The sequence below is a fragment of the Echeneis naucrates genome, chromosome 12 (genome assembly GCF_900963305.1).
Source record: "Echeneis naucrates chromosome 12, fEcheNa1.1, whole genome shotgun sequence".
Taxonomy (NCBI): domain Eukaryota; kingdom Metazoa; phylum Chordata; class Actinopteri; order Carangiformes; family Echeneidae; genus Echeneis; species Echeneis naucrates.
In genome coordinates this window covers 4,468,159-4,521,460 of record NC_042522.1, presented here as the reverse complement: position 1 = coordinate 4,521,460, position 53,302 = coordinate 4,468,159, and the positions used below count along the sequence as shown (strand labels likewise).

At 40.9% G+C, this 53,302-nt stretch overlaps 1 protein-coding gene across 2 annotated transcripts; it reads right to left on the bottom strand.

Annotated features, from left to right (window-relative positions):
• Nucleotides 1-1,539: 1,539 nt before the first annotated feature.
• Nucleotides 1,540-50,120, bottom strand: sh2d3ca (SH2 domain containing 3Ca). 2 transcript variants are annotated; one of them, XM_029516323.1, is made up of 16 exons: nt 49,928-50,120; nt 48,991-49,248; nt 48,397-48,898; nt 42,412-42,451; nt 16,616-16,684; nt 11,642-11,770; nt 9,342-9,491; nt 8,460-8,737; nt 7,354-7,481; nt 6,861-7,233; nt 5,743-5,872; nt 5,531-5,646; nt 4,984-5,155; nt 4,772-4,883; nt 4,461-4,667; nt 1,540-3,743 (listed from the first exon to the last, which is right to left on the bottom strand). In XM_029516323.1, exons 1-16 carry the CDS (start codon nt 49,944-49,946, stop codon nt 3,568-3,570), a joined length of 2,859 nt encoding a protein of 952 aa, XP_029372183.1. In that variant the 5' UTR covers nt 49,947-50,120; the 3' UTR covers nt 1,540-3,567. The 2 variants fall into 2 exon arrangements, with proteins under 2 accessions (XP_029372183.1, XP_029372184.1); XM_029516324.1 differs by lacking the exon at nt 16,616-16,684 and having other exon boundaries at nt 3,568-3,743; nt 49,928-49,946.
• Between the last annotated feature and the right edge of the window lie 3,182 nt (nt 50,121-53,302).

Below are 53,302 nucleotides of genomic sequence, written 5' to 3'. Positions count from 1 at the left end.
CACATCATCCCCTAAAGACTTCCCCGGGTATTGTATAAGTTTTTATACTTTGATTTGGTTTTTGCTAAGCATTTCACTTGGTGGTGATGGTTTATGTCTGCATGTGCATAGGGAGTATAGCAGCGTGGCTCACAATCACCAGCATCTTTTCTTAAACTGCAAAGAGAGAACTCCATTGTTTCTTAAATTACGGCTATTTAGTTGTGTTGTTCATGGGAGACTATTTCTTGAAAGCCACAGACACCAAGACATTTCCAAAAGCTTTTATCAGTACTATTCCTCCAACAACCAGCAGCTACCACATGACTAAATCTGAAATCTAAAGTATGAACCTTAAAATGCAAGTCTGTCCAGTTCAGACTGAATTAATGAGTGAAACCACTATCATTCTTTAAATTGCTACTTTTCATCAACATATATCATATTTCAGGCTACTCCATGCATGTGTGTGGGTACAAGGCTGTAGGATAACATGTCTATGATGGTCTTCTGACAGTAAAGGTTGCAACTCTTTGTTCTCATTTAAGTTCTTGAATATTTTCTAAATCCCTTTTGAGCAAACATTATTAGGGCATCAGAAAACTTCACCTAATGGTTACCTCTGGTAAATCCACCTGGAGTAAAGATGTCGTCAGGAGGGATAAATCAGGAGGCAGCCAATTAAAACTTGTCCATTTCTCTGTCTGTATGTGACTTTCACTGGCTGTTCCCACTATAACTAACTTTGTTTTATTTTGGTGTTTATTTTCCATTGCTAGAAAGTGAAGAGCGTGCGTTTGTGCGTGTCACACAGAGATAAATCGCCGCAACACCTACGCATCAGAGGGAGGGGCCTATCTCTGTGTTTACCTAATTTCTTTATTGTTTGAAAATAAAAACCAACAACGTCACTCTTTTGTTGTAACTAGCAATTCATATGATCACCTTTTCCCCATAAAATTTTAAGTTGTATTCATTTGGAATTAAACCATTAATCGACATTGGGCCGGATCTGGGCAGCCTGTTGAATAAGCCGGAAACACAAGTCTTCCCGTCCGTTTCTCACACTAACCCAACAGATTTCACACTATTCACTTCTAATGAAATTAGGGGAATAATCCAAAACTGATGGGCGAACGAAACATTGAACATTTTAAGATCACAGCCAGTTGTTATCTCGATTTTTTCTTTCTTATTTATCACAAACGAAAAAATGAATAAGAAAATAAAAAAAAAAGGAAATAAACATAAAAAAACTGACTGGCCTTCAAATTGAATAAAATAAGCCACAGACTCCATCGTCATTGTAAAGAAGGAACATGTCGAACTGTAACCGGGTGGCTTATTGACATTATATATATAATAAAAAATGATTTAAAAAAATTTGTCACTTTTTAAGTAAAATGACAGAATTAACTAATTGTGTGGATCTTTTGACTGAATTTGATGACGATTATATAAAATAGATACCCTACATATTATCAGGCTTTTCGTGCCAAGCCATTACACACACACAATTTTATCAGTATGTTTGCCTGAACAGATAACCAAACACATGGAGACAAGCAAATCATTTTATTTGAAACAAAGTTAATTATGTACAGTACGTTAAAAAAAAACCCACAAGAGCAGGCCTAAATCGTTTCTTGTCTTTTTGATTTTTAAGTTCATATCATACAGTTCTTTTACATATAGCAGGAGAATGCGCACACTGTCAGAGCATTCCTGGCCAGCTCTCAACAAATGACATAAAAAGACAACACATAAACAGACAAAAAAAAATAAAAAAAAAATCTTTCACCTTCTTCACCTTTTCACCGTCAGAAATGGGAAATATCAGACCTAAACCAGCAGGCATCCTCTTGGTCTCAAAACAAACAAATGCTCTCGCTTGTATGTGTGTGTGTGTGTGCTGTCTTCCTCTTATATCGTGTTACCATTAACGATTGTGGGGTTTCTTTTCTTTTGCTGACTAAACACCGTCCCCTGTTGGATTGCAGAGGGAGCTGGCACAAGACTCCTGTGAACTCTGATCTGTACAGGCCAAATATGATTCATCCACATGAAGAGAATCAGTTTAGATAAGAAAAGGTGCAAAATGAAACATTGCCATTTGAAAAAGAAAGCGATGTGGCGGGTACTGAGTCTTAAACCTCCTTGAAATGATAGTTTAGGCCTAAGAGTAGGCCTATACACTGCAAATGATCTGATGATTGACAGTCAACTAAAATGTAATCCTATTGCAATTAAACACTAACCAAAACTCTTTGCAGCAGGTCTGAAGTCAACACGTCCTTATTAGTGGAAGCTTAAAAATCAAGATGAAAAATGAATCTGATGAGTATTATCTTCAATCAGTCATCTATATGATGTATACTGAATTTTGCCTTATTTTCTCAGCCAAGTTGTTCATTTAAAACAACATTATACTTAGTGCAATATTTATAGCTGCATTCATCAACCATTTTAATTATTCCTGTAAATTTGTGAACTGTAAACCCATATTGCTTAAGTCACCAAAACATCTTCATACATGTTTCTACACTAAGTGAAAAACTGCTTTGACTAGAGTGTACATCCCTTTTTTCCATAGTCTCTAAATGCTTGTGTTAAGCTACATATTGTGCACATGACACAATGTCAAATGTATTCATCACACAGCTACAACAGAGGGAGGTTTGCTTTGTCCTCTTGTGTTTTCAACTCTGTACAAAGTCCTCATATTGAAGTTGAAACATTACTTTTTGAAATATTACATTTCTGACACATTTATTAATGTACATGGCTCTGATACATTTTTAATAGATTGATGGGAGACAGCTTGATGCATATTTGATGAGGCTTTATGAACATGGTTTTCTCAAAATGAGAACTGACGGATTCTTGTAACTTTGGCGAAGCAACATCCATAATGTTCTGGTATCCTTTGATCATAAATAAATAAGACAAAAAAAGGAAGGAAAAAAAAAAAACACAAGAAAGTGAAGGAATGTAAACATACGTACATATGCTTACAGAAAGGCACACACTGATTCAGTCACACAGACAAAACATCTATATACTGTATGAGCTAAGTAATTTATTGTTGTCCTTTCTGCTACAGTGTCTGACAGCAGTTGTTTGAAACAAGAGAGTGTCTGTGTATTATTGGAGCAAAGCCAAACTCTGCAGCTCTGTTTTGGCCCTTGAGGCATACCGTACACGTTACTGTTTGTGTCAAGCAGAGGAGAAGCCCGTCCTTCTCCACCGTATTCTTAACGACTTAGCTCGTGTTGTCTTTGTTGCCATTTAAACATTATAACGTTGAGTGAGAATGTCGACAGGAAAGAACTCCATGTTTTATTTGGAGTTCACAGTCAGTGCAACACATTTTAAGTTAGTATCCGTCCTTTCTGTGTTCCTCGTGCTCAATGCTCTTTAGCTGCCTCTTTAGTCACTTTCACCCCTCCCAGTGTTCAAATTGGACTCTTCCAGATCATCCTCTATGATGCAAAATAAGAGTGTAACACTATGAGTGGTACTATGAGTACCACTACAGATGGGGCTGGGGGGTTGTTTTTATTTGATGGCGGGCATTCTGAGTAGGTGCTATAGCTCGCTGTGGCGCACAGGAGGCTCTAGCTTGTGTGATAGGGCAGTGAGGACTTTGTCAAATTTCTCATAGCGCTCTGATTGGCTGCCTTCAGAGCCACGGCTGCCCCACAGGAGACGCATCTGAAACTCTGTCTGGAAGATTTCGTGTATTTCTGCTCGTTGTTGGAATCCTTGAGGATGAGAGGAGATGAGCGAAGAGGAGAGGAAAAATACAGTTTAGTTATGCAATATTTGCACAATTATATGGAAGGTCTCCAAGAATAAACACATGTGAATTACAAATATAAAAATAAAACCAGCAAATACAAAAAAACTAATTACTATTTGCTATTTTCCCTAAATATCCCTAAAAGAATTGGCTGAGAGCCCTGGTGAGGCTTTGAGATGGAATCATCTGATCACTCAAATAAAAAATGATTCATGCTTTTCTGATTGTGATCATTCTCATTGCAATGAAGCTAAACAAAGATAACCCTTTGTGCCCTCATCAGTCATTAGAGAGTGAAACCTCTCCAGCCTCAGTCTATGAAACCGGCATTGTACCATCTTAACTTTGCTTTAAGAAGGTTGAGGGAGGGAGCAGACTGATGTCAGGCAGATTTATAGCAACGCGTAACAGAAAACAAATTTTCATTGATAGTTACTGAGAGACTGTTCAATAAAGCAGTAATGCCTCAAACTGAGATCCAATGCAGGGGTAATAGAGATCAATGCAGTAAACTTAGTAACCACCCACACGATCATTACAGCAAACTGGTGATGTCATGACCCTGATACTGTATCCACACATCTTTATTAACATCAGCGCATTAAAAGTGTGAGATGTAACATACACTGGACAAGACATCGCAAGGATGTAGTGTTAACTGTTCTGCACTTGACTTTACCCTGCAATTTGGTCTCAGCATTGGTCCTGTAGATCCCCCCATGATGTGCTATGGTACGAGCCGTCTCTAAGTGGTACATGACCACGTCTACTCCAACCTCTGCACTCTCCCATGGCTCCAGCGTCTCGCCGAGAGCCACTCCTCGCTCCAGTAGGGACAGGACAGGAATGATGTGGGGGAAGGAGGTGCTGGACAGAACACTTAATTCTGTAAGTAAACAAATAAATAAACACATCATTTGGAGTAAAACACATTGAAACACACATCAGCTGCTTACATGTCAAACAAACTAACGTAAAACAGAAACTCACCTTTGCCATCATTCATATTCTTCATGAAAGGTTTGAGCTTTTTCTCATATAAAATAGCGCCCTCTGTATGTCTCTGTCGTAAAGTCACCCACGTTTGCTCCAGGCGGGAGATCTGACATAATGAGCAATAGAAAATAAAAATAATAATAGTAAATTGAGGGACATCAATGGAGTTCTAACAATGGTGACTGTTATCTGTATCCAACTCGTACCTGCGGCAACTCCAGGGCTCTCATCACTGCAGCAAAACCAAACATGTTTCCCAGGTTGCTCTTCAACTCAGCTGCTAACTGGATAGTCTTATGGAGTAGGGCCGCCCTCTCCTCAGTGCTCCCTGTGCAGCCGAGCAGGTCCACTGCCATCATGATAGACATGGTGTAGAACCTGAGGAAAGAAACACAATAAATAGTTAATTGTTGCAGATAAAATTTGAGTGAAGCCTACAGATGTTGGTGATTTTATAAAACATATAATTGGAAAACTTAAGCAAGGTTAAAAGAGAAAGTTGTAATATACTCTGTTATGTCTCATGTCTAGTTTTTTAGATGGCCAGCTGGTAACATTTAGGAAATCAGAGGAAAAACAGAGGTGGACCAGAAATTGAACGTAAGAGGGTAAAAACGGTGAAAGATTTAGAGGGAAAAGACGAAAGATGAGAGGGAAGAGAGAAGCTGAAAAGCGGCAATGATAAATGTTTGAATTAATGAAAGCGGTATTGTGCGATGTGTAAAGGAAGGCAGTGAAAACAAATGTTTGTACCTCTCCAGCAGATCAAGTCTCAGCTGGTGTCCATGTGGAAGTGTCAGTAACTCCAGCCCTGAGGACACTCCCATCATCTTTTGCATGTCTGAGGATACGCCCAATATTCTAGCAACCTGCCCAAACAATAAAAAACAATGGTTTGTCTAATATTTGCCCACCGGTATACATGCCTATGTGTCTTTGGTTACACTATCTGTGTCGATACATACCGCACAGTCTACCATGGTGATGTGTTTAGCTACAGTCCTTGCATCCACCTCGGCCAGCAGCTCTTTGACTCTCTTCAAGACCGACATCTCCAGAGGCTTGTTCTCAACTGGCATGAGGCAAGACTCGTACCTGCACAGGAGCAAATACACTTCGTTAGAAAACCAGGACAGAAACCCCACCTCTGGCAAGGGCTACAACAGGAGTGCTGTAACGATAAGTGGGCTACAACCAGCGGTTCAGTTTTCTGTTTCAAAGATCATGCAAGTAAAACATAAACAATGTTTTGTTTTGCTTTGCTTTTTTTTTTTTTTTTAAATAAAGACAGGGATACATTTTATGTTAAAAGTTTTATTTTTACAGAAAGTTTTGTGCTCTCTGCTAGACAAGCTATGGTGCAACTGTTACTGAGTGACATCGAAGGTTCTTTGTTGGGACATTCATGTTGTACTGTGACAACCATTATCATTTATGTTACTGGTTTAGAACCAGTAACATTGAAGTAAAGGTTTCAGTAAAACAATAGCCACACCTGATTAGTTAACGTCTGTCTACAGGAAGTCAACCTGATAAAATTTTTTTACATCCTTATGGGCCCTGTCAGTCTCTACTTGATGGGCTTGGGCTGTCTGGCTAAATTATGACTCCCTCTCTTCAACTATCCAGTCTACGGTTTAACTTCACTGCCCTAATTTCTTGAGGAGTGTTAAAACACACATCGCAGTAAGCACCCAGCACCAAATTTCCCAAATGTGATTTTCACATATCCGAACTGAAGCTGTCTGCTTCATCTCTGCTCCCAACGCATTCTTTTTCTTTTCTTCTACAACCCTAATACACTACATCCTGCTTTGGCGTTGGAAGTCCAATAAAATACAGTGAGCACGGTGTGAAACCTGCCGTCATTTCCCACAGGACAATCAGCCATTTTCCCAACTATGTCTCAGTCAGTCTCAGCTAACTCACACAGTGGCTGCACACACGCTCTTGATAAAAAACTCTTCAGTCTCATATTTTTGCCCTTCATAGCAAAACATCAGTGGACATATTGACCTTTAAAACCATCAATTTTACACAAGCCAAGATAGGTTAGTTAACTTGAAGCGTAACATGCATGTACCTGGATGGCCTGAATGATGATGTTGTTTCCACCTGCGGCGCACAGAACACCCCTTCTCCTTCCTCCCTTGCACCCCCCCCCCTCCCTTCCTCTACTCGCAACCGCTCCACGTAGCTTTTAGTCGGAGGCTTGGGGGGTCCAGCAGGGCAGGGTCTGAGGTCACAGTAGCTCCCTGCTGTTTCTGAGGAATGTGATTGGTAGCTGTGATGATGGGCAGGTGAGGAGTGCACTGAGTGTGAGGTATGTGCGGGATGCTCTGGAGGGTTGTTACTGGCTGAGGGGCTGAGCTGGGGGTCACTGGAGCGACGCATCACAGGGGAGGGTGGGACAACAGCCAGAACCCGCCCACTTGAGTGGGCTCTCTGTCTGGTGACTGAAAAAAAGAGAGAACAATCAGAAATCCCCAACAGAGGGTGTGCTTGTGAATGTGAATGGAAGTGCATTTAGTCCCCCATGATTCATGCGGCTGGGTTTGTGCTTCGCTGGCACTTACTAGCAGTATATGCTGGAGACAGGGGGGTTTCCCCAACAGGCGACAAGGGGCAGCGATACTCCTGAATCTGGTCCATGCTCATTGCACAGTTCCGCATTGCATCTTTGTGATGGTGGATGGTTGATGGGCTGCAAATACAGCATTTGTAGGATGTTAAAACATGAGGGTTTGGATTTAAAAGCTGTCAGGGTGCTGAAGGGAATGTCACTAAACAAGTGCAAATTAGGATGCCACATCTATCAGTTTCAGATGACAGGAATGGTGTGGTCGAGAATGTAAATGTTCATCATTTCAGGGTGAGAGAGGAGGAAGAGGAGGTGTATCCTTAAAGGCGACGGTTCAACTTCCTGAGGCAAACATTTCAGATTTAGTTTCATTTATGAATTAAGATAAGCAGGAGCAGAAAATGCAGTACAGTGTGACTACACATCTAGACATAATTCTTGTGATATGTAAGATGTGTAATCTTTACTAATTGTTACCACATTGACAACAGGAAATCATTGTGGTCTATAATCATACCCAAAAGTCTGTTACACTACATTACATTACAATACTTTTTACACTGTACACGACATAGCTTTCTGCTCCTTCTCTCCTTCTGTCTCTTCTGCTGTGATGCCCATTTTCAACCAGCCTCATTCTGTTTGAAACATTAAGAGGCCTATTGCAAAGTGATCAAGTGAATGAGTCACTCTGAGGACACTACCAGGACACTCAGTACAAGGGGAGGTGCGAGAAGTGTGTGTGAAGTGAGCGAATTGTAGGAATGTGGGAGGTAAATTTACTAATTTGGTGCTCAAACACAATACTGGTGTCTCGCAAAACACACAACCTGCAGTTGGACTCAGGTTCCGGTTCCAGTTCCGGTTCCGGTGGTACCACTGGTGTCCCAACTGGGCTGGGACTGTCTGAGTCACTGATCACATATATGGCATGAGATGTTAGAATGAAACAATGTTAAAATGTAAAAAATAAATTCGATAAGGATTTAAAGAAGGATCAGGGTTTAATCGTAGATTGGTCAGCTGTTATGCTTGATGACAGAGCTGTATCTCCACTCGTCAAAAACATACATAACTCCACCCATTTTTGCTGATGCTGACCTGTGAGGTATCATCTTCTCTGTCGTCAGCCCATCGGTCATGGTGACGCTTCTCCTCTTGATGTACGCCCCCCTCTGACTGGATGGCGAGTAGGCAGAGCCTTGCTTGCTGTTGGACAATGCAAAGGTGGCCTCCAGGTAGCGCAGAGGGAGAGTCCTGCTGACTGGACAGTAGATGTGGACGCCACTGGACTGGGACACTGGTTTGCGCTGACCAATGTAAAACCTCACAAGCTCTTGGACTGAGTCGAAACTGTCAGTTTCCAACAAATACTGCACCTGAGGATCAAGAGAGTCGGCATATAATGTATCATCTTTGTGTCCTCCATTGCTGCACAGGGGGAGCCTTCAGATGACACTTCTCTTTGAGTGCAGAACACAAAGAGCTGATGTCCGTCTGTTATTTGCACAACACATCAAACCAGCTTACACAGTGCAGACTAATCCAATACGTTTCAAAATGTTCTCAAACTCATAATGAAAGAGAACTCAGAAAGCAGGGTGGGCACTGAGATTTGGAAATAGAGAAACAAAGGCAGAGCTGCTCAACAGAAAATAGGCCTTTCTCACAGGGCATTATTTTAAATATAATGTTGCAATGCGTTGTATGAAACTGCAGTGCCCAGGTGCATTTCTGACCAGTCACATCTGTGACAAAGACATCCTCAATATTTTGACCTTTCAAAATGACATATGCATGTTGTTGTCAACAATTTGAGTCATAATATTATTAACTACACCTGCACATTTCCTGCAGAGCATTAACTTATCAACTGTCCTTCCTGCCGACAAAATATAACGACATCACATATGTGTCATGTTAAAAATTACAGAAGAAGAACAAAATACACTAACAAACAGCCAGTAAGAGCTGAATACAAACCTTTGTATCACTGGATTTGACCAGGACTTTGCTAATCTTGAAGTGCAGCACCTCATTATCCCACCGACAGGTCAGCACATAGTCACCCACACTGGTCAGAGAGTCACGCACCAGGAAATCTCCATTACGCACAACCAGAGTCTCTGACACCTAGACAAAGGAATGTAAAGCATATGATTTTAAATTGGGAAACGGAAATGAAAAGGGTCCAGTTCTAAAGAAATGGAAGCACATTTGGCTCAGTGAGCTGGAGCAAGTGTGTCAACATTTTGTTACGGACACTCTGACTCTTTAATAATTGAATCTAGAGAATCATGATTATTTATCAGAATGCCTTGGGAAACTGTCTACCTGATGCAGAATTTGAATTGGCAGTGCAGGATAAAATGCCATCCACACTGGTTGGAATTACTTTTTTTTTTATTGATTTCAATTCTTATGTAAAAACATTATTTAAAATTTATGGAAAAAACAAGAAATCCATAAAGGTAATCTCCCATTCGTAGCCAATGGCTTGCTGATTCCAGATGTTTAGATGTTTCACTGGTATTTGCACGAACAGATTACAAATACTGACTCAGTCTATTTGAAATTGAGCAGCGTTCCCTTTAAAAATATCTGTCTGAAAAGGGATGGCCATCTAACATATTGAATCCAATCATTTTAAAACTTGAATGTCAGTGACCAGTAGGAGGCAGTACAAACACACTAGAAAACTCAAAACAGGCGCAGGATCATTTTACTTATGCAAGTGTTTTTCCTTTCTTTTGTTTCCATAAATTCTGATCCCTTGCTGCCTTTAAAAATGTATCATGTTTTTCCCTAATATAGAGCACATAAATTAATGCAACTAAAGAGGAAACACTGGTCACTATACAGAAACCCGAAGTCCCAGCTTTAAAGGAAAGAAGAATAGAAGAGGATGACAAAACTGAGAACGAACGATGAGATTTAGAGAGGCTAATGTACAGTGTGCCCCATCAGTGTGAGTGAACTAGTCATTAAGTATTGTTTTGGAAACCAGGGTGTTCAGGGTTTCCCCAAGTTTACACTGGGGTAAATCTATGAATAAATGAATATTTTATGTAAATCATAGGAGAAGAGACTCACAGATGGCTGATATGAATGCGTGGTGTTCATATGTGAGTGAGGCATAAGACAAAATAGAGGTTGATCATGAGACAGAGGCTGTGTTTAGAAGTAGCCCTACACATGTGCATGGAGTGTATGTGTGGGCTTAGGTCTCCCGTTGTGTGTCCCTGTGTCCTAGTCACCAGCTGTGAAATTCAATTGCATACGTCAGCAACACGTGCAGCTGTCTGTTTGGCAGAATTTCCTTCCTTCTGAACGCTAAAGCAATTTCTACTGAGCTGTGACAGATGATGGGATTCATTAATCAGTGTCATTCTGTGTGTAAAGCATTTAAACTGGGCTTTCATTGCCAGAGATTTTGTCCAAGTAATCGCTCAACTAAGACTATTGGTTGACAACTGCCTCAACCCACAGAGAAATACTATCGTTTGTGCTTAATCTTAATTAAGTCAGGAGTTTTGACATATATTATGACATGTGAGGTATTTAAACAATAAGAACTGTAGCAGCAATCCATAATTTGAGATTTTTTATTTAATTTCACTGCTGCAGGGAATGAGACTTTATTTAAAGCGTTTCAAATTGAGAAAGTTCAGTGTTTGCATTGAAACTCATTACCCTTGAATCGATTTAACGAAAACCCATGTGTATATAAAACCCATACAAACTCATATATTTATATATATATACATATATATATTACTTAATTAATAAATTGACAGTAAAAACAATAAATGCACTCCATGATCAATGCCCTGATGTGGTGTCAAATTGCTAATGTTGTACAGAATATAATTAATTTAAACTAAGATAAATAGGAAACAGCACCAAATTCTCATATCTGTCAAAATGAAATTAGTAGATATGAAGATATTTTTGTGCTGGATGAATAACTTAAACAGCTAATATACAACTACTGATTTACAAATAAGGGATCATCGTTTTTGCTTGTTGTGTGTGTGTATTGTCATAACCCTGGCACGGGCAGTGTCAGTCTGTATGTGCTGCAGTACACTGTACACAAGCAGTGTTACATCAAGCGTTTATTGTCATGGAAAGAATGTGTCTTCATCTGTTCCCAAACATTCATCCAGGACCTCCAATGTCACATAATAAGTATGCTTACTATAAAGTGTTCTTCACGATGTGTGTGTGTGTGTGTGTGTGTGTGTGTGTGTGTGTGTGTGTGTATTTAGGCTTGCGCTCACCTCTCTGGGTATGTGTCCATGGTACCAGCCATGGCTTCTGATGTCAGCGGTGCTCAGTTTCAGCTCCTCCTCCAACTCTTTGCGAAGTTTTTCAGGCGGAGACTCCAGCAGGTATTTCTCCTTGGAGAACTGCGCGAAGCAAACAAGTGGAGAAAACAACACATGAGTGGAAACAAATTTACACAAGATACTTTGTAGCTGGAACAGTTTATTCAAATGGAAATAGACCATAGATGATTTATTCAGGGGGATCCCGCAGAGATAAGAAACCAAGGAGGATTTGATATCTTAACTATATATATATATATATGTACAATACAAAAAGTAGCAAAACAGGATTAGAGTAAGAATGCAATATGGTAATGTGGTAGGTACCACTTACACAAATACACACACAACACTTCTGTTACAGAAGGCAACACTGCAGGAGAGCAACATTGTGTGCTGCCTTGCACACAAACATGCACACGCTCACTCAAGTGCACACACACAAATCCAATCGACCCTGACCTGATTACTAAGACGTAGAAATCATAAGCACTAAGCTCTTATTGCTTTCATGAACTGTGGAGACTAAGTTCTAGCTTTTGATTATGGTCACTCAGGATGGCTAATGACACACATGCACAAACACAAACACACACACACACACACGCACACACGCACACTTGAAAACTAACACACACTAGCTTGGATTTCAGATTACAAAGCATCATATTTCATTGCACAAGGGGCAGCACTCAGGGGAAATCTGGGATGTGAAACATGAAAGTCAATTCTTTAGAAAATTTTCAGGCTAATTTACCTCCAAATACTGGATAGTTGTAAAAATATTAGTTGGGTTTGTTAGCAGATACTGACACATACTTTGGTTAAATGCTCAGTAAAACTATGAGACAGATAGTAGACAGTAGATAATGACAAAAAATGTTTTATGATTAAGCACTTCAAAGATAATTTGAGCTCATGTACCGGATCTACTCAGATGCTATTTGCTTAGGTGAGCAAGGAAAATCTGGAAATCCCACTCTGGGACCTCGCCATTATGAGAAGGCATCAGAACAGCCAGTGATTGCGGAAAGATTGAGTTCAGATTGATGATTTTAGATGAGGCAATGAGGACACACAGAATAACACAGACACACACACGAAAAAAAAAAAAATTCACACACAAAAACCCAGAAACCCACACAGGAATAAACATAGAAAGGAAATTATCTCCACTCTGCCAATATGAAGAGAAATGAGACCAGAGACCAAAATAAACAGTAAACAGCCTTGTCGCTGAGGCTAGCCTGTCGTTCCTGCTAATATTTTCCTTCAATCTCTCGATCCCGCTCTTCCTCTCTAGCCTTGTGTTTTTCTCTGACACCCTCTCGCCCACAGTTCATCTTCCTTTCACACTCACAAAGTTTCTTAAAGTTTTTAGACTAGATGTGACAGAGAGAAACAAAGAGAGGGAGAGAGGGATGCAGGGGGAGAAAGAGAGGATGACAAACTGTAATGATCCATGTTTGCAGAGTGCGTTTCCAGCTGCAAGCTGTGTGTGTGTGTGTGTGTGTGTGTGTGTGTGTGTGTGTGTGCGTGCGTGCGTGCGTGCGTGTATGTGTCATATGAGGAGACAACAAAAGCCAAACAATCGATCTGATCGTCTCCAGGTCATTGTAGGATGAAATTATTAACTTCCTCCTCTCCTTCTCTCCTCCTTTCGTCCTCTTCTCCAATCCTCAGGGGAGGATGGAGGAATATAGTCATGGTGGCTCATTCTCTCAGATTAGATTTGAGCTGTGAGAATGAATGTGTGCGTGTGTGTGCTTGTGTGAAGGGGAGAGGAGGCCACTAAAAGAGCAAAGGGGTCAAGTGTGCAGTTACTGCTTTTCCTTGTCTCCGTGGAAACCCAGTAGAGGCCTGCCGTTGAACCGATGGTCAACAATGAACTTGGTGCATACATATGTGTTTGTGTGGGTGAGTGTGTATATATGAAGGGTGGTGGGGTAAATTGAAATGTCACTGGGGCTCTATTTATGATATAGTTCAAAGAATAGACTGACATCAGATGGGACACACTGACAGAGACTGAAATATGGACAGCCAATAAAAAGTGATTCGACAAGAGCAGATGAAGACACTGCAGTAATCTAATTTATTATATCTTGACCTAACTGTGAAGAAGTCAAAGTCACACACAGCGACCATCGATGTGAAATCCCATGTACACATCATTGTATGATTTCTCTTTGTAGTGTTTTATGTTCTGAATTATTGTTTTGGAAAAATCTTCCCCTTGTGACTTCAACACAAGTAAAGGCACTGTGCACCCGCACGTGCGTGTGTGTGTGTGTGTGTGTGTGTGTTGATGTACTGTAGTGGCAGACACACTATCCTGTTGTAGAGTGGGACACAAGGGTGAAGTTCAAGACTCAAGAGCTCAGGAAAGGTGAAGGTAAAGCGTTTAATCTTTCCTGTTACAGTACTTTGGGAGGTGCAGAGACTATTTTATTTATAGGTGATTGACACACTAGGTTGCCGTAGCAACACATCGTCACTATCGTTGGCCTGTTGCCATGCGTGATGTTAATGTCCATCTTTCATCAACCATAGCAGCAGTGACTTCACTGACTGTGCACTACAACTGCTACATCTGCTGTTGCTGCTCACATTAATGGAAATTTGGTTGCTCCAATTAGATCTACTCATAATAACAAACTATAACAACTGTACTGTATTTAATTACATCAGGTTCAAAGTTAAGATTTATTAACTATATTACTGCTAGCAGTTTGACTGCTAACATTTCCCATAGTTGCTTTTGTGACTACTCCAAAATAAAACAATTAGCACTATAACTGCTGTGATTACTATTACAACTGTGAGTATTACTATAAATATTGTAGCAAATGACACTTGGAAGCCCAATAAATCCAATACAATTATACTGTTTGGATTATTATGATTTCTGTAATAGTAACAATACCCTCTATTACTGCAGCTGTTACTATGAATACAAAGCAGTATTTGTACCACCATAAAACCTTGGAGAGCTATATCTGCCATTCTTACTATATCTGGAACTAATGCTAATTATAATTCTACTTAGCACACTTGATTTGCAGTCATAGACAGTTAAAAGTCATGGAAAAGAAAACACTGAACTACAAATATAGATGTAGGCAACCACCATTTTTGTTGTTCTGTATTTCATATCAGTTTAAGACCAAGATAAAAGCACATAATCTTAGTTGATTTCAAAGATGCCTACATTGAGATCATGAATTCACCAACACATCAGTCATGAAGAGCTGCAGCCAAATATTAGATCAAAGCAAAGGGACCAACAGTTTTATGAATCAACGAAGGACGGGAACAGCAGCAGACAGGCAGCAGAAACAGCCCGAGACAGACAAACAAAGCAGCCAGAATACATAAAGACAAGACATCAGACATTCAGGAAGGCACAGAGGCAGACAGACAGACAACAGAAACTCATTAACGTAGACAGAGAAGCAGACATGCAGAAAGACAGGTAGCCCATTAGCAGATGAAAGAGTTTAGGCAATTTAGCAGCTGATGCAGGACTATGCACTCCCAGGGGGTTGAATGGAGGAAGTGATTAGTGTGTGTGTGCGTGCGTGCGTGTCTGCAGTATGTGTGTGGGTGCATTCGTCCAAGTGGTGCATATGTCTGATTTCTACATGGGTGGCGCTATTAATGGATGAAGCTCTGTTTTGGGTGAGGCCTAAGTGCGATTGAAAGTAACATCAGGTTACCGAAGATAACCTTTTATATTTTATTAAATAGTTAAAATTTGCTTAAGATAAAGCCAAAGAGGATGTATGTTTTATGACAGTTTGACAGGACGGTGGTGAATCAGGAAATGCTCCACTGGTTTCAGAGGGATGTGGGAATGTGTGAATATGAGTTATCTCTTTTTCTCGCAGCAGGCCAATTAGACAGATCCGTCGAACAACATCACCACATCATCCCTGGGTGAAAATTCACATTACAATCACCCAAAGTCAGTTAGACAAAAATTAACCACCCAAAAGGAAATTAAATAAAAGGGATAATAATAGGGAGCAGTTCTAAATATATGCACATATTTATACGTAAATAACACACAAACTATTCAATTTTTTCAGCATGTTATCAACTGTGTGAGTGTTACTGTGGACCTTGGTTTTTTCGTGTGCTCTATGCTAAGTGGGATCTCAGTTTATTACCTATTCAGTCAAGTTACATATTTTTTCCAGATCAACTGTGTAAACAAGGTTCACAGTCAGATAATGAAGTTCATAAAAAATGATTTTATTAAATAAACGGTAACACATGCTTTAATTGTAAGTAATAACTTCACAGCAGAAATAACGCAATCCTTGCAGAAATTCACAAGTCCAGGTATTTAAAATAGTCAACAGAGAAGGTTAGGGTTTTAACCTGAGTGCAAATCAGCCTGTTTGCTTTTGAACACATTTGTTTGTTTATTCTTGCAGAGGGAGCCAAGTACCTTGAGTGGTGTAGAGGGATGTAGCTAAAAAAAAAAAAAAAACGACTCCAAGAGCAAAGACATGAATGAGGAATGAAATGGAAGATAGTTGCTAACAAGTATGAAACCGAACAGGGGAAAGAAGAAAAAAAGTCTGCATGCATGCTGGTAAAATGGCAAAATTGAAGAAAGACGAATGAAAGAGAAACGAAAAGGAACCAACACGAGAGAGGAATTCATTTGAACAGTCTGCAGCTCTCACATCTAATCTCATGTCAGAATGCACCTTCTTTCTTTTTCAGTTTATGGGGTAGCCTTTAACCCCATCGTCATGGTAACACCCTGAGTGGTGGTGGCAGCAGTGGGGGTGGGAAAGGGGCTGGGTTAGAGGCAGGGGTCTTGCCTCGTTAGGGGGGCACCTCCTGAAAACACACACACACAAAAACACCCACCCATCCACATCAAGGTGAGGGGTCCAGTTGTTGAGGTACCTTGCTATCCATTGGTCGGCTCTCTCTTTTGGCCCGTCTCTCTGCCCCCTTCAACTCTATGTCGCCTATCTTTTGGGGAAACAGAGATGAGGATTATTGCATACAGACCCTTCAGAGTCCTCGTATCTCCTATTACACACCCACTCACACACAGGCATGCACACATTATAGGGGCGTGTATATACCCCTCTACAGTCTGTTGTAATCCCTGTTTCTGCCCTCCAGCCTGATTTCCACTGTTTCATTCACACTGGTTCACATGGGTATAATATTCTAAAAGGCACATGTAAAATAATATTAGTAGTTAAAGGAGTGCTGGAAACAAACTTTTTTCATGTGCAACTCCCTTTTTTTTCACAAAAGTGATGATAGAAGTATTCAATCAAAGCTAATAGAAGAATGCAGAATACAATATTTACGTATTTTTCTTTTAGCATGCCAAATAAACTTCTACGCAGCACGGCAGAACAGTGGTCAGTGCTCTTGCCCCACAATAAGAAGGCCGCGGGTTTTCCTTCCACCATCCAAAGACATGTGTAGGTTCATGGTGACTCTAAATTGTCTGTAGGTCTGAGTGTGAGTGGTTGTTTTTCCTCTGTCTGTCTTTGTGTGTTGGTCCTGTGACGGACTGTGAGCTGGGATTGGCTCCAGCACCCCCTGCGACCCGAAAACAGATAAGCGGTATATGATGAATGAAAATCTGTACCATAAAATGAGGAATGGTTTGTTTGACTTGTCTTATTACATTACTCAGTTTTATATTTTATTTTTTTTTTTATATTTTATTAAATAGTTAAAATTAATGTCAGAGATAGAGGGAATTAAGCTCTGAGGAAAGGTAAAATTGGATATAGCTTATTATAGCTGCATTGGAAGTAAAATTGTGTTCAGGTCCAAAGAAACTGTGGGTCATGGTTTTTCCATTCAAGCTGAACTCAAGCAGTGTTCAGTCTAATGAAGCATTTTACAAGCCTGAACTCCATTTAAAAATGCCTGGCAATGCCACTGACTTATTACCACGACCTTTTCATGGTGAGGCTTTTATAGCTTTTAATTTTTTTTTTATTTTTTTTTTTTACCTTGGCAGAAAAATATTTACAGATCTTGTCTATTTCACACACATACAACACTGATGACATAAGAGAGCCGGACAGCGACAGAATGATAGTCCGTTTTCTAAAACAAACGTTGAGAGCTCCAGCTGATATTCTACTTTACTGGGAGAAACTCATGGCAGGCTGCTGCAACACACTAGAGTGGGTCGCATGCTTTTAACTTTAGCTCAGCGGTGTCTGCTGCGCCATAAACACAACTTTATGATAATAAGATAAAAACACCACAAAGTTTGTTCAAGATGCTGATATTCAATCCCTGAACTGTATTTAATTTTGATAAACTGTGATTTGAATAAAATCATTAAGCAAACATTTTGAACACTGATTGAGGGACCTATTAAGATAATTAAAAACTAATACTAGACTAATTAAAGAAGCCAGCCTACCTGATATGATTTAATAACCTTCATGAATATTCATACAAACTTGTGTTTAATCAGATATTAAAATACCAGTTAATCAAATAAGAACCATACACATCTGCTTGCTCTAGATGATGGTTTAAAATAAAACTGGCTGCAAACTGAAATCCTGCCTCCACCCAATGAAATCAGCCTGATTGATCCAAGAAGTTTGAAGAGAAATTAAATTCAGACTTTTTCAACACATGCAGGGCCTAAAACAGTGAAGAATTATTTATTTGTGAATAAGAATAATCGCAGACACAGACCATGAGCTGAAAAGCTGCCTATATTTTCCGGCAGTCATCCTTCTTTGCCTTACACGGCAGCATGCGCAAACACATTAACTGCAGAGAAAAGCGTACATGAAAATAACGGCGGTGATGTTTCGTATGATCAGACAAGCAGCTTCTCCTTTTCAAAAGTGACGACTAGTGCAGAGAGAGAAAGAGAAAGAGTATGAGACTGATAACAGTGACCTTTTACTGTCATTAGGAATGAGTGTCTCCAACAAATGCACATGCCTGTACACTTGTGTGTACACACACACACACACAGAAAAGACATTTAGCCTCTGAGGCAGCTGGATGCCTTACCACAGAAATACCCATACACACACACACACGCACACAGATACAGTGCAATGGTGCGAGCTGTCAGTCAGCATGGAGTCAGTGAAGAGACCCCCTGGATTGAGTGATAGCTGGTGGACAGGATATGACATACACCTACACTCCCACTGAGACTGCATGAAGTACTACACTGCACTGCACAGCTCCCTTCTCTTCCCCAAATCTACACCTTCCCTCTGCTGCACACTTTTGCTTTCTCCCTCAGCCATGTTGCTATCTCTTTCTTCCTTTCTATTGAATTTTCCAAAAAAGGGATGGAGACAAGAAATTCATCTCCAATGAATGAGAAACACCCTTGTGCGGAAGTGAAAACAAAAATGTACATGCAAAATGTCTGATACAATCATGCTCTGCACCATGGTGCTGTAAGAGCTGTGGCTTTTGGTACATTTCAGCACATTACTCTGGAGAATCAGTTGGGGTGACAGCCTTTAAAGGAGGACTTGTATGTATTATGTGGCACACAGTTGTGACATCTTGCTGTCTCGCTGTCCCAAAGTGTCAGCAGTAAGAAAAGAACTATGAAAATAAAAGACAAGTTGTAATTATTGTTTTTTTTTTTTTTTTTTTAGTAAAATGTCTAAAAATGACTAGTGACTATGGAAAACACACAGAGAAAAAACAAATCCAAACAAACCAGATTAAAAAAGAAAAAACTAATTTGCAAACACATGTAATACAATTGTGTAGTGCAAAAAAGTGTAGCTGCAGAAAACACAACAGAAATGCTTCCAGGGGAAACAAATAAAGATTTAGAAGTGGCTGGGAAGTGTGAATGGATGTTAGAACACATATTACAATCAAGCCATGCACACTTCATACTGTTGTGTTCGGAGGATTTGCAGCACATTTTTGGTTTAACCCATTTGTCAAATTAATGAAATGTTTTATCTATTGTATTTGCATGTGGTTTCTGAAGCTGCAATGGTTCAAGCTCTTAGGATCACTGTGCAAATGTTTCCAGCATTTCTAAAACTTGGGAGAAATCTGTGATTTTAATGCACACCTTTTCAACTGTGTGCTTTGAATGGATGACTGATTTTCGTCATCTGATGTCTGGATCTTAAATTATAGCAGAAGAAAACCAAGCCAAGGCATCTTAGCTCTCATTCACTCCAAGACATCCCATTTCCACTTAACTGCATCTGATTTTTGAAGTGAAACTGCTTTATTCTGTGCTCCTATCTACTTTAATCCCCTGGTCTGTTTGCGGATAACTGGTTGATGGTAAAAACCTCCTGAATTTCTGGATCATAAGTTACCAATTGAAGTGAAAATGAGAGTCTCAGCTCTCAACCATTTCCTGAAGTCCTGCTTCTGCTGCAAAGGACCAGCAAAACCCTGATTAGGAATATGGAACCATTTTATTCAGTGTTTCTATCAAGACAATGCATGACCTCTTGGTAGAAGCCTCCTTAATGACTGACACTGAAAGAATACAAAGTGGGAACAGCTGAATCCAATAGTGGAGAAGACAACAGCTCCCATGATCCCATGCCATTTCCTGACATCTCCTGCGTTAAGTAAACACCGTACCTACGAGGGAGGCTTGCCGCAGACCCTGGCATAGCCTGACGTACACCCCCCGAAAGATTTAACCACGTGTCGAGGCGACGCAGACCGTGAGGGCTGTGATTGGTGTGCTTGGTAGCAATGCATTTCCAGATTCTTCTTGTGAGGATACTTTCTTTAACTTTCAACAACTCCATCTCCAGCAACATTCTCTCTCTCTCTGTCGCCATTGTTCACTGTTACCGGAAAAGCCGGAAGCTAAAGAAATAATCAATTATTGATGATGATAACCATTCAGGAAAGGAATGTCTCCTACTGCTCTGGTGGTGAATTGCACTGCAACGCAATGGATGGAGAAGTTCGAAGGGTTCACGATGGCATCACAGCAACGGTGTAGGTCCTGTGTTGATTTAAGGCAGAACCATAAACCAGGCTTAATTCTGCTATTGTTTTCATTGAGAGTTGTTCTGCAAACTTACTACTTTGTGTGTGTTTAATATAATGATGCAAGTATCTGTTCTATTTTCTGTGGATCTAGCCCCCTCTATTGTTCGTTCCCTCTCTGTCCTTATCTGACTCTGCCATTCATATTTTAATGCCTCTACCTTTATGAGGCACTTTGTTTCTTGCTTTTTGTTTCCAGCTCAAAGGCCTACTACCGCATTTCCTCTCTCTCATCAACCCGCTGGGCAACATCACTTGGATGAAAAGACCATTACTGAGAGTAAAACACAAGTGTGTGCGCATGTGTGTCTGTGTGTGTCCATGTGTATGTCATTGTACCGAAAGATATATGCTGACAATCAGCTGCCTGAAGGGGTGAATGTCCTCTGTGCGTGTGACACTGCTGGAAGTGCGAGTTGAGTAGTATCATTATTACACCCACAGCGACAATATTGACACTCCTGCAAATTTAATTGTATCTTTCTGGGTTCATTACTTTGGTTGGTTTTACATTTCTTGCATGTTTCCACACGACAGCGTTGTCTGCAAGAATGAGAAGGAAAACAGAGAAAAGTAACGTAGATATCACACAGATGATGTAAAACAAAGGTTTTTACTCTCACATGCTAACATACTCGCACACAGAGACAATACAAATGACATGTGGACAGACGCTGAGGCACGTGTACACACAAAGTTGCAGATATTTTAATGATGTTTGACTGTTAAGTACAACTCTCAACTTCACTTCTCTCCCTTGTCTTCTAACCCCATGGTTTCTCTGCTGAACAGGCCTGTAGGCTACACACTGTCTAGCCCCCCCCGCCCGACACATTCACACACATATACCCAAGTAAAAGAAAAGCAAACATGCATTTCCCCCAAACATCCACGGATACACTTCCCCCACCCCAAATGTTCAAACACAGCAAACAGAAACACAAAAATAGCAACTATAGAAAGACAAAAAAGAATACACTGTTCACTCTTACTTATAAGAGTAACAGGTAAAAGTAGAGACAACAAGCATAGTATTATGGCAAGGGTGATGATAGCGTGTTGAGTCAAAGAAACAGGCTGCAGTGTTGATGTCACCCAAATACAGATTAGAGATTGCATAGATTCAATTAGGCATTTCTCGGGTGAAATGAGATAGTTTGCATGGGCCTAATTCAATTGAAATTAGTTAAATAGCTCTGCTAATGACAAAGCAATGTAGGTAGACACATTGTGTTATTGTAACTGGATACACATACAAATTTAATAAAGACACATACACACGTTAATTGCAGCAACTCGCCCAGTGACTATAAGGCAGAGTGGGAGGATGAGCTGTTTATCTTGAAGGCTATGAGGACCTATTGTCTTTGTTGGGACTGTGGATGACCGTCACCTCCTGAGTTAGAACAGCGTAGTTATTGAACATGAAAACTTGTCTCAATGGTTTGAAAAGATTTAAAAAATGTGCTGCTGTGTGTTGCAGAGGAATTTCACCAACGTTTACAAACCCTACAAACCTGATTCACATGTTGTCTGTTTAATGTTTTTATTTTTATTATTATTATTATTATTATTATTATTAGAGCACATTAGCTCATAGAGCATGATGTGTGACCGCTTGTAATATGCAAAGACTGTTGCAGCAATGAAGAAACTCCACATAAATAACATTATGCAGTGGAGCAATATACCCAATATGCCAGAACTAGTAAAGTAAAAAAAATTAAGAGATATAAGCACACAGGTCATTACTGTCAACTCAGCGTAGCCACACCTATAGATGCTGTTGCTACGGTAACATCATAGTCTGCATGTCCCAGCTGGTGTTTCCCCTAAGAGGAAAAATGTATGTGTGTGACACAGAGGGGTTAATGTGCCCCATGTGTGCTTTGCTCTGTCATGTGCAGTGGTGTGTACTGAAGAGGAAAACATGGCTGGTTGGGAGCAGTTATCATGGTATCCCATTTTGTGCATGATTGTGTGTGTAGGTGTGAGAGACCAGCAAAACTCCTCACATTAATGTCAGTTCACTCTGAGTTGTAGTTGATGTAGTCGTTCATTGCAAGACTAAGTTAAGAACAGGCGCGTTGATGAATGAAGATAAGTAGCACAATCCCCTTTAGATCCACTTTACTGCCAAGAACCTGCAGCCAGAATCTGTTAATCTGAGCTCAATCCATAATTAAAATCTAATAAACCAGCAACAATAGCAGAAAACAAAGATATGTAGCCACAGTAGAGTAAGCAAGTGCAGCCCACTCACACTGCTTTTAGACATTTTCTCTACAATGACTCATGCTTTAAATTTACAGCGTATGGTGACCTGGGTGTCTGCCAGCATGGCTCAGTGGATTTCTGACAAGTCCAATATTTTGTCCTGTCTCCAGATGTTCAGTTTTGTTAACTGTGGAATCACTTCACACAGGAGCGTGCACCAAAAAAGATTTAACCAACACAGAACCAAGGATTTGGAAAGAGCCGATTTACATGAATATTTTACCTTTGACGAAGAGCTAATCCACGATTGTGAGATTAGGAGGTATTGTGTACTTTTTTTCTCCCTCGGTGTTGAATGATCTCATAATGACAATGATGTAGGATACAATCTCACTAAGTAAACGCAACACTACCTGAAAGTGCCACCTTCCTGCAGTGATGGAGAGCTTAAGCACAGAGTGGCTGTACTCACTGCAGGTGTGGTTACAGCTGCACACATGGCACACCTCCACCACACTTGATGACACCAGGCTGAAAAAGACTTCTCCAACTAAGGAGGGGGGGGGGGAAATGTTTGATTTTGCTGTCAAACCACCGTTTACATGGTCTACAATGAACTTTTATCTCTCACACAATGTGACTTAAAGGTTCCTTGTGGGGTTTTCGGTAAACAAAAAAAAAATGGCGTATCCATTCATTAGTCATGAAAATCTGTATAACTAAGGTCTGACAGTATGAAACCTTTGTTGTCAATAAAACTAGCACAGTTCTTCGTCTTTGCCTTTCAGTTAGTGGAACACTGTGAAGCTGGCAGAAGGACTGTGTGTGGACGACCAGTTTTGCGCTTGTCTAACAAAATAGGTACCAAGTCCTTGACTGATCCCTGTAGCACAACCAGTCATGCTAGTTAGCAGTTTGCAGTTTGCTTGCCAGGTGACCACAAGAAAAAGAAAAATGATTAGACAATAAATGAAAATCATCCAGTTAAAACTCCTAAGTAACTGTTCATTAAATCTGACACAGCACAGGCACACAAATGAGCCTTGCTCATCTTCACTGACTGGTCAAAGCTCATTTAGGCCTTGCTGTTAAATCACTGCATTTCCGTGCTTCACATCCTTCACCTCGCCCCCTCTGTGGTACAATTTATAGAGTGATATAGGCTCCACACACCCACACACATGTCTGACTGACTTTCCTTCACTTCACTGCAACCTCTCTCTTAATATGTACTTTATTACAATGCCAACTCCCGACATCACCTTTTATTTTCTTCTTTGCCCATTCCTTTATCGCTAGTCATCTTGGCCTCTCCTTTATTCAGTGCCAGTTCATCTCTTGCTCTATCCCTCCTCGTGCTTCAACCTGCCAACCCTCAACCACATATCATATCATTCCCCGCTCTGTGCATGATACCTCAGCGATCCACTCAGCCGCCCTGTCAGTGTGTAGTTATTTGTGTGTGAATGTGTGTTGAAACCACACAACAGCAGAGGCATCACCTTGTTCCATCAGCAAAACACAGGGAACCAGACAGAGATAGAGAGGCAACGAGGAGAGGGAAGGAAATAAAAATGACGCATTCTATAAACCATTTCTAAACGTGTGGTTACATTTATATAGATTATGTAGTATTTTCCTTAGTAGTTCTATAACTTAACTGAGAGTACACATTGGCTTACTCTACTCTATTTGTATAACACCAGCTTAATGTTTCATCTTATAATTATCTATTGATATTATTCTGAAATCAAATCCATATACAATCTCAATTCATCCATAAAAGCCTCAATTATAAGCCTCTTCTTGCTCAATCTTTGCAGCATTGTCTTTCTGTCTTCAATTGAAACTGGAGCTGTTAGTGCCTGTGACACCCACAACCAGCTGGGGCAGCTGAAAGATGCTCTGGGCAGTTTATTCACTCAGCTGGAAATACATATCTAATGTTTCATTTTGGCAGCTCTGAGAGGTGCTTGAGAGCGGTGGGGCAGAGGGTTTGAAAATGTCACGAATGTCAACAAACTGGAAAAGTACTATTTCTGAATATGGCCTCATGGTGATAAATAAAGTAATTACAGCACGTTAACCCAGAGTCCACGCACAATAACAAACCTTTTCTCAGCTTGGTGTCAATATTTCTTTAGAAGGACACAATGCAATTACTTACATAGACACACACTTGCAATCCCCCCCTAAGGGCTGCCCCAGTCACTGTCATCCTCTTTTCTTTAAGTTGAAACATTAATAGCTAATTTGTAAGCTTTGGGGGGGTAAAAGGTCATCACCCTGATGGATGGAGCCTAAGCCTAAGGACTCGTCAATACTCCAACAGCTTCCTCTGTATATACATAAATAGATGTCTAAACCCACGGAGACACACACACACACACATTTCTTAGTTTCCATTTTACCATGAGCCAGTACCATTACCATCCATACAAGTATCATCTATCTTGACAGTGACAGGTGTGAAGGGAAAACCGCAAACCCACCACGCATTTCTTCCATGCAGTTAAACAGGAAAGGGGACAAAAAGGGAGGCAGTAGTTGAAGGACGGGCAGAGGAGAGGCAGACCGAGAGGTGGGGGTTGGTGGATGGTCAAAATAAAAATATGAATCTGTGCCTCATTGACAGTAGAATTCAACAATATGGCGAAGACTCAAAATTACACTCTGCACATTATACTGTTTCTACAGAGGCTATGGCCTGAGATGCGTCCTTGTTACCATAGATACAAACACATATGGTGACACAGCATCTAATTAACTAATCAGTGAGTGACAGCAGAGAATTCATCAGCTTTTCTGTGTGAAGCTTAGCCAAGAAAGAGGATGTAAACACAAACATGGCCATTCTCGCAAACACAAACACAAACACAGCTTTGTACTTTTCTGTTTTTCCTTATTATAAAACACATTTCATTTATTGATTTAAGTGTGCCTGTTTGCAGCATTTTATGAAAATACCGCATTACACACCAAAGTGTTGATGGACTAAATTCAGATTTAAGCTTTAAGCAGATGTCCAGTGGGATTAAATCAGCATTCACTGGCCTGAAATTTGGGACTCTCAGGATCTACAGCAGGTGTGGATATGATTGTGTCCACAATCTGCTCCAAGTCTACAGTCAAATACATTGTGACTGCGTTACTTTTATCAAACCACTGCCCGTGGAGCTCAGTGGGGCATCGTTATCATGTTGTTTTTCCTCAAAGGGTATTTCTCAAAATCCCTGAATCTTCCATGTTTTTGCAGACTGTTTAAAAAAATGTTAAGATGAAAAGATTTATATCACTCCTGTATCTGTCTGTTACATACGAAGCTGGGTCGGTTGGTTTGCTTAACACAGTATGAAAACCGCAGGGAAAGTGGCTTATCTAACACTGTCCAAATCTTCAAAGAAATTTTCCTTCAGGGAACTTCAAAACTCACTAATTAAAACATATGTTGAAATATTATTAATTATTAAATTACTAAAATATTTGGGAAGATTTATGTGCATTGATATGCTAAGGTCAGATAGGAAGAAATGGAAATCATAAATCACATTTCAGGATATCCATTGGATTCCAGAATGACCGCAAACAGACAAATACTGTGTAATGTCTGGAATCCATAAAGCAAATACTCTCGTTGCATGGAAGGTAGCTGCAGGGAAGTTTATCATGAATAGGTTTGTCTTTAGCTTGGTTACAATGACATCCTACTCCCTGCTGGGCACACACACAAACACCCAAATACAAAAACACAAACACACACACATGCAAACAGTTTTTGCATAGTCATAAACAAATCCTATTCCTCCTTTGGAACTTGACACATAAACGGGTAATGTTCAGAGGAATGGAGGAGATATGATGACGATTTTACAAAACTTTAGAGATAGCTAGAAAACAGGAAAGAAAAATGGTATGAGGGAAAGAGAGGAGGGAAGTTACAGATTGAGAAACATGGGTGAAGAGAGCAGAGAGGGAGGAAATAAAAATAAGTGGTTCATATACGATGATGATGATGATGAAGGCACTCTTTGATCCATAGGTAGACCAAAGGTCTTCCTATAACAAGCGCGCACACACACACACACACACACATACAAACCCTTTCTCAGCACCCTTGATCGTGCAGAATGGCAGAAACAAGCACACCCTAGAGCTGTGATGCTATTGGCCAGCAATGATGTCATCTCTTCCTGGAGGATGAGCAGTGAGCTGTACAATTGGCTGGCTGATGCAGGGCAATAGGAGAAAAGCACTGAGGTATCAATTCAGTTCATACAGAGGCAGGAATGGAGTGCATGGATGTGTGTGTGTGACCACTCCCCGGTGGGTGCAAACAAGCAGAGCTATTAAGGCAGTGTCCATCATTCAGAGAAAAAAAAACAGAACCTGCTAAGATGTTCCCTAATGGATGCTTTCTGTCTCCCACACGCACATGCACACACACATCGGAATTTTGCTCAAGTGCACATTATCAAATATGCAACTAATCAAGCATGCATTCACACACGCACGCACACACACACACACACACACACACACACACACAGAGTTGTACACACACAGCTCATGGGCTTAGGAGGGTTGAGAAGGGTGTTGTCTCCCTGTTGTTGCTGGGCTGTTGTCATGGTAATGCAAATGGAGCCTTTACTGCTAGCTGGGACTCTCACTTTGTAATAAAATACACACATAAACATACATCTCACACCTCTTTTCACTGATACAGGTCTACACGCAGACACCTTTTGAGAGCAGCCTTGCCCTTGCAAGTGCTTCCAACAAAATAAAAAGGAAACCGAGACCGACTTGCATTTATTGTCTATGTATGTTTGTGCGTGTTTGAAGGTGTGAGAGTAAACACTCCCATGAGAGACACAAGGAGCACAAAGAGATACTCGTGGGAAATTATCTGGTGATAGCCTGTTACAAAGTGCTGTACCTTCACTTTCCTTCTTCGTTTCCTCCTTAGATGTTTTATACACCCCTCCCCCTCTTTTTGCCCACACCTCACCCAGCACCCCTTTTTTAAATGTGATGTCACTTACAGGCTTCTAATTGCCAGGATGGCTGTAGGAATTTCTTGAAGACTTCACGTGTGAACACAAGATGCAAACCAGCCCTGAATCTTCATTGTACTGCACTGGAGCTGCAAATTTAGATTAAAAAAACAAACAAACAAACAGCATGCACCTGATACCACACACTTAGACAAATGAAATAATGCAATTTCAGATGTCCTGATACAGAAAATAATTGCCTTGCTGGAGGATGTCCATTGGTTGCTCCTTGTCCATTATTCTTTACTATCTGGACACTTCTATTGTTTACTTATTGCAGACAGACTGAATAACTGCTATCTACTGTTCTATCGACACAGTGTCCATATCTCTGGCTCCCTATTCTTTGGCTAAAAATAATCACATTTACTAAAACCCGGTGACTATTACTATGCATAAGTAATATTGTGTACACGATACACTTAATAAAGCTGCACACGATCTGCACGTCCACACTGCATGGATTCTATCTTATTAGAAGAAGTGTTAATCTAATTTGAATTGAATTATGTCCAACAGACCTATCATATTTCATGTAATTAAATCTGTTCAGTGCTTAATTAGTAGCTGTATCTGGTTCACATTAAAATCCCAATTTGCTCAATTAACTAAAACACATTATCAGTACCTTTAGGTAAACAGCACTGCATCTGCTCTGCTCTGTGCTGCAAAACTGAAACAATTTGTTACAAATTTGACAGAAAATTGTCATTTTTGATAACTGATCAATAATTGGGCAGAACAGCGGTATAGTGGTTTTACCACTGATTCCCCACAATCAGAAGGTCCAGGTTCGGCCCTTTCTGTGTGGAGTTTGCATGTTCTCCCCGTGCCTTCGTGGGTACTCCGATTCTCTTCCACCATCCAAAGACATCATGTTTGGGTAAATTGGTGGCTCTAAATTTTCTGTAGGTTTGAGTGTGAGTGGTCTCTGTCTGTCTCTGTGTGATGGCCCAGCGATGGACTGGCGACCTGTCCAGTGTGTACCCCACCTTTGCCCAATGTGAGCTGGGATTGGCTCCAGCAGCCCCTGTGACCCAGAAATGGATAAGTGGTAGAAGACGGATGAATTAATGAACGGTCAGTAATTAAAGCTGTTGGAAAGGGACTGGTAAATGTGAAATTATTTGAAATCTGAGACTAAACTATAATTCATTGTTAAAAAAACAGAACATTAGTTTAATTATTAATTCGGAAAAAAAAGAGCATTCAAAGCTGCCAGACCAGTAGACCAAGGCACGTGCACATACATAAATGAATGTATGTGGGTGTGAACGTGTGTGTATGTAAATGTGAGAAAACGCTTGTGCCATTGCCATTCCCAGCTACTCTGCAAATCATCCAGAGACGCTTTAACAGCTCGAGGTCTTTTCTTAAAGGAAAACGATGCATTAAAAACTCCACAGAGGTCCAAGGCCTTCTGTTACTCAAACAAACTGTACCCACTGGAGTTTATTAGAAATTCCAACAAAAAGCTGGAAAAGCTTAGGGCACCGCTAATACTCCTGTACAAACTGCCTGACAAGACAAACCTAAGATTCTGTGCCTTAGCGAATATATGAATCATTCTGAAAAGAAGACCAAAGACTGAAACACAAAGTAGTAGTCAAAGTATGATACAGTCAAAAGCAGATCAGCAACATCTCAGTGTATGAGAATGTGCAGCACTCATTGTCCATCATTTCACACCAGAAGGGCCTATTTTGTGTGTCCAACAATGGGCTTTAAAAGCCTGAGAGCACAACTCCCTGTGCTGGAACAGCCATTTGTTTCATTTGGGAGAACTGAGCCTTCAAAGCTGCACCCACCTGATCCCATAGCCTGGGTGTTCTCCCAGGTCAGGATGGGTCAAAGATAAAGAGAGCAAACAATTGCCCCCTTCCTGTTCTAAATCCCTTCGCTCTGCCACACTCCCTCTCAGCTGTGTCTTTCCCAGCATATGTGAGCATGCCGTTGCTGTTCGTGCATGTGGATCCACAGGCATGTGCAATTTCTTCAATGAGAGACGGGTGGAGAGACTTCAGAGGATTTATTCACACTCACTCACTCACACACACACACATATATATACACACACACACAATTCCCCACGTGCCAGCACAGAGACGGACACACACACACACACACTTGACTTCACTCATCTTAAAACATTTCACATTAGAATTTGTGAATGAATGATCTTGCAATAAAAGACGATTCAGAATAAGGTGATGAGACTATTACTTTCTTTATGGATCAATGGTGAACACGGTGGATTTAATACAAAAATGGGAACTACATTCAGTGTGAAATTACACCTTAATGTTTAGTTATCAAGACCTCTTCCATTACTTGAGATAATTTCCAGATCATTTCTCTTCATTTAAAGAAGCAGCTATGAGGGGCGAAAAAGGCTTTCAACAGAAGCAGCCGTGTGAGGTGAGGGATGCTATCATTTGTCACTTTCTCCCGGCTCTCGAGCCACAGATTCAAAAATGGCATATCAGCCATTGACAATTTCAATCCAGTAAACAACATATAGCTCAGTCCAACGCACTGTAGACTGTAGTTGTAGAGTCTATACAGGCCAGGGTAATTATAAAGTTAAAGGCCACTTTCATCTCTAACCTGCAGGCAGGTAGTCTTCAGCGTCATCTGTCACCTCCGCCAGCCTGCTTAAACAATGGAGATGGTGTAAAATGCACAGCTGTGTCCACCTTAGGCTTATGTTCTTATGCTATTCCATTTTAAAGCTTTCCTCTATGTCAGAAAGGAAGGCAGCTGATTACATGAAGCACTGAACTATGAAGCTCTGTGATCCTGGCCTGCAGCTAGAAGTCATGATATGAAGAGACCAATTTGGTTTTTGCATTTTCACTTGTCTGAGCGATGAGCACGTTGAGCACTTGTGTTTACTGAGCCATAAAGTGCTTGAAGACACATTTCTATGCCTCAGTCCTTAATATGCACACACATACAACTGGCTGTAGTTATTTATACTACTTTATCTATGGCACTTAAGTGTTGTCATCACCTGATTGCTCTTAAGTCTAAAGGCTGATAGAGAGCTGCACTTTTAATGTGTATGTTTAATCTTGCAAACAAGTTAACATTATTTTATAAGAGGCTCAATGAACCATTTGTCAACACATCTGTTAATCCACATTTTATCTCTTTAGGAGTCATAGCACTCTTTCCATCGTTTAGAGTAACCTGCCAAATAGTGATACACAGCTGATAGACCACTTAACTCTCCTCTGTTTTCTCCGACCTCTTAAACCAAGATGAAGATTAAAGGAGAGCCTGAGCACAATATATCACAAGCACTGCTGAAGAATCAACTAGTGCAGGAAAAAGACACTTTCAGATTTCTGTCTGGCCTTTACTTCAATATGTGCTGAATATTTTGAGTTCTAATCATTAGGAATTATGTAGTTGCTGCAGCTTTAAGGTTACTGTTCAGCTAATGCCTAAAGTATACCTTTAAAAAAATTCTCCATCAGCATCTTGACTGCACGCTGTAAAGCAGACTAACTGAGATCTAGTGCAGAACAAGAGATACACATACATAGTCATACACATGCCAAAACATCACAGTGCACTAATAAGGACATGGACACAATGCAATTCAAGCATGCAGATGCACACAGATACATGCATACACACACACACACACACACACACACACACACACAGCTGCCCTTCACACTATGTGTCTGCGGGGTGTGACAGGCAGGCACGCCAAAAGAGGATTTGTGGTGAAAAGCTTTTGGGAGGAGGGCAAGAGGGAGAGAGAGATAGGAGAAGTGGAGAAGAGGGGATTACATGGTGAATATTTCAATATGAAAACATACCAATTGGCTTGGGCTCCCTTTCTGCCTTGGACATACGCACACAGACACACAAAAGCATTAGCAGGGCCATATCTTTTACAGTTAGCTTAGCACTGATTATAGAGACAGGGGGGTGATGGGTAGCGCTAATAAAAAAAAAACCACTGGGACCCTCCCGCCCCTCACCCCAGGCATCTGACTGACAAGTTGATTGTTGGTTAACCTTCTGTGACCAAACTCAGCCGGGCTCTTCCTTCTCTTGTCAGACTAAGTCAACTTCATAAAAAAAAAAAAAAAAAATCTAGAAAGCAAAAAAACAACAGGAAATAAATCTGACATCTGTCTGACATGTAGAAGGATGAGATGGGTTCTCTTCTTACTGTAAAGCTAATAACATCAAAGCTGCATAGAGATATAAAACATCATATAGAAAGTGCAATTTCTGCTATTAAACAATGACTTGCTCTCAAGAATAAACATAGAATCAATAAAGCATTGCTGGGATACAGACGGAACATCAGTGTAAAAAAGCTGCCTTGTTATTTGTTGCGGGATTTCTAAGAAAAAAATATTATCTTGCTGTATGAAAATATTTTCTACGATCTCTTTTATAGATAGCCAAGACTCAGTGTATCCATCTTTTACCTTTGTTGTGCTGGTGGTTATTTTCAATACATCAATATAGCATCATTAGTATCTAATTTGCATTTTTCCCCATTTTTTTCTTCACATTCTGTAACCATCCTTCTTTCACCGTTCAATCATGGTTCTCTCACAGCAGGAAAACTACAGCTATGGATGCACAGAGAGACAGAATGATGAGCTGAAAATTTGTGTGCAAAGTTTTGTTTTTTTTTTGATTGTAGGTATTTTTCAGATCTTTTCAAATATGTTTTGAAATAAACTGCAGATTTCTTTGTGAATCTGTTGGTAGAGACTTTACAGTGTCTGGGGCTGGATGGAAGAGAGGTGGCATGTTGCAAGGTTAAAGGTCGAGAGCAATGTTCCAGATACAGTAAGGAGTCTGCAGGAACGTTAAAGGACAGAGAGGCCGGCTTCTGGCTGGCACGATGGCTGCCACATGCTGGTCAGGTCAGCAGGGAACGAGGCTATAGATGCAGGGTAGGGAGAAAGGGAGAGAAAGAGAAGGAGAGGGAAAGTGGCTGGCAAAAAAAAAAAAAAAAGTCTAGCTCTGTGGATACTTATATTTGTACATCTGTTTATGTGTGTGCTTGTCTCTGTGTGTCTGTTTCTGGGAGCTGACGGGGGGAGGGGGTTTACCACTGTAGGAGTCCAGTGGACAGTTACATTGTCCTACTTTTTACACGATTGAAGCCGTGGGTATAATGCAGACACAATGGCTAAGCTGCATGTCTCTATATACATGTGTGTATGTGTGTGCGCGCTCATAGTTAGCATACATCAGTCTAGACCAGGGGATCAAGTGTAATCTCTGTCCAGTGATACAGCTGATGAGCAGACACAAAACCACTGCAACATCATCTCTGCAAGTGAAACTAAGTAGTGTTACTCACTGATAACAAAAAACTATGATTCACAACTAGGTTGGCAAGAAGATCTAATAGAAATTGGTTATATTGTGCGTTTCGCCTTCAATTTTGTTTTTAAAGCCTAACCAGCTGTAACCACATCACAGCTACATCATAATTGTTAGTTTTCTGTGGTGGAAGCTGTTTTCCCTACTGTGGCTATTGACCGCTAATGAACACTCGTGAAGTAAAAGGCAACACAGAACAAGACAGTCTGCAGTCATTAGTTGTGCACATACAGCAAAGAGATTCACGACGAGTAATTACTCTCAGAGAATTCTGAAAAACACTTGATATTTTCTAACATCTAGTAAGACAAGCGATAAGAACTGCTGACACAAACCAGCCAGATGTTAGCCTCTGGATTTGTCACTATGCAGACAGAGCTTTATCTCATCTTATCGTAGACAGACGTGAAATCATTAAGGATTTATGTTAAGGCAATGGCACTGACGAAAGACAAACACAAACTATAGCTGCCTAACAGGAAAGTAGTAAATATTGTAACTCGTGATTGCCCCCAGAAGGCAAAGAGGAAGCAACGGTATGGCATTAAATTGGCAGAACAACTAATGATTAAAGCCTTACTTGCATTAGGTAGCAGACAATGTTTGAGGTATATGACGCACAGTATTGTGTTTGGCAGGCTATGTTTAATTAGAATGGATTGGGAAATCAATGTTGGTCTACAGAAAAAAAAAAAAAAATCACACTGTTTGTAAACAAACACAAGTCACAGAGAATTAAGTGATTATTTTTTTTTTTTCAGCAACAGAAAGGCTTCCACTTAACTCCAACCATTCGGCAGAGGCTAATTAATTTACCCCCCACTCACACAAATATACCCCTTACCACATCCACCACTCCTCAGGATCCCCATGACAGATTTAATTGAAATAACTTCATTAGTCTGAGCTTCGAAACACTTCATTCTAAACAAAAGCAGATGCTTTTGCATGCAAAAAAAAAAAAAAAAAAAAACAAGAAATCAAGAAGCCAAGACATCTCATCCAACATGTTAGGCATTTGTTTTCTGAACAACACAACCAAACTAATCCATGATGAGCACTCTAACTGTGTCAGCTACTTGTCACACTGATGAAATGTCCTGCTTCCAGAGACAAGGTGGGACACGGCAACACCTAACGCCAGGATTACTGGCCTGAAATGCAGCTAAATCATACACACAGACAAGCACAAGTCATTTTTAGTTAAGACCATAATTATAGCAACACACGCTACTCAGCTACAAACAACGTGGCAGGAAGAGATGAGATGAGATTAGAGGAAAGGAGACGAGAGAAGAGAAGAAAAGAGACTAGAAGAGAATAAACAACAACTACTTGGGTCCAGCAGTTTCATAACCCCATCTTCTAACAGAAGTCTTCTGGATCCTCAGTCTAATTTTTCCCATTATTTCATCTATCAACCAATGTTCTCCATATGCTCTCTTCTTTTATCACTGCTGTCACGTAAAACTCTTGATGCCCTCTCTTTCCCCGTGTTTGAAAGAAATCTTTACGAACCAGCCCCTGCCAGAAAAGACCCAGATAATCCCTGCGTAGATAAAACTGATTTTGCTTTGGTGCCTGAAAAGTTGACATTTTGAAAGTACAAACATCAGGCATAAACGAGACATACTATATGAAAAACATGCATATGCCAAACATATTTTTTAGTGTCATTTTGTCCCTGCAGTGAGGTCGGATATTGGGTTTCAAGCAGCAAGCCAGAATTAGCCCAAAGTCAAACTGATACTGTGAGCTACTGGATGCTTCACTGTACCCTTCACGCACTTTCTCTCCATCTCACACAAAAAACAAACATATTCCCCTTTCCCTCTTTCTCATGCATCCTCTCTCTGTCACTTTCTCCATGCTGTGATTTCACACAGTCCATCTGACACCCAAGTTCTGTTCAGCATCTATGATATCATCAGTCTGCCAGCTAGCAGGCAGTCTGACATTACCAGCTGCCGGGGCAGGAGAAGAGCCAACAATGAGCACACCTCCCACAAACACACAACGCGAGCACAAAACCTCAACGAACCACAAAGACGCACATGCATAGACAGATGAATGTGCCAAATATAAGGGAACTTGGATAGTGTATGAAAACAGAGCACACAAATGTCTTGTGAACATATCATGTACTGAGAGTCCTTTGGTAGGAATCACAGGCTCATATTAACAAACAGAAACGCGCACACACACACACGCTCACTCACCTGCACTTGCATGAAGGATCCCCTGTAGAAGCAGCATGCTGCAGCTGACAGGGCACTCCACAGACTACACCTCTCCGTCATGGTAGATACACGCCTTCCTCTGCTACCTTTTTTCAGACCTTTCCCCTCTGATACTTTCTCCTTTTATCTCTCCTTCACCTCTCCCTCTTCTTCCCTTCCTGTCTTCTCCTATACGTCTCTGCCCAACACAGGGGTCCGATTCTATAAACTAAAAAAGAAACCCGAACTGCTGGACTAAGCCTTGTCCCACCCCGTCTTCCTCTTTGCCTGCTCTCCTCTCTGCCTTGGCTAACAGACCCTCAACATTGTGCCAGTACTACAAACCCAGGCTACAAGCTAGAACAGCTAACACCACAGCCTACAGCTTTTGCGAGCGGCTGCTGGTAACCACATCAGCTCCTAGCTATGAGCAAGCCGCTAACAGCTGGTCCTGATAACAGCGAGTGATGTGACTGCTCCTGACATCTCCACTGCTTCTGCCATGCACCGGCTTCTGTCGCTTCTCTCTCACTGCACTTGCTGCACTTCACTGCTAGGGATTACCTCATTGCTTGCTGATGAAAGGAGTGTGGGTGGGGGGAGGGCGGACCAGAGGGAGAGAGGGTGGAGGGGTGGATGGATGGAGGGAGGGAGGTAGAGGGGGTTTGTGAGTGTGTGTGTATGGGGGGGGTAGAAGGCAGAAGCAGAGAGGAGTGCTGTCGAATTGCAGGCAGAAACCCCACCCACCCAAACCCAGCCACCCCACGACCCCCGCTGCAATGCTGAGACAATGCTGACACGGGGTGGGAGGGGGCCGCAGAGGGAGTGAAACAGAAACAAAGTGAGGAGAAGATGGGAGGAGGAAAAGAAAAGATAATTAAAAGATGAGATGAAGAAGTTGCAAGTACAAGGAGAGAACAGAGGAGGAGGAGGAATGCTGCCTCCCATAGGAATCTAAGCTTTCTTTTGCCAAGAAAGGAACCCAGCAGAGATGGCCCCCATCTCTCTCTCTCACACACACACACACACACAAATGCATATTCACACCTTAAATTCCTCCAACATTTCAGCACATACACAGAGGACTATATGTTTTACTAAAGACAGCAATGAATATAGCAGTGTGTGTGTAGTTGAATATAATAATGTCTCTAGCACGACATGCAGACTGCAGCAGGCACCTCATTATAAGCTGAAACACACAGGCAGGTGTTTCAAGGATAACACAGTGTGATTTTCACCAGCCCATTACACAGACACACACACACGTACGCACACACCGGCAGGGAGATGTCAGGAGGGGTGGGGCTCTGTCTCCAGAGGCCTGAGTGAGTGACATCATTGAGGACGCTTCACCATGGCAACACTGTGAGAGCCTTGACAGCATCCAAAATTCTGACACTGCATTTAGTTGGGTCTGCACCACTGCAGGGGAACATAACGCAAGAGAGTGACATCGCCAGGGAAGGGCGTGCATCACAGCAGGTCACATAAATGCAAAAAGTTCCTTCTCGGTCTTTTAGGGCCATCTAAAACATACACACATACTTAAGAGCATCAGATGATGTCAGTAATCACTTCGCTAATCTGCCTCTTGAATGCATGCTGGTGAGTCAGAGGCAAAGAGAAAAATGCCAACAGATAAGGAGCTGCAAGACAAAGGATGGATTCATTAACTGCAGTGTCTCATTTTAATGTCATCTCAATCCATCCAGCTCTGGATTAGACAGATTACACAGCAGGAACACAAATAATCTCATAAAAGAGGCCCTGTGCCTCCCTTCTTTTCTTCTCTCCATCATCTGTAATACCAGGCCAAAACAATCACAACATACACCACGCTACATCTGGCTGCTCTACCACACAGACACACATATGCACAATCTGTGGGAAAACACTGCTGCAGCTCTGATCATGGCATTAAAATTGTCATTGTTAACGGGGTAATTCCAACTCAGACAGGTCATAATGAAAATGTATTGCAGTGTAGGGTGCATTTACTAAAAGGCACTCCACAAAATTATACTTAACATATATTACACATCTGAATCCACTCTGAACAAGTGTTAGCACAAATGAAAGAATGTTACTAAAAAAGTAGAGAATAAGCTTCAGTTAAGTGCTTTCACGTGTTACTGCATCCTCACATGAATTGGCTGAAGTCAAACATATCAAATGGCTGCTGTGGGGAGCTGTGATGTCAAAACAAAACAACAGATTTTCCCAAACTGACTCACTCCATGTTTCCTGAAAATATCTGAAACACAGAAAAATATTTTGCTCTCTACATTATGATATAACACTCATGGGTGGATATTCTGGGACATGGGCAACTTCTTTTTTCTACTGACTTTTCTCAAGCAACTAAGGGGAACTATTCGGTGCCATGGAAATGACAATGTATGACTCTACAAACCCAAATACAGCTGTAATCCTTCACAGTGCTGTCAGTCAGATTCCTCTTTAAATTTCGCAATATCTCTATTTTATTTATCTATTTATTTATTTTTGGGTGAAGACTTTGACTTTGGAGTCTGAAACCGCTCCACAGAAAGAATTATTTTATTTGATGGATGGTGAAAAAGCAATGATAAACTGATGAACAACCGACAAAAAATCTGTCATCACAGCATTATAGATATTGTATAACTTGCATGAAGTTACATCAGTTTGCGTTTTATCTCAGGTCATCAATACACATATCACATATCACAACACAAGAAGTCTGAGAATACAGTAACTATACAGTACATCTTATTGGTTTTAGTGCCGTTCATCAAGACTCGCAACGCAATGTGAGTCAACACAAGCAATTAAAAGTATCATCATTGATCCCACGAACACGAGGCAGAGAAATGTGACAGCCCATCATCACACATAGTGACACACATCACTGAAGATGCTTTATTGGAATAGATTTAGGCATCTAAAGACACAGGCTGGAAGAAAAATGGAAGTAAGTTGGGCCCATTTGGTGCCTTTGGGAACACTAAAGAGAGTCTCCCTCTTAGTTTAATGTCTCATACACTTCACTACCCTCAATTGTCTTTCTTATTTCTCTTCTCTTTTTGTCCCCAGCCTTGGTTACTTTGTTCCCACAATTGCTTCCTTTTAAGCCCCTTTATCTGCCTTTATTTTACTCTGCATTTGCAACAAGGGCTTCTTTCAGGACATGTGTACGGGTAGCCGCTCTCCAATTTCATTCACTTTCCTTTCATGTCAACTTGTATTTTACTTACTTTTATATCCATTCTCTCTCTTTTCAGCATTTCTGCGTTCCTGGATTGCTACCCAATTCTCTGCTCTGTCCAATCCAGCCTTTCTCATCACTGTGCAGGTTTCATCGCTCCGTCTTTCTTATCCCAACCTTTCATCACTAGCCTGACCTCCTCCCTCTGGCCTCCTCCTTTCTCTGATCCCTGTCTTTACCTCCCTTCTCTCCTCTGTCCTCCCTTCTACTCCATGGCCATCCGTTTCCCTCCTCTGGTCTCTATCTCTACATCTCCTCCCCTGCTTAGAGGCGGTCTTCAGTTATATATTAATTAGTAAGCCCCATCCCGCAGGCTGATAGGGAGCACAATGGAGAATCCCTCCATGTGCCTGCAAGCATCCCACTAATTAAAGGAGTGTGTGTGAGAGAGAGGGGGAGAGACACAGATACAAGGAGAGAGAGCACAGATAGTGAGCATGAGAGGGGAGAGAGTAAAATGTGTGTGTGCATGGGTGTAAGAGATGAAAAGAGGCACATAGAGGGCAGATCAAGATTATATGGGCACACACACCATTATGAGCGTCCATGTGTGCGTGTCTAAAAACAAAGGTCCAAGCTCCGTGGGGGGTTAGGAGGGTATAGCTAATGGCGTGTGTGCGTCTGGTTGTCATCAGTGTTTTTTCACAATGCCAACCTTCTCACAAACTGCTTAATCCGTATTGAACCATCAGATATGTGTTTCAAAGGCTGTTTGAAATATCGGCCCGCAAACATGACGCAGAGAGAGAAAGGGGCCTGCTGGAAACTGTGCGACATAAAAACGTACATTCATTTTGGTGTTAAACAGCACCATTAAAAATCAACTGTCCTGCTTTTAGCTGCTTTGAAATGACTAAACCTTATATAAATGTGTTGCTGTAGCAACCAGACTGGTCTACAGCATGAATAAAGAAGTGTGTAATGCTGTCTTAGAGAAATCAATGTGTCATTATTTTGTGCCTTGCACCGTTTACTGGCTGGAGCATACCGACCTTGAAGAATATGGACAAAATAACAGAATCACTTGAAAATACAAATGCCCTGATCTGTTAATTCAACTCAAATATCAATGTTTTTGGTTTTTTTTTGTTAGTTTATATTCTACTTGAAACCGCTGGTTTTCTTTTTCCATTGTACTCTGCATGTGGTATTCAGACTACAGACTTTTCTCTTTACCACATATTTTTTCAGGGTTTGTGACTGGGGCGAGTTGTATATAATCACAAAGGAAACACATGCAATGACTGATTTTACGGTTAAGCCAAATACCGAAAGGCGTTTTAGCCACACCAGCTGGCAGGCTTGAGGGATAGGGATATTTCATTCTGGCTAGTCAACGCGCCACCTTGTCCACAGCGAAATGAATAGAGGTGTTAATTGTGGGAAAGATATTTAAGGTCCCCAGAGGAAGCCAGTCTTTCAGCTAATGACACCAAGAGGCTAGAACATAATCATCAGACCAAAGGCTGTACCTATAAAGATTATGTGCTTACCTTCAGCATGATCACTCATTCAAACAACTCCATTTAACTAAAAGTTACTGCGCCTAGACAAAGACTTCCTTTAAAGTTTTAATCTTGTTGTACAATGTGTACACAGCAAGTCTGTAAAACATCACCAGTAATCCGAAATTTCCATGACCTTTGAGTCAGAACAGAGTACGGGGTAGTGTGTGCATGTGTGTCAGCATGTGTCTGCGCTCTGTGTCTATATCAGTCTGTCGGCACATCGAAGGAACAATAACTTTCCAGGGGTGTGTTTCAGAGCGCCAGCCCTGATGGTTTACACCCTGTCTCATTTACAGAGGCGCCACATTAATTCGGAGTACTGTAACAGTCGCAGACGCACATGTGCACCCACAGGGCATCGACTTCATTTAATCAGGTGGCACACACACATACAGATTTTGTAAATTCAAATCATTTGCATAATCAAAAAATGCAGCAACGCACTGATACACAGCTGAGACCACACACACACACATTTTTTATTTTTCTAGGGCACCAGTGTAAGTCACGTGCCAAGGATATGTTAATAAACAGCCCCTGCCCCTCCCATCAATCTTGCACCAAACCACTAAATAGGACAGGAGACAAAGCAAGGCTGGGTTACAGGCAATAAGAAGCATGTGCAACCATAGCACAAGTGCCAAAACACACACACAACATCCACAGGGTTACATTTTGACAAAAAAAAAAATTCATTAGTTACTTAATGACACAGTATGGCCGGGGCTCAGCCACTTTTCTCATTAACGACCCAAAAACAAAAGCAGCAGATATTGCTTGACCAGTTGGGCCTCCCCATGAAAAATGAATGACGATGGAATAAAACTGAAAAGATAAAGAGCTTTTCCTGATTGTCTTGAGGCTTCTTTTCCCTGATTTGTTATTTTCTTTGAACATATTCACACCAGATTAGTTTGTTTGCCTTTCTCTCAGTTTTTATTGTTATTATTATTTTATGGGCAATACTAGCTGTGGGTGTATGCGTGTAAAAATGTATCCAAGAGTGGGAGTTATGGACATGTGATGAACTGAAGGGAGAGTCATTGGCCTGTTCTGTCCCATTATAACAGTGAACACTGGAGCTAGCTCCTGATTTAAACATCAGCTGTCATAAATGTTTCAGAGAAATGGAAGGAGATGTAGGGGCTGCTGGCGGCTTTCAGGGAGTGGATGGGGTGGTGGGTGGAGATGGTGGGAGGGGCTGTTGTGATGTGTGAGAGTTAAAAAAAAAAAAAAAAAGTAATCGACAAATAGACATAAAAGGCGAATCTGGGTGCCAAAACACGCAAAACTGTGGGACTTCACGGTAGTCAATCTGTTGTGGCTAGCGGAAGTTGGAAGTATTTGTTTTACAAAAGGCTCAGGGTCATAGGAGAGGGCTTTTACCAGCTAGCCTGTGATGTATAATCAATAGAAAAACAGATCCCGTGAGCCCAACAGTTCACTGCAGTCTATCCTTCACTCGTTCTTACTTCTTCCATCCTAATTGACCCTCGCTTTCTTGTTATCCCCCCTCATATTTGCTCTCAGTTTGAAGTCCAATACTTGGCGTTATGAGTGTTTTCAGTTGGATGCATGTAGAACTCCCTATCATTCATCTCCAAGGTCAGGAAACAATCTTCACACACGCTCTGATCATTATAGTGATCAGAAACTGAGTATGTGGCCCCACCTGCTGGCAGCAGTACAGACTGCCAGCTGGCTCCACACTGCTGACATTTGCTCTGCTTCAATTAGCTAAATGGCAGACTGAATTAGGCTAAATGCAGAGTGAGCCTGCTGAACTGAGAATAACTGTGGAACACTAGGGGCTGATAATCGGCTGCAATTACATCTGAATGCTCATGTAAAAAAATAAAATAAAAACTAAAATATAAATTACACTCAATAATACAGAAAAGAGTTGAAAATTCAAACATTGTTCATTTAGGCTGAGAATGGCAATTAATATCTGCATACAAGTCAGGCATTAGGAGTGTGTGCAAGCGTATCACTGAGATAAAAAAAATACCACATATCTGGGAGCATACACACAGAAGATGACAAGGACACACAAACAGACACCTGGACCTACCTGGACATATTCTCCTTGGTTTACTGCAGGATCCATGTGGCTGAAGAGACAAAAGCAGAGGAGAGTAAGTAAAAAAAACAAAACAAACAACACACACACACACACACACACAAAAACAAAACAGGAAGTGTTAAGCAAGGCAATAACAGGAAAAAACGAACCTCTGTCAAAACGTATGTATCAAAGCATATGAACACACACAGATTTTCACTTTGTGTTTGATGTGTTAACAGGTGCAGACAAAAAACATGCCTCTCTAGTGAGTAAAATAGTGTTGCAATGTAGCTTCATGGAAAATGGATAGATTACAAATCCCACTGAGCATCTAAGGTTGCTGAATGCAGAGCGGGCCTCTCGAATCTCTTGAGGACCATAACTCATACTTTTACACTCGTGCGGGGTTCAGATCATGTGTCAAACACCCTGCTGTGCTGTTGTCTTGGGAGCTGTACTGTGGGTACGTGCAGCTTTGTGATATGGAGCATGCGTGAGAGAAAGGGGCAATTACACTCCCAGACAAACTTTAAGATCAATCAGCACAGTTCCCACTTGCATGATGGGTCTCATAAGGCCTGGAGCAAAGCTGTATTACACACGACCACAGAGAAGCCAGATCAAAGGCTCACATCGTGGCACTGGGCTGGGGAATGTTAATGGCTCCCACGACGGAGGACCTCGACATTCCCCTCCCAAGCTGCTTCTGTGCTGGAACTATTTAAAAAATAAACTTTACAAATGTAACGTACATCATTTCGCATGACAACATCAGCATTTATACAGAAAGAAGGAGATAAAAGTTTGTGACTGAGCCATAAATCTAAATATTCCACTGATACATGAAAACAAACAGCACACCAGATCTAGGTAAGATAAAGGCCATAAAACTAGACACAAGAGCTACTATAACTTTGTGAAACTACTGTTTTTATCTTAAATTTCTCCATAAATTATTTCATGCTTTAATCAATTAATGAGATCCATAAAATGTAGAAATTACAGCTGAAGGCTATTTTAATTGGCACCTTGGAATAGACTTTTTAGTTCCCCGAGTGTCAGAAAAGCCAAACCTTTACTGTCACGAAGAAAAGCCGCGAATCCCAATATACAAGAAGCTGGATATTGATGATGTTTGACATATTTGCTTGAAAAACCAACATTAAATCAACTACCAAGAGCTGCTCATTAATTGAAATTGATCAGTTAATTCACGCAGTACCGAAATTGTTTTATTCCAGCTATGACATGAATAAAACTGCATCCTTCTTAAGTAATTTGAAGAGACAATGACACTAAAGAACAAATCTCTAAGTGGACCAGCTGAGCTGACTGGCCAAGAAACACCCTAACAGCATTTCATTTCAGAGCCAAATCTTACCGGCCACCGAAAGTCACCTGGAAAGGTTTTCCTGGTAAAAAGCAGCTGAAGAAGTCAGAAGCTGCGCTTTGGTTAAATGAAGAACAAGTGAAGGAAATTATTTAGGAATGAACAGACATCTCTTAGATGCGTCCTACTGAACCGATTGTACACACATGCATGAGTAATAGAGGCAGAGAGACCTTAGCATGTCACGAGAAGAGAGAGAGAAAATACAATGTGCAGGAGGAGAGAGAGAGCTGGGGGGGGTTACAAAAAAGGCTCCCAAACTCTTCGAAAAACTTCAGTCTTTGCTGATGCTGATCCTCTGATGCTTTGTTTTGCACCCCTCTGAGAGAGGCACACACAAAAGGCTTATGATTGTCGGTCTCCTGTGTCTGTCCAATTGAACGCCAAAATTAGAGAGAAAAAAACAACAACAACAGAGCGTCAGTTTTCTGACGGCGTCTGATCAATACAAGGATCGATATTACCTGCTGCCTTTAAATCACAGATTAATGAAAGATGTTGTCTCCTCATCATCGCCCAGGACAGGGCTAGAACTCCATGGTGCCAGCTGTCTAACTTTCGCTGGGAAGGTTTGATAAAACTGCGTCCCCTGGCTGACTCACCGAGCAGGGCCGGAGTAACCTGCTGTGGGAGCCAGGGGCAAATGAAGGGGGGGGGGGGGGCCTAACCCTACAATTCTGTCTGACCACAGGGTAGACTTTTTTATGCTTCTTATTTAGATTTGCACAACATGTAAGCACAAAAACTGAAATAGTAGGTCATATATTTGTCAACCACATTGCAAAACCACTATGGAAGAAGTGTTAAGTGTATCCCGGGGGCCAGAGCAGGCGACACCCAGTCTTATCTGAAACTGCTGGCTAAAGGTAAACGTAAATATGCTAATATTGTTATTCACGTCGGCAGTAACGACACCCGGAAGTCACAAAAATTAATGTGGAATCGGTGTGTACTTTTGCTAAAACATGTCGGACACTGTAGTTTTCTCCAGCCCCCTCCCCTGTCTGTCCCCCGACCACCTAAATTTAGGAAAGTTAATGAACCCAAATTAAACAGGAGCTAAAAACAATATTCGATCACTATCATCAAAATCTCTGCTAGTTAATAATCTCATAACTGATCATCGTATTGATTTAGTTTGTATAACTGAAACGTGGCTGCAGCAGGATGAGTATGTTAGCATTAATGACGCTACACCCCCCACTCATGTTAATTTTCATACCTCTCGTACCACAGGTCGGGGGGGGGGGGGGTTACAGTATAGTTACAGTTTACCGTCCACTTGGTCCGTGCTCAGAATTCCTATCAGTGTTTTCTGAGTTTATATCAGAGTTAATACTCAGCACAGATAAAATCACTATCCTGGGAGATTTCAATACACATGTAGATGTAGAAAACAACAGCTCTGGGTTTGTTTCCCTGCAAGACTCAGTTGGCTTTTCCCAGCATGTGAATGAACCCACTCACTACTACAATCATATCCTTAATCTTGTTCTAACATATGGCATTGAAATTGACAAGCTAAAATTTTTTCTTCAAAGCTCTCTCCTGACTGACCATTACCTTATTACATTTGAGTTTACTTTAATGGGCTGCATAGCATTGAGGAATAAACTCAGCTATAGAAGATGTTTATCTGAAAATGATGTGGCTAAATTTAAAGAGAACATTTGGTCACATTCCCAAAAATGCCATATTTAAATTCAAATGAGGATTTCTCCCATACACAGGTTGATGACCTTGTGATTAGCACTATGGCCACACTATGTTCAAATCCTGATGATGCCGCCCCTCCCAAAATGAATGTAATCAAACAGAGGAGGCTGGCTCTCTGGTATAATTCCCAAATCTGTGCCTTAAAGCAGACATCAAGGAAATTAGAAAGAAATTGACGTTCCATTAAGTCGGATGAGTCTCACAGAGCCTGGAAAGAAAGCTTAAAAACATATAAAAGAGCTCTCCGCTGTGCTAGAAGTTCATATTACTCACTAATAGAAGAAAACAAGAACAACCTCAGGTGTCTCTTCAGCACTGTAGCCAGGCTGACAGAGAGCCATAGCTCAGTTGAACCTTTAGCTCTAAGCAGCGACTTTTATGGACTTTTTACAGATATAATTCTCACAATCAGAGAAAGAATTCATCAGCTGTTACCTACATTAGACAGTAATTTTCTCCTGAATCAACTGCAACAGGACTGGAATAATTCTCACCTCTGAATCTCTCAGAACTAGCTTCTATAGTTTCATCATCCAGACCGTCAACCTGTCTATTAGGCCCAGTACCAACTAGCCTCTTTGAAGAGATTTTTTATTTAACTGAGCTGTTCATTCTAGATCTGATTCATTTGACTTTATCTTTGGGTGATGTACGTCAGGCTCTTAAGACCGCAGTCATCACACCCCATCTTAAAAGGCTGAATCTTGATCCAGATGTTTTGGCCAACTATAGACCCATATCAAACCTTCCATTAATCTCTAAAATAATTGAGAAAGCTGTAGCAAGATAATTACACGACCACCTGGATGGGAACAGTTTGTTTCAAAAGTTTCAGTCAGGATTTAGAGCCCATCATAGCATAGAAACAGCGCTGGTTAAAGTCTCCAATGATATTCTAATGGCTTCAGACAATGGATCAGCCTCCATACTTCTCCTTCTAGATCTTAGTGCTTAGTGCTAATATTTTACTACAGAGACTGGAACATGAAATTGGGATTAAACGAACTGCACTAAGGTGGTTCAAATCCTATTTATCAGATAGATATCAGTTTGTTCATGTTAACAACAGCTCATGCACTGCAGTCAGTTATGGAGTCCCACAGGGTTTGGTACTTGGACCAATCCTCTTTATGCTTTATCTGCTTCCTCTAGGCAACATTATCAGGAAACACAGCATCAACTTCCACTGTTACACAGACGACACGCAGCTGTACTTATCAATGAAGATAAATGAAGTCAGTGAGATAGTCAGACTGCAAACATGTCTTGAACACATAAAAGTCTGGATGACCCATAATTTTTTACTCATTCTGACAAAACTGAAGGTATTGTACTTGGCCCTAAGCACCTCAGAGAAATGCTACCTAATCATCTAATCAGTCTGGACGGCATCACTTTGGCTTCCAGCTCCACTGTAAGAAACCTTGCAGTAACTTTTGACCAGGACATGTCCTTTGTCCCTCACATAAAACAAGTCAGTAGGGCAGCTTTCTTCCACCTGAGTAACATTAGGAATATCAGAAACATCCTTTCTCAGGATGATGCAGAAAAACTAGTCCATGCTGGACTACTGTAACTCATTACTATGTGGATGTCCAAACAAATCTCTGAAAGGCCTTCAGTTGATTCAGAACCCTGCTGCATGAATATTAACAGGAACTAGGAAAAGAGATCACATCTCTCCTGTGTTAGCTGCTCTTCATTGGCTGCCAATAATAGAGTATAATTTAAATCCTTCTTTTAATGTATAAAGCTCTTAATGGCCAAGCTCCATCATATCTCAGAGAGCTCATAGTTCCTTACTGTCCTAGAAGGCCACTCTGCTCTCTAGATGGAGGTATGGAGAGTAAATCTGGAGGCAGATCTTTCAGTTATCAGGCTCCTCTTCTATGGAACAAACTTCCAGTATCGGTCCGGGGGGCGGACTCTTTAGTAATTTTCAAGATCAGGCTTAAAACTTTCCTGTATGACAGAGCTTATAGTTAAAAAGTTAAAGTCCTCTACTCTTTAGCTATGCTGCTGTAGGCCTAGGCTGCTGGGGGAAGGACTGAGCATCTCTCTCTCTCTCTCTCTCCTTTCCTCCCCCCTGCATGCGCTGATAAGAACCATGCTTCTTAAAAAACACAGTTTCACCCAGTTCTAAGTATTTATACTGCATTTACTAACCATGTTCTCCCGTAGTCTCTGTCTCTCCCAGCTCCTCCTCTCTCTCCCTGTCCTCATCCTGCAGGTGGTGACTCATCGCCATCCCATGTTCCTGCAACACCTGCTGGTCTCATATCTTCATGAATTCTGTACTACAGCTCATCTCCATAAGCTTCATGTAGCAACATGTTTCTGCCTACGTTCGCCCCCCCCCACCCTTTCTCTCTCTCTCTCTCTCGCTCTCCCACTCTCAAACCAACTGGTCGAGGCAGATGGCCGCCCCCCCTGAGCCTGGTTCTGCCCGAGGTTTCTGGTTCTTAAAGGAAGTTTTTCCTTGCCACTGTCGGCAAGTGCTTGCTCATTTGGGGATCTGTTGGGTCTCTTTAAATAATTTTATAAAGAGTTTGGTCTAGACCTGCTCTTCATGTAAAGCGCCTTTGTTACGATTTGGTGCTATACAAATAAATTTGATTTGATTTGATTTGCTTTGACTCAGAGGCTTTACAGAAGAAGAAGGGCTAAAAACATTACTTAGTCAGTTCAGTCATATTCCACTTATGTATGGAGTAGGAGTAGCAAAAAGAATGATGCAATGCACGATAATGCATATAAACCTGCATAAAGTGGAATAACTTAGTTTACACTACCTAGTAAATAAATAAATACATTTGTGTATCTGTCCCAGTCAGTGATTGAACACATTTCAAACTATAACAACTGATAAAAGAAAAGCAACTCACATGTAAATGTCCTCAGAGCTTTGTTTTCCTTCATCTCTGCTCTCTGGGACTGCCTTTGTTGTAACCTCAAGCCCCGGCTCCAAGCAACCATCCTGATGAGTCTCAGTCTGATCGTTCCCCAAGGTAAGTGGAGGAGAGGAAGTCTCTGCGGGGTTCAAGTCTCCAACCGCCTCAGTGATTTCCTGCTTGTCACAAGCCTCTGGTTGGAGTTTAACACTTGATCCACCAGATGGCGGCACATCTTTAGAGACACCCACAGGTGCAAAGGTGATGTTGTCAGTGACTTTGAGTTCACCTGTAGGTTTGAGCTGCATCTTGTCATCACTGAGAGAGTCTTGCTTTAGGTCAGTTTCAGCTTTAACAGCAGCTTCATTTTCAGCCACTTTGGAAGAGACCGCTGCTGCTCCCGTTGGACTAGAGTCTTGTTTCCCTACACGTTGTGCACTTTGACATCTGCTGAGGTTGCTCTTGTCTTTGTTGTTGTTAACACTGCTAGGGCTTCCTAGAGAAGAAGGAGGAAACAAAAATACCAGTCTAATTTCTGTACCGTAGCATTCATCACTTTAGTGTTCATCATATCTTCTTTTTCTTTACCTTTGCTATTCTTCGTCCTCCTCTTCATAAGAAGCCTCGGCAGTGTGCCTACATGTGTATAGCTCTCACTGGAGCGGACGTAGCTGGATGTCCGAGGACGCATGGTGTCCAAGTCGTCCACTGTTGTGCTGTTAGTGGAAGCAGCAGCACTGTCATCACTATCTCCGGGTGCCAACCCAGACTTTGACTGAGGAGAGTCAGATTTGACATTGCTGCGACGAAAAGCAAGATTGGTGATGCTGCCAAACCACTTGAAACCTTAAAAAGTAAACAGATCGAAAAGTGGGGAGAAAGAAAATAATGTAATATTATAAGGGAACAATTTTTGATTGAAACTTCACAGAAAAAAACAAAACAGATCACATAACTTAGTGTAGTCTAGCCTAGTTTCTGGTGGGTACCCAGCCCACTGAGAAATGACACGCAGCTCCGCTCCGACCACAGAGCTTATAGGTGTCTTTAAGCTCATGCTTTCATTTTAGGCGTGCTAGATTCTGCTTTCATAAACCAGTAAATAATAATGCGGTTCCATCTCTGCATGTTTGGCTGTATTAATACACAGCTGCTTGGACGTTTACCATAATAAAGTTCTAAGTTGTAAAAATAACATTTGTTTTCGCCCCCACACACGACCATAAAATGAATTAATGCAGATTTAAGAAACTTAGGAAAATCCTCCTCTCTTGGTCCATGGTTTTCCATGGCTGATCACCAGTAAACATGGAAGAGGACCTTTATTGGTACCACTAATTTGACTAAAAGTTTTTTTTACTTTCAACAGGAAAGTAAGGGGCACATGTCATTATTATCACCAAAACACAGTGAAACTCCAGCGCCAGCTCCAATATCATCACTGATTAGTCCATCTGCTTATATCACAACTTGTTATGCTTTCTGCATGGACGTAAACAAACACACACACACACACAGTACTCACTCAGTTTCCGCATACTCATTTTGTGGCAGGAGTGTGACTAAAGGATCAGCTGCAGGTGGCTGATAGATGGATCACCTCAGAGACGATGCAGTCAAGCCGAAGAGTGCCAGATAAGTCTGACAGATTCTTGCACAGGAGGAGAAACAAGGGTATGAACCACAGTTCCTCTGTGTGGGTGAGATACTGCACTGAGTTTATGTGAGCGAGAAACAAATCTGAGAGATGAGAAGGAGTGACAGAGGCAGGGCAGATCCTGACACTTCCTGTGTAATGCTGAAAAGACCAGTAGTAAGAGGAAATGAAAAGACAAATGAGAAAGAAAATGTTGGTGTGGTAAGATGCTATATATGAATAAACAAAATGCATAACGTTGCTCTCTGGGCAGGGTGAAAGAATGCTGATAGAATGAGAAACAAGTGCAGACCGAACTGGTGATTAGTAACTTTTGCCCCACTGAAACAAAAACCTGGTTATAAACTCACCCAAAGGTAATAATGTACCATCATCTACTTCAAACTAGGAGTCATTTCCTGAAGCAGTTTATATTGCATAGTTAATGTTTGATTAGGTCATTCTTGAGCTCTTGTGATGTTGCCCCACCAAAATACATATATGCTGCACTTAATCTTTAATTGTCCAGCAGTATTTATTGAATAAACTGGGGCAAGTTGTTTCTATGAAATCATATACACCTCAGCTCAATGCAGGACAAAGTGCAGTGTCACCAAAAATTTCTGTCTGAGTGAAAGTCAGATATTCATTCATTCATTGAGAAATTCATCTTCTGCAGAATGTCGATGAAGCAATCAACTATCTGGGTGATTGTACTGCATTGCTGATGTAACTGAGGACAAGAAGTGAAGTGTTTTCTGCTATTCAAGGAAACTCACAAGTCTGCTTTGTTTGATCATATTAAAAAATAAAACACTTCCCAGGATCATGGCTCTTTTAATATATTTTAATATATTCAAGGACTTGTGAATAATTTATTTGGCTGTTTGGATGGGAAGAATTTTGGTTTGTTATTTTCCTCATTTCCTCATTTCACTAGCTTTGCATACATTTTAGGAAACATTCAATGATGCCTTTGAATTTTCAAGAACCTCACAAGAGACACCAAGTCAAACTTCAGAGTCATACCTATTTTTGCATATGAAAGTGTCTTAAGGTAAACAAATATATGGTAATTGATTAATTATTTGATATGTTTATTATTATTATTGTTAAGCACTTTTGTGCTTTTGTTTCCTGATTCATGCAGACTTGGACATTTTCAGTTGAAAAGCTGCAGTGACACACAAGTAAATGATGACAGCTACAGTTGTGCTGTTTGTGGAAGCAAGTCAATGTGGTGTTCAAGAAGTGTCAAATGTCTCCCTGGGTTTTCACTTCCTGTTGACTTTTGGGTGTGCAACTTCTGCAAAGACAGTTTTTGTCTTCCTGTTCATACAGATGACACCATGTGAGTTTTGAAACTGTGAAGTGTGGAGACCATAGACCATAGAGATCATAGTTCATCGTTTCACGAGATCAATAAAGTGATGACAGTACACCGCAAAACACATCTAAAACACCCAAACAGCCATTGAAGACAAGGTCAGAAGCTAAAACAGGCGGCAGGATTGGTGTATCACTTTAACATATTCTGCATCCTCTAGCCTCAAAAACTAACAACTGTTTGCTGATCGGTCCCCAAGAGATCATATTCTGTTCTTCTACAATTCACGGCTCAGTTGTTTTACTGATATGTTTTCTGGTTTTATTGTGCCAACATAACTGGAAATCACTCTCAGCGCCTTAATCCAGGAACAAAGGGCTCTTTGAATGCACACATGCACCCTCAGACAAAAAGCTTTGCCACACAAAAGCTCTGTTGTTATTTCTTAAGGATCTCAGCATCTCAGCATCACAGAACGAGTCAATGTGGTCATGCTATATAATTTATAGATTGTTGTCTACAGCCACATTTCCTCCTATCCTCCATGCACTTCAAGAAACCTCTGTAGATAGGCACATGTTTAATCTACAAAGCTAATTAATTAACCGGGCACACACTGCTAATCATTCTAGCTGACTTTGTAACGCAGTATATTTCTGAGCCAAAGAGTAACATTGTTACTCTGTTAGAGACATGGTCTCCTCAGGAACAAAGATCAAAATGTAGATCTAACACTCTGTTCAAACTAAAGTGGATATTGTTGCTATTCTGTGCTCTGTTACACACCAGTATGGCGATAAATTAAGTGAAGTGAGAAACTGATGATGTAGTGTGGTGAACACACACACACTCACACACACAACCACACACAGCCGGAGGCAAAGGGCTGGAGAGAGAGAGAGAGAGAGAGAGAGGCTGCTGTTAATTTCACCTTGATGAAAAACAAACCTTCAGTAATTTAGCTCTCTCCCTCCTTGTGTGATGACAAATATTGGTCACTGTGAGTCGAGGCCATATTTATACTATAGTTTTTCTGACTGCTTTATTTCCCCAGTTGTATATGACGCATGATAGAGAAGAAATATGGCGACAATTCAGATCTTACATCAGTTAATAATCCATGTTAATAACAATAATTACTTAAATAATAATAGGTAATAATTTCTCTCCCCGTTTGAAGAACCCATTATGCAGTCCTTCTACAGAAACATAATTTAACTGGGTGGTGAACTAAGACTTTTATTTTCCCCAGTACGTTGAACTAAATCTTCTTTCTTTTTGGCCATTGATAGTTAATTATGAGTTCACTGAGTGTAATGTTACTGAATGCTGCAAGAAATATATGAACTGATAAATATATAAGAAATATCTCATAGATAATGACCTCCACAGTCAGATTTGGAAAAGACAAACAAAAACTCATATAGTGCAACCCAGAAAGGCTAAAAAAAAAAAAGAAAACAATTGTTTTCTGATTATTAATTTTTTGCCGCTGTTGAAATGTTGCTAATATCAGGTTCTTTTCACAGCGGTCATATGGTTGATAGCAAAAGAAAAAAAGAAGCTCTGTCATTGTCTTTTAACCAGATTTTAACCCGTCAAACCTGCTAGGATTTTCAGCTAATTTGCATACAACTGCTACAGTGAAGTGTAGAACCTCAACAGAATTTGAAGTTGTTACCTTTCGGCTTTGGAACATATAATGAACTGTATCTGTTTGGAGTTAATGTGCAATGGAATTACAGTCTTTACCAGAACATGATTGGATGATTAGTGACGACTGATTAGTTGAACATTTCATATAGCTCCTTCTTCTGATCACAGTGATGCTCCTCTCAGTCAGTAGATGGTGCTTTAGTGCTGTTGTGGCTCTCTAAGCCACAGGTTAAGGGATAATGACTAGATGCTCTGCACATGTACAGCAAAGAAATAAATGA

What these genes read in the sequence shown, in the direction of transcription:
- sh2d3ca (XM_029516323.1), bottom strand. An exon ending in GAATATGAATGATGGCAAAG is followed by an intron (nt 4,668 to 4,771) that starts GTGAGTTTCTGT and finishes GTTTACTTACAG; the next exon opens with AATTAAGTGTTCTGTCCAGC. An exon ending in TGCTGAGACCAAATTGCAGG is followed by an intron (nt 3,744 to 4,460) that starts GTAAAGTCAAGT and finishes CTCATCCTCAAG; the next exon opens with GATTCCAACAACGAGCAGAA.